Source organism: Caretta caretta, chromosome 2, assembly GCF_965140235.1.
Source record: "Caretta caretta isolate rCarCar2 chromosome 2, rCarCar1.hap1, whole genome shotgun sequence".
Classification (NCBI taxonomy): Eukaryota; Metazoa; Chordata; order Testudines; family Cheloniidae; genus Caretta; species Caretta caretta.
The window spans coordinates 147,158,840-147,230,928 of record NC_134207.1 but is presented as its reverse complement, the minus strand read 5'-3'; positions in this window follow the sequence as shown (position 1 = coordinate 147,230,928).

Here is a 72,089-nt window from a genome sequence, read left to right as displayed (position 1 = left end):
CCGACGAATGACAAGGAATTCCTCATCAGGGTTTCTAGTCAATTTCTCTTGAGGACACGCGGCATGTTCCTTAGGTGTATCCCCATGTCATTTGGCAGACACCGGTTCGAGAACATTTCCAAAAACGAGCAGGTTATTGCTGATCACGGCTGGTAACTAACGCCATAGGGAATCAGCCTCCAAAATCCTTTCCGATTCTCTCCTGGCGATTTGGAGAACTAGCGGGTCGTGCAAAATTGCTAGTCATGAGCAATTCATTCCTCCTCAGTCTCGGGATACTTTCTCATGCAATCATCCACCAGAAAGCCCATTGCATTCTCGCCTCCTCGTGAGGCGGAGATCGGTTCGTGAAAATGACTCGGACTGGGAAACTCTGGATTGACAAGTGCTCGCGTAAAGTCTCCAGCTTCCACCAAACTTTTCCGTTCTCTGCTGGTGACTCGGAAGAAATCGTTTGGTGAACACTTCTCAAAAGGAGAACTTCATCATTGTTTTGTGTGCGGCTGACAACTTTCTCAAGGAATCTTCCTGCCAGCCCGTGGCAGGCTTGTTTGGTCATGTGGTGAGATTGTAAAAATTACTAAAAAATGAGAAAGCAATTGCTCCTCAGGAGTTTCTTCTAAGAAATCGCTCAAGGTGTCCTCGGACAAAGCCATTTAACATGATAGCCCCCGATCATTGGCTAGCTATCGGTTACTGCCAATCACTCAAGAGGAGACAGTTGTGACTGATGACCGCTAGTAAGTAAGTCCACGTTCGAGCATCCTCCAAAAGCCTTTCAGATTCGTTTCTGGCGATCTGTTAAGGATGGGCTCATGAAAAGTCTGAAAGAGGAGAAATCACGTCGCGATTAGTGGTAGTCATTCATGCTTCAGGTAATCATCCTCTATCGTCCCTTCACAGTTGCTGCTGGTGATTTGGAAGCACTCGGTTCGTGAACATGACTAAGAAGGAGAAACTCAGTCCTCATCAAGTCTTCTGAGACATTGGCATGGAATCATCCACGAAAAAGCTCAGAGGAGTCTCTCCTGGCGATTTGGTAGCGATTGGTTCGTGAGCATTACGAAAAATCAGAGAGTGATTACTGCTCAGTGGTAGGAATTCGCAGCTCATGGACCCATCCTCCAAAGACCTTGTCGCTACACTCCTGGTCATTTGGTAGAGACAGTTTGTGTCAATTACTCACAATGAGACAGTCACTGCTCATGAGTGCTAGCGACTGATGTCTCATGCACTCTTCCTCTCATTGCCATTCGGATTCTCGCCTGACCAGGTGATAGAGAGCGGTTCGAGATCGGTTGGAGACTTACTCATCATGAGACATTCATTTTTGACAAGTGCGAGTGACAACTTACCCCAGGAATGAGTCGTCAAAAGGCTTTCGAGTCTCTGCTGGTGATTAGAAGAGGTCAGTTCGAGAAAAGTACTTTGAATGAGAAAGTCACGATTGAGGTGTACGAGGCATAACTATGAGCCGGCCTCTTCGTGAGAGCCCCTAGGCTTCATTTCGCCTCCTACGGTGCAGATCATTTCGTGAAAATTACTCCATCTGTGACAGTCATTCCTCTTCAGGTCTCCTGATCGAGTTCTCGCATAGACTCATCCACCAAAAACCAACTGCATGCTCTCGTGGGGATTTGGAAACGTTCGGTTCCTTAAAATTACCCAGTTCATCATTGACAAGTCCTAGTCATCAAGTCTCCAGCAATCATCTTCCACCAAACGTTTCCCTTCTCGGCTGGGGAGTTGGAAGAAATCATTGCCTGAACGTTTCTGAAAGTGAGCACTTTATCATTGAGATGTGCGACTGGTAACTTTCTCAAGGGATGTTCGGGACATCCGGTACAGCTCAGTTCGTGAAAATTCCTAAAAAATGAGAAAGTGATTTCGCATTAGGGCTGCTGAGAAGTTTCTCATGGTGTCATCCGACGAAGCCCTAAGGTGTACTTCTGATCGTTTGGTAGAGATCAATTGGCGAGAAGTATTAAAATTGAGACAAGTATTACTGATCATTCGTCGTTATTGACTCCATATGCAATCATCGTGCAAAAGCCTTTTGGATTCACTTCTAGTGAAGTGCCAGTGATCGATTCATGGAAAGTCCAAAGGATGAGAAATCAGTTACCGACCGGGGTAATCGCTCATTTCTCGTGATATCATCGTGCATTCAGCTTCGCTCCTTGGAAGAAATGGGGCTCTGAAAACACCGACGAATGACAAGGAATTCCTCATCAGGGTTTCTAGTCAATTTCTCTTGAGGACACGCGGCATGTTCCTTAGGTGTATCCCCATGTCATTTGGCAGACACCGGTTCGAGAACATTTCCAAAAACGAGCAGGTTATTGCTGATCACGGCTGGTAACTAACGCCATAGGGAATCAGCCTCCAAAATCCTTTCCGATTCTCTCCTGGCGATTTGGAGAACTAGCGGGTCATGCAAAATTGCTAGTCATGAGCAATTCATTCCTCCTCAGTCTCGGGATACTTTCTCATGCAATCATCCACCAGAAAGCCCATTGCATTCTCGCCTCCTCGTGAGGCGGAGATCGGTTCGTGAAAATGACTCGGACTGGGAAACTCTGGATTGACAAGTGCTCGCGTAAAGTCTCCAGCTTCCACCAAACTTTTCCGTTCTCTGCTGGTGACTCGGAAGAAATCGTTTGGTGAACACTTCTCAAAAGGAGAACTTCATCATTGTTTTGTGTGCGGCTGACAACTTTCTCAAGGAATCTTCCTGCCAGCCCGTGGCAGGCTTGTTTGGTCATGTGGTGAGATTGTAAAAATTACTAAAAAATGAGAAAGCAATTGCTCCTCAGGAGTTTCTTCTAAGAAATCGCTCAAGGTGTCCTCGGACAAAGCCATTTAACATGATAGCCCCCGATCATTGGCTAGCTATCGGTTACTGCCAATCACTCAAGAGGAGACAGTTGTGACTGATGACCGCTAGTAAGTAAGTCCACGTTCGAGCATCCTCCAAAAGCCTTTCAGATTCGTTTCTGGCGATCTGTTAAGGATGGGCTCATGAAAAGTCTGAAAGAGGAGAAATCACGTCGCGATTAGTGGTAGTCATTCATGCTTCAGGTAATCATCCTCTATCGTCCCTTCACAGTTGCTGCTGGTGATTTGGAAGCACTCGGTTCGTGAACACGACTAAGAAGGAGAAACTCAGTCCTCATCAAGTCTTCTGAGACATTGGCATGGAATCATCCACGAAAAAGCTCAGAGGAGTCTCTCCTGGCGATTTGGTAGCGATTGGTTCGTGAGCATTACGAAAAATCAGAGAGTGATTACTGCTCAGTGGTAGGAATTCGCAGCTCATGGACCCATCCTCCAAAGACCTTGTCGCTACACTCCTGGTCATTTGGTAGAGACAGTTTGTGTCAATTACTCACAATGAGACAGTCACTGCTCATGAGTGCTAGCGACTGATGTCTCATGCACTCTTCCTCTCATTGCCATTCGGATTCTCGCCTGACCAGGTGATAGAGAGCGGTTCGAGATCGGTTGGAGACTTACTCATCATGAGACATTCATTTTTGACAAGTGCGAGTGACAACTTACCCCAGGAATGAGTCGTCAAAAGGCTTTCGAGTCTCTGCTGGTGATTAGAAGAGGTCAGTTCGAGAAAAGTACTTTGAATGAGAAAGTCACGATTGAGGTGTACGAGGCATAACTATGAGCCGGCCTCTTCGTGAGAGCCCCTAGGCTTCATTTCGCCTCCTACGGTGCAGATCATTTCGTGAAAATTACTCCATCTGTGACAGTCATTCCTCTTCAGGTCTCCTGATCGAGTTCTCGCATAGACTCATCCACCAAAAACCAACTGCATGCTCTCGTGGGGATTTGGAAGCGTTCGGTTCCTTAAAATTACCCAGTTCATCATTGACAAGTCCTAGTCATCAAGTCTCCAGCAATCATCTTCCACCAAACGTTTCCCTTCTCGGCTGGGGAGTTGGAAGAAATCATTGCCTGAACGTTTCTGAAAGTGAGCACTTTATCATTGAGATGTGCGACTGGTAACTTTCTCAAGGGATGTTCGGGACATCCGGTACAGCTCAGTTCGTGAAAATTCCGAAAAAAATGAGAAAGTGATTTCGCATTAGGGCTGCTGAGAAGTTTCTCATGGTGTCATCCGACGAAGCCCTAAGGTGTACTTCTGATCGTTTGGTAGAGATCAATTGGCGAGAAGTATTAAAATTGAGACAAGTATTACTGATCATTCGTCGTTATTGACTCCATATGCAATCATCGTGCAAAAGCCTTTTGGATTCACTTCTAGTGAAGTGCCAGTGATCGATTCATGGAAAGTCCAAAGGATGAGAAATCAGTTACCGACCGGGGTAATCGCTCATTTCTCGTGATATCATCGTGCATTCAGCTTCGCTCCTTGGAAGAAATGGGGCTGTGAAAACACCGACGAATGACAAGGAATTCCTCATCAGGGTTTCTAGTCAATTTCTCTTGAGGACACGCGGCATGTTCCTTAGGTGTATCCCCATGTCATTTGGCAGACACCGGTTCGTGAACATTTCCAAAAACGAGCAGGTTATTGCTGATCACGGCTGGTAACTAACGCCATAGGGAATCAGCCTCCAAAATCCTTTCCGATTCTCTCCTGGCGATTTGGAGAACTAGCGGGTCGTGCAAAATTGCTAGTCATGAGCAATTCATTCCTCCTCAGTCTCGTGATACTTTCTCATGCAATCATCCACCAGAAAGCCCATTGCATTCTCGCCTCCTCGTGAGGCGGAGATCGGTTCGTGAAAATGACTCGGACTGGGAAACTCTGGATTGACAAGTGCTCGCGTAAAGTCTCCAGCTTCCACCAAACTTTTCCGTTCTCTGCTGGTGACTCGGAAGAAATCGTTTGGTGAACACTTCTCAAAAGGAGAACTTCATCATTGTTTTGTGTGCGGCTGACAACTTTCTCAAGGAATCTTCCTGCCAGCCCGTGGCAGGCTTGTTTGGTCATGTGGTGAGATTGTAAAAATTACTAAAAAATGAGAAAGCAATTGCTCCTCAGGAGTTTCTTCTAAGAAATCGCTCAAGGTGTCCTCGGACAAAGCCATTTAACATGATAGCCCCCGATCATTGGCTAGCTATCGGTTACTGCCAATCACTCAAGAGGAGACAGTTGTGACTGATGACCGCTAGTAAGTAAGTCCACGTTCGAGCATCCTCCAAAAGCCTTTCAGATTCGTTTCTGGCGATCTGTTAAGGATGGGCTCATGAAAAGTCTGAAAGAGGAGAAATCACGTCGCGATTAGTGGTAGTCATTCATGCTTCAGGTAATCATCCTCTATCGTCCCTTCACAGTTGCTGCTGGTGATTTGGAAGCACTCGGTTCGTGAACACGACTAAGAAGGAGAAACTCAGTCCTCATCAAGTCTTCTGAGACATTGGCATGGAATCATCCACGAAAAAGCTCAGAGGAGTCTCTCCTGGCGATTTGGTAGCGATTGGTTCGTGAGCATTACGAAAAATCAGAGAGTGATTACTGCTCAGTGGTAGGAATTCGCAGCTCATGGACCCATCCTCCAAAGACCTTGTCGCTACACTCCTGGTCATTTGGTAGAGACAGTTTGTGTCAATTACTCACAATGAGACAGTCACTGCTCATGAGTGCTAGCGACTGATGTCTCATGCACTCTTCCTCTCATTGCCATTCGGATTCTCGCCTGACCAGGTGATAGAGAGCGGTTCGAGATCGGTTGGAGACTTACTCATCATGAGACATTCATTTTTGACAAGTGCGAGTGACAACTTACCCCAGGAATGAGTCGTCAAAAGGCTTTCGAGTCTCTGCTGGTGATTAGAAGAGGTCAGTTCGAGAAAAGTACTTTGAATGAGAAAGTCACGATTGAGGTGTACGAGGCATAACTATGAGCCGGCCTCTTCGTGAGAGCCCCTAGGCTTCATTTCGCCTCCTACGGTGCAGATCATTTCGTGAAAATTACTCCATCTGTGACAGTCATTCCTCTTCAGGTCTCCTGATCGAGTTCTCGCATAGACTCATCCACCAAAAACCAACTGCATGCTCTCGTGGGGATTTGGAAGCGTTCGGTTCCTTAAAATTACCCAGTTCATCATTGACAAGTCCTAGCCATCAAGTCTCCAGCAATCATCTTCCACCAAACGTTTCCCTTCTCGGCTGGGGAGTTGGAAGAAATCATTGCCTGAACGTTTCTGAAAGTGAGCACTTTATCATTGAGATGTGCGACTGGTAACTTTCTCAAGGGATGTTCGGGACATCCGGTACAGCTCAGTTCGTGAAAATTCCTAAAAAAATGAGAAAGTGATTTCGCATTAGGGCTGCTGAGAAGTTTCTCATGGTGTCATCCGACGAAGCCCTAAGGTGTACTTCTGATCGTTTGGTAGAGATCAATTGGCGAGAAGTATTAAAATTGAGACAAGTATTACTGATCATTCGTCGTTATTGACTCCATATGCAATCATCGTGCAAAAGCCTTTTGGATTCACTTCTAGTGAAGTGCCAGTGATCGATTCATGGAAAGTCCAAAGGATGAGAAATCAGTTACCGACCGGGGTAATCGCTCATTTCTCGTGATATCATCGTGCATTCAGCTTCGCTCCTTGCAAGAAATGGGGCTGTGAAAACACCGACGAATGACAAGGAATTCCTCATCAGGGTTTCTAGTCAATTTCTCTTGAGGACACGCGGCATGTTCCTTAGGTGTATCCCCATGTCATTTGGCAGACACCGGTTCGTGAACATTTCCAAAAACGAGCAGGTTATTGCTGATCACGGCTGGTAACTAACGCCATAGGGAATCAGCCTCCAAAATCCTTTCCGATTCTCTCCTGGCGATTTGGAGAACTAGCGGGTCGTGCAAAATTGCTAGTCATGAGCAATTCATTCCTCCTCAGTCTCGTGATACTTTCTCATGCAATCATCCACCAGAAAGCCCATTGCATTCTCGCCTCCTCGTGAGGCGGAGATCGGTTCGTGAAAATGACTCGGACTGGGAAACTCTGGATTGACAAGTGCTCGCGTAAAGTCTCCAGCTTCCACCAAACTTTTCCGTTCTCTGCTGGTGACTCGGAAGAAATCGTTTGGTGAACACTTCTCAAAAGGAGAACTTCATCATTGTTTTGTGTGCGGCTGACAACTTTCTCAAGGAATCTTCCTGCCAGCCCGTGGCAGGCTTGTTTGGTCATGTGGTGAGATTGTAAAAATTACTAAAAAATGAGAAAGCAATTGCTCCTCAGGAGTTTCTTCTAAGAAATCGCTCAAGGTGTCCTCGGACAAAGCCATTTAACATGATAGCCCCCGATCATTGGCTAGCTATCGGTTACTGCCAATCACTCAAGAGGAGACAGTTGTGACTGATGACCGCTAGTAAGTAAGTCCACGTTCGAGCATCCTCCAAAAGCCTTTCAGATTCGTTTCTGGCGATCTGTTAAGGATGGGCTCATGAAAAGTCTGAAAGAGGAGAAATCACGTCGCGATTAGTGGTAGTCATTCATGCTTCAGGTAATCATCCTCTATCGTCCCTTCACAGTTGCTGCTGGTGATTTGGAAGCACTCGGTTCGTGAACACGACTAAGAAGGAGAAACTCAGTCCTCATCAAGTCTTCTGAGACATTGGCATGGAATCATCCACGAAAAAGCTCAGAGGAGTCTCTCCTGGCGATTTGGTAGCGATTGGTTCGTGAGCATTACGAAAAATCAGAGAGTGATTACTGCTCAGTGGTAGGAATTCGCAGCTCATGGACCCATCCTCCAAAGACCTTGTCGCTACACTCCTGGTCATTTGGTAGAGACAGTTTGTGTCAATTACTCACAATGAGACAGTCACTGCTCATGAGTGCTAGCGACTGATGTCTCATGCACTCTTCCTCTCATTGCCATTCGGATTCTCGCCTGACCAGGTGATAGAGAGCGGTTCGAGATCGGTTGGAGACTTACTCATCATGAGACATTCATTTTTGACAAGTGCGAGTGACAACTTACCCCAGGAATGAGTCGTCAAAAGGCTTTCGAGTCTCTGCTGGTGATTAGAAGAGGTCAGTTCGAGAAAAGTACTTTGAATGAGAAAGTCACGATTGAGGTGTACGAGGCATAACTATGAGCCGGCCTCTTCGTGAGAGCCCCTAGGCTTCATTTCGCCTCCTACGGTGCAGATCATTTCGTTAAAATTACTCCATCTGTGACAGTCATTCCTCTTCAGGTCTCCTGATCGAGTTCTCGCATAGACTCATCCACCAAAAACCAACTGCATGCTCTCGTGGGGATTTGGAAGCGTTCGGTTCCTTAAAATTACCCAGTTCATCATTGACAAGTCCTAGCCATCAAGTCTCCAGCAATCATCTTCCACCAAACGTTTCCCTTCTCGGCTGGGGAGTTGGAAGAAATCATTGCCTGAACGTTTCTGAAAGTGAGCACTTTATCATTGAGATGTGCGACTGGTAACTTTCTCAAGGGATGTTCGGGACATCCGGTACAGCTCAGTTCGTGAAAATTCCTAAAAAAATGAGAAAGTGATTTCGCATTAGGGCTGCTGAGAAGTTTCTCATGGTGTCATCCGACGAAGCCCTAAGGTGTACTTCTGATCGTTTGGTAGAGATCAATTGGCGAGAAGTATTAAAATTGAGACAAGTATTACTGATCATTCGTCGTTATTGACTCCATATGCAATCATCGTGCAAAAGCCTTTTGGATTCACTTCTAGTGAAGTGCCAGTGATCGATTCATGGAAAGTCCAAAGGATGAGAAATCAGTTACCGACCGGGGTAATCGCTCATTTCTCGTGATATCATCGTGCATTCAGCTTCGCTCCTTGCAAGAAATGGGGCTGTGAAAACACCGACGAATGACAAGGAATTCCTCATCAGGGTTTCTAGTCAATTTCTCTTGAGGACACGCGGCATGTTCCTTAGGTGTATCCCCATGTCATTTGGCAGACACCGGTTCGTGAACATTTCCAAAAACGAGCAGGTTATTGCTGATCATGGCTGGTAACTAACGCCATAGGGAATCAGCCTCCAAAATCCTTTCCGATTCTCTCCTGGCGATTTGGAGAACTAGCGGGTCGTGCAAAATTGCTAGTCATGAGCAATTCATTCCTCCTCAGTCTCGTGATACTTTCTCATGCAATCATCCACCAGAAAGCCCATTGCATTCTCGCCTCCTCGTGAGGCGGAGATCGGTTCGTGAAAATGACTCGGACTGGGAAACTCTGGATTGACAAGTGCTCGCGTAAAGTCTCCAGCTTCCACCAAACTTTTCCGTTCTCTGCTGGTGACTCGGAAGAAATCGTTTGGTGAACACTTCTCAAAAGGAGAACTTCATCATTGTTTTGTGTGCGGCTGACAACTTTCTCAAGGAATCTTCCTGCCAGCCCGTGGCAGGCTTGTTTGGTCATGTGGTGAGATTGTAAAAATTACTAAAAAATGAGAAAGCAATTGCTCCTCAGGAGTTTCTTCTAAGAAATCGCTCAAGGTGTCCTCGGACAAAGCCATTTAACATGATAGCCCCCGATCATTGGCTAGCTATCGGTTACTGCCAATCACTCAAGAGGAGACAGTTGTGACTGATGACCGCTAGTAAGTAAGTCCACGTTCGAGCATCCTCCAAAAGCCTTTCAGATTCGTTTCTGGCGATCTGTTAAGGATGGGCTCATGAAAAGTCTGAAAGAGGAGAAATCACGTCGCGATTAGTGGTAGTCATTCATGCTTCAGGTAATCATCCTCTATCGTCCCTTCACAGTTGCTGCTGGTGATTTGGAAGCACTCGGTTCGTGAACACGACTAAGAAGGAGAAACTCAGTCCTCATCAAGTCTTCTGAGACATTGGCATGGAATCATCCACGAAAAAGCTCAGAGGAGTCTCTCCTGGCGATTTGGTAGCGATTGGTTCGTGAGCATTACGAAAAATCAGAGAGTGATTACTGCTCAGTGGTAGGAATTCGCAGCTCATGGACCCATCCTCCAAAGACCTTGTCGCTACACTCCTGGTCATTTGGTAGAGACAGTTTGTGTCAATTACTCACAATGAGACAGTCACTGCTCATGAGTGCTAGCGACTGATGTCTCATGCACTCTTCCTCTCATTGCCATTCGGATTCTCGCCTGACCAGGTGATAGAGAGCGGTTCGAGATCGGTTGGAGACTTACTCATCATGAGACATTCATTTTTGACAAGTGCGAGTGACAACTTACCCCAGGAATGAGTCGTCAAAAGGCTTTCGAGTCTCTGCTGGTGATTAGAAGAGGTCAGTTCGAGAAAAGTACTTTGAATGAGAAAGTCACGATTGAGGTGTACGAGGCATAACTATGAGCCGGCCTCTTCGTGAGAGCCCCTAGGCTTCATTTCGCCTCCTACGGTGCAGATCATTTCGTGAAAATTACTCCATCTGTGACAGTCATTCCTCTTCAGGTCTCCTGATCGAGTTCTCGCATAGACTCATCCACCAAAAACCAACTGCATGCTCTCGTGGGGATTTGGAAGCGTTCGGTTCCTTAAAATTACCCAGTTCATCATTGACAAGTCCTAGCCATCAAGTCTCCAGCAATCATCTTCCACCAAACGTTTCCCTTCTCGGCTGGGGAGTTGGAAGAAATCATTGCCTGAACGTTTCTGAAAGTGAGCACTTTATCATTGAGATGTGCGACTGGTAACTTTCTCAAGGGATGTTCGGGACATCCGGTACAGCTCAGTTCGTGAAAATTCCTAAAAAAATGAGAAAGTGATTTCGCATTAGGGCTGCTGAGAAGTTTCTCATGGTGTCATCCGACGAAGCCCTAAGGTGTACTTCTGATCGTTTGGTAGAGATCAATTGGCGAGAAGTATTAAAATTGAGACAAGTATTACTGATCATTCGTCGTTATTGACTCCATATGCAATCATCGTGCAAAAGCCTTTTGGATTCACTTCTAGTGAAGTGCCAGTGATCGATTCATGGAAAGTCCAAAGGATGAGAAATCAGTTACCGACCGGGGTAATCGCTCATTTCTCGTGATATCATCGTGCATTCAGCTTCGCTCCTTGGAAGAAATGGGGCTGTGAAAACACCGACGAATGACAAGGAATTCCTCATCAGGGTTTCTAGTCAATTTCTCTTGAGGACACGCGGCATGTTCCTTAGGTGTATCCCCATGTCATTTGGCAGACACCGGTTCGAGAACATTTCCAAAAACGAGCAGGTTATTGCTGATCACGGCTGGTAACTAACGCCATAGGGAATCAGCCTCCAAAATCCTTTCCGATTCTCTCCTGGCGATTTGGAGAACTAGCGGGTCGTGCAAAATTGCTAGTCATGAGCAATTCATTCCTCCTCAGTCTCGTGATACTTTCTCATGCAATCATCCACCAGAAAGCCCATTGCATTCTCGCCTCCTCGTGAGGCGGAGATCGGTTCGTGAAAATGACTCGGACTGGGAAACTCTGGATTGACAAGTGCTCGCGTAAAGTCTCCAGCTTCCACCAAACTTTTCCGTTCTCTGCTGGTGACTCGGAAGAAATCGTTTGGTGAACACTTCTCAAAAGGAGAACTTCATCATTGTTTTGTGTGCGGCTGACAACTTTCTCAAGGAATCTTCCTGCCAGCCCGTGGCAGGCTTGTTTGGTCATGTGGTGAGATTGTAAAAATTACTAAAAAATGAGAAAGCAATTGCTCCTCAGGAGTTTCTTCTAAGAAATCGCTCAAGGTGTCCTCGGACAAAGCCATTTAACATGATAGCCCCCGATCATTGGCTAGCTATCGGTTACTGCCAATCACTCAAGAGGAGACAGTTGTGACTGATGACCGCTAGTAAGTAAGTCCACGTTCGAGCATCCTCCAAAAGCCTTTCAGATTCGTTTCTGGCGATCTGTTAAGGATGGGCTCATGAAAAGTCTGAAAGAGGAGAAATCACGTCGCGATTAGTGGTAGTCATTCATGCTTCAGGTAATCATCCTCTATCGTCCCTTCACAGTTGCTGCTGGTGATTTGGAAGCACTCGGTTCGTGAACACGACTAAGAAGGAGAAACTCAGTCCTCATCAAGTCTTCTGAGACATTGGCATGGAATCATCCACGAAAAAGCTCAGAGGAGTCTCTCCTGGCGATTTGGTAGCGATTGGTTCGTGAGCATTACGAAAAATCAGAGAGTGATTACTGCTCAGTGGTAGGAATTCGCAGCTCATGGACCCATCCTCCAAAGACCTTGTCGCTACACTCCTGGTCATTTGGTAGAGACAGTTTGTGTCAATTACTCACAATGAGACAGTCACTGCTCATGAGTGCTAGCGACTGATGTCTCATGCACTCTTCCTCTCATTGCCATTCGGATTCTCGCCTGACCAGGTGATAGAGAGCGGTTCGAGATCGGTTGGAGACTTACTCATCATGAGACATTCATTTTTGACAAGTGCGAGTGACAACTTACCCCAGGAATGAGTCGTCAAAAGGCTTTCGAGTCTCTGCTGGTGATTAGAAGAGGTCAGTTCGAGAAAAGTACTTTGAATGAGAAAGTCACGATTGAGGTGTACGAGGCATAACTATGAGCCGGACTCTTCGTGAGAGCCCCTAGGCTTCATTTCGCCTCCTACGGTGCAGATCATTTCGTGAAAATTACTCCATCTGTGACAGTCATTCCTCTTCAGGTCTCCTGATCGAGTTCTCGCATAGACTCATCCACCAAAAACCAACTGCATGCTCTCGTGGGGATTTGGAAGCGTTCGGTTCCTTAAAATTACCCAGTTCATCATTGACAAGTCCTAGTCATCAAGTCTCCAGCAATCATCTTCCACCAAACGTTTCCCTTCTCGGCTGGGGAGTTGGAAGAAATCATTGCCTGAACGTTTCTGAAAGTGAGCACTTTATCATTGAGATGTGCGACTGGTAACTTTCTCAAGGGATGTTCGGGACATCCGGTACAGCTCAGTTCGTGAAAATTCCTAAAAAAATGAGAAAGTGATTTCGCATTAGGGCTGCTGAGAAGTTTCTCATGGTGTCATCCGACGAAGCCCTAAGGTGTACTTCTGATCGTTTGGTAGAGATCAATTGGCGAGAAGTATTAAAATTGAGACAAGTATTACTGATCATTCGTCGTTATTGACTCCATATGCAATCATCGTGCAAAAGCCTTTTGGATTCACTTCTAGTGAAGTGCCAGTGATCGATTCATGGAAAGTCCAAAGGATGAGAAATCAGTTACCGACCGGGGTAATCGCTCATTTCTCGTGATATCATCGTGCATTCAGCTTCGCTCCTTGCAAGAAATGGGGCTGTGAAAACACCGACGAATGACAAGGAATTCCTCATCAGGGTTTCTAGTCAATTTCTCTTGAGGACACGCGGCATGTTCCTTAGGTGTATCCCCATGTCATTTGGCAGACACCGGTTCGTGAACATTTCCAAAAACGAGCAGGTTATTGCTGATCACGGCTGGTAACTAACGCCATAGGGAATCAGCCTCCAAAATCCTTTCCGATTCTCTCCTGGCGATTTGGAGAACTAGCGGGTCGTGCAAAATTGCTAGTCATGAGCAATTCATTCCTCCTCAGTCTCGTGATACTTTCTCATGCAATCATCCACCAGAAAGCCCATTGCATTCTCGCCTCCTCGTGAGGCGGAGATCGGTTCGTGAAAATGACTCGGACTGGGAAACTCTGGATTGACAAGTGCTCGCGTAAAGTCTCCAGCTTCCACCAAACTTTTCCGTTCTCTGCTGGTGACTCGGAAGAAATCGTTTGGTGAACACTTCTCAAAAGGAGAACTTCATCATTGTTTTGTGTGCGGCTGACAACTTTCTCAAGGAATCTTCCTGCCAGCCCGTGGCAGGCTTGTTTGGTCATGTGGTGAGATTGTAAAAATTACTAAAAAATGAGAAAGCAATTGCTCCTCAGGAGTTTCTTCTAAGAAATCGCTCAAGGTGTCCTCGGACAAAGCCATTTAACATGATAGCCCCCGATCATTGGCTAGCTATCGGTTACTGCCAATCACTCAAGAGGAGACAGTTGTGACTGATGACCGCTAGTAAGTAAGTCCACGTTCGAGCATCCTCCAAAAGCCTTTCAGATTCGTTTCTGGCGATCTGTTAAGGATGGGCTCATGAAAAGTCTGAAAGAGGAGAAATCACGTCGCGATTAGTGGTAGTCATTCATGCTTCAGGTAATCATCCTCTATCGTCCCTTCACAGTTGCTGCTGGTGATTTGGAAGCACTCGGTTCGTGAACACGACTAAGAAGGAGAAACTCAGTCCTCATCAAGTCTTCTGAGACATTGGCATGGAATCATCCACGAAAAAGCTCAGAGGAGTCTCTCCTGGCGATTTGGTAGCGATTGGTTCGTGAGCATTACGAAAAATCAGAGAGTGATTACTGCTCAGTGGTAGGAATTCGCAGCTCATGGACCCATCCTCCAAAGACCTTGTCGCTACACTCCTGGTCATTTGGTAGAGACAGTTTGTGTCAATTACTCACAATGAGACAGTCACTGCTCATGAGTGCTAGCGACTGATGTCTCATGCACTCTTCCTCTCATTGCCATTCGGATTCTCGCCTGACCAGGTGATAGAGAGCGGTTCGAGATCGGTTGGAGACTTACTCATCATGAGACATTCATTTTTGACAAGTGCGAGTGACAACTTACCCCAGGAATGAGTCGTCAAAAGGCTTTCGAGTCTCTGCTGGTGATTAGAAGAGGTCAGTTCGAGAAAAGTACTTTGAATGAGAAAGTCACGATTGAGGTGTACGAGGCATAACTATGAGCCGGCCTCTTCGTGAGAGCCCCTAGGCTTCATTTCGCCTCCTACGGTGCAGATCATTTCGTGAAAATTACTCCATCTGTGACAGTCATTCCTCTTCAGGTCTCCTGATCGAGTTCTCGCATAGACTCATCCACCAAAAACCAACTGCATGCTCTCGTGGGGATTTGGAAGCGTTCGGTTCCTTAAAATTACCCAGTTCATCATTGACAAGTCCTAGTCATCAAGTCTCCAGCAATCATCTTCCACCAAACGTTTCCCTTCTCGGCTGGGGAGTTGGAAGAAATCATTGCCTGAACGTTTCTGAAAGTGAGCACTTTATCATTGAGATGTGCGACTGGTAACTTTCTCAAGGGATGTTCGGGACATCCGGTACAGCTCAGTTCGTGAAAATTCCTAAAAAAATGAGAAAGTGATTTCGCATTAGGGCTGCTGAGAAGTTTCTCATGGTGTCATCCGACGAAGCCCTAAGGTGTACTTCTGATCGTTTGGTAGAGATCAATTGGCGAGAAGTATTAAAATTGAGACAAGTATTACTGATCATTCGTCGTTATTGACTCCATATGCAATCATCGTGCAAAAGCCTTTTGGATTCACTTCTAGTGAAGTGCCAGTGATCGATTCATGGAAAGTCCAAAGGATGAGAAATCAGTTACCGACCGGGGTAATCGCTCATTTCTCGTGATATCATCGTGCATTCAGCTTCGCTCCTTGCAAGAAATGGGGCTGTGAAAACACCGACGAATGACAAGGAATTCCTCATCAGGGTTTCTAGTCAATTTCTCTTGAGGACACGCGGCATGTTCCTTAGGTGTATCCCCATGTCATTTGGCAGACACCGGTTCGTGAACATTTCCAAAAACGAGCAGGTTATTGCTGATCACGGCTGGTAACTAACGCCATAGGGAATCAGCCTCCAAAATCCTTTCCGATTCTCTCCTGGCGATTTGGAGAACTAGCGGGTCGTGCAAAATTGCTAGTCATGAGCAATTCATTCCTCCTCAGTCTCGTGATACTTTCTCATGCAATCATCCACCAGAAAGCCCATTGCATTCTCGCCTCCTCGTGAGGCGGAGATCGGTTCGTGAAAATGACTCGGACTGGGAAACTCTGGATTGACAAGTGCTCGCGTAAAGTCTCCAGCTTCCACCAAACTTTTCCGTTCTCTGCTGGTGACTCGGAAGAAATCGTTTGGTGAACACTTCTCAAAAGGAGAACTTCATCATTGTTTTGTGTGCGGCTGACAACTTTCTCAAGGAATCTTCCTGCCAGCCCGTGGCAGGCTTGTTTGGTCATGTGGTGAGATTGTAAAAATTACTAAAAAATGAGAAAGCAATTGCTCCTCAGGAGTTTCTTCTAAGAAATCGCTCAAGGTGTCCTCGGACAAAGCCATTTAACATGATAGCCCCCGATCATTGGCTAGCTATCGGTTACTGCCAATCACTCAAGAGGAGACAGTTGTGACTGATGACCGCTAGTAAGTAAGTCCACGTTCGAGCATCCTCCAAAAGCCTTTCAGATTCGTTTCTGGCGATCTGTTAAGGATGGGCTCATGAAAAGTCTGAAAGAGGAGAAATCACGTCGCGATTAGTGGTAGTCATTCATGCTTCAGGTAATCATCCTCTATCGTCCCTTCACAGTTGCTGCTGGTGATTTGGAAGCACTCGGTTCGTGAACACGACTAAGAAGGAGAAACTCAGTCCTCATCAAGTCTTCTGAGACATTGGCATGGAATCATCCACGAAAAAGCTCAGAGGAGTCTCTCCTGGCGATTTGGTAGCGATTGGTTCGTGAGCATTACGAAAAATCAGAGAGTGATTACTGCTCAGTGGTAGGAATTCGCAGCTCATGGACCCATCCTCCAAAGACCTTGTCGCTACACTCCTGGTCATTTGGTAGAGACAGTTTGTGTCAATTACTCACAATGAGACAGTCACTGCTCATGAGTGCTAGCGACTGATGTCTCATGCACTCTTCCTCTCATTGCCATTCGGATTCTCGCCTGACCAGGTGATAGAGAGCGGTTCGAGATCGGTTGGAGACTTACTCATCATGAGACATTCATTTTTGACAAGTGCGAGTGACAACTTACCCCAGGAATGAGTCGTCAAAAGGCTTTCGAGTCTCTGCTGGTGATTAGAAGAGGTCAGTTCGAGAAAAGTACTTTGAATGAGAAAGTCACGATTGAGGTGTACGAGGCATAACTATGAGCCGGCCTCTTCGTGAGAGCCCCTAGGCTTCATTTCGCCTCCTACGGTGCAGATCATTTCGTGAAAATTACTCCATCTGTGACAGTCATTCCTCTTCAGGTCTCCTGATCGAGTTCTCGCATAGACTCATCCACCAAAAACCAACTGCATGCTCTCGTGGGGATTTGGAAGCGTTCGGTTCCTTAAAATTACCCAGTTCATCATTGACAAGTCCTAGTCATCAAGTCTCCAGCAATCATCTTCCACCAAACGTTTCCCTTCTCGGCTGGGGAGTTGGAAGAAATCATTGCCTGAACGTTTCTGAAAGTGAGCACTTTATCATTGAGATGTGCGACTGGTAACTTTCTCAAGGGATGTTCGGGACATCCGGTACAGCTCAGTTCGTGAAAATTCCTAAAAAAATGAGAAAGTGATTTCGCATTAGGGCTGCTGAGAAGTTTCTCATGGTGTCATCCGACGAAGCCCTAAGGTGTACTTCTGATCGTTTGGTAGAGATCAATTGGCGAGAAGTATTAAAATTGAGACAAGTATTACTGATCATTCGTCGTTATTGACTCCATATGCAATCATCGTGCAAAAGCCTTTTGGATTCACTTCTAGTGAAGTGCCAGTGATCGATTCATGGAAAGTCCAAAGGATGAGAAATCAGTTACCGACCGGGGTAATCGCTCATTTCTCGTGATATCATCGTGCATTCAGCTTCGCTCCTTGGAAGAAATGGGGCTGTGAAAACACCGACGAATGACAAGGAATTCCTCATCAGGGTTTCTAGTCAATTTCTCTTGAGGACACGCGGCATGTTCCTTAGGTGTATCCCCATGTCATTTGGCAGACACCGGTTCGTGAACATTTCCAAAAACGAGCAGGTTATTGCTGATCACGGCTGGTAACTAACGCCATAGGGAATCAGCCTCCAAAATCCTTTCCGATTCTCTCCTGGCGATTTGGAGAACTAGCGGGTCGTGCAAAATTGCTAGTCATGAGCAATTCATTCCTCCTCAGTCTCGTGATACTTTCTCATGCAATCATCCACCAGAAAGCCCATTGCATTCTCGCCTCCTCGTGAGGCGGAGATCGGTTCGTGAAAATGACTCGGACTGGGAAACTCTGGATTGACAAGTGCTCGCGTAAAGTCTCCAGCTTCCACCAAACTTTTCCGTTCTCTGCTGGTGACTCGGAAGAAATCGTTTGGTGAACACTTCTCAAAAGGAGAACTTCATCATTGTTTTGTGTGCGGCTGACAACTTTCTCAAGGAATCTTCCTGCCAGCCCGTGGCAGGCTTGTTTGGTCATGTGGTGAGATTGTAAAAATTACTAAAAAATGAGAAAGCAATTGCTCCTCAGGAGTTTCTTCTAAGAAATCGCTCAAGGTGTCCTCGGACAAAGCCATTTAACATGATAGCCCCCGATCATTGGCTAGCTATCGGTTACTGCCAATCACTCAAGAGGAGACAGTTGTGACTGATGACCGCTAGTAAGTAAGTCCACGTTCGAGCATCCTCCAAAAGCCTTTCAGATTCGTTTCTGGCGATCTGTTAAGGATGGGCTCATGAAAAGTCTGAAAGAGGAGAAATCACGTCGCGATTAGTGGTAGTCATTCATGCTTCAGGTAATCATCCTCTATCGTCCCTTCACAGTTGCTGCTGGTGATTTGGAAGCACTCGGTTCGTGAACACGACTAAGAAGGAGAAACTCAGTCCTCATCAAGTCTTCTGAGACATTGGCATGGAATCATCCACGAAAAAGCTCAGAGGAGTCTCTCCTGGCGATTTGGTAGCGATTGGTTCGTGAGCATTACGAAAAATCAGAGAGTGATTACTGCTCAGTGGTAGGAATTCGCAGCTCATGGACCCATCCTCCAAAGACCTTGTCGCTACACTCCTGGTCATTTGGTAGAGACAGTTTGTGTCAATTACTCACAATGAGACAGTCACTGCTCATGAGTGCTAGCGACTGATGTCTCATGCACTCTTCCTCTCATTGCCATTCGGATTCTCGCCTGACCAGGTGATAGAGAGCGGTTCGAGATCGGTTGGAGACTTACTCATCATGAGACATTCATTTTTGACAAGTGCGAGTGACAACTTACCCCAGGAATGAGTCGTCAAAAGGCTTTCGAGTCTCTGCTGGTGATTAGAAGAGGTCAGTTCGAGAAAAGTACTTTGAATGAGAAAGTCACGATTGAGGTGTACGAGGCATAACTATGAGCCGGCCTCTTCGTGAGAGCCCCTAGGCTTCATTTCGCCTCCTACGGTGCAGATCATTTCGTGAAAATTACTCCATCTGTGACAGTCATTCCTCTTCAGGTCTCCTGATCGAGTTCTCGCATAGACTCATCCACCAAAAACCAACTGCATGCTCTCGTGGGGATTTGGAAGCGTTCGGTTCCTTAAAATTACCCAGTTCATCATTGACAAGTCCTAGCCATCAAGTCTCCAGCAATCATCTTCCACCAAACGTTTCCCTTCTCGGCTGGGGAGTTGGAAGAAATCATTGCCTGAACGTTTCTGAAAGTGAGCACTTTATCATTGAGATGTGCGACTGGTAACTTTCTCAAGGGATGTTCGGGACATCCGGTACAGCTCAGTTCGTGAAAATTCCTAAAAAAATGAGAAAGTGATTTCGCATTAGGGCTGCTGAGAAGTTTCTCATGGTGTCATCCGACGAAGCCCTAAGGTGTACTTCTGATCGTTTGGTAGAGATCAATTGGCGAGAAGTATTAAAATTGAGACAAGTATTACTGATCATTCGTCGTTATTGACTCCATATGCAATCATCGTGCAAAAGCCTTTTGGATTCACTTCTAGTGAAGTGCCAGTGATCGATTCATGGAAAGTCCAAAGGATGAGAAATCAGTTACCGACCGGGGTAATCGCTCATTTCTCGTGATATCATCGTGCATTCAGCTTCGCTCCTTGGAAGAAATGGGGCTGTGAAAACACCGACGAATGACAAGGAATTCCTCATCAGGGTTTCTAGTCAATTTCTCTTGAGGACACGCGGCATGTTCCTTAGGTGTATCCCCATGTCATTTGGCAGACACCGGTTCGTGAACATTTCCAAAAACGAGCAGGTTATTGCTGATCACGGCTGGTAACTAACGCCATAGGGAATCAGCCTCCAAAATCCTTTCCGATTCTCTCCTGGCGATTTGGAGAACTAGCGGGTCGTGCAAAATTGCTAGTCATGAGCAATTCATTCCTCCTCAGTCTCGTGATACTTTCTCATGCAATCATCCACCAGAAAGCCCATTGCATTCTCGCCTCCTCGTGAGGCGGAGATCGGTTCGTGAAAATGACTCGGACTGGGAAACTCTGGATTGACAAGTGCTCGCGTAAAGTCTCCAGCTTCCACCAAACTTTTCCGTTCTCTGCTGGTGACTCGGAAGAAATCGTTTGGTGAACACTTCTCAAAAGGAGAACTTCATCATTGTTTTGTGTGCGGCTGACAACTTTCTCAAGGAATCTTCCTGCCAGCCCGTGGCAGGCTTGTTTGGTCATGTGGTGAGATTGTAAAAATTACTAAAAAATGAGAAAGCAATTGCTCCTCAGGAGTTTCTTCTAAGAAATCGCTCAAGGTGTCCTCGGACAAAGCCATTTAACATGATAGCCCCCGATCATTGGCTAGCTATCGGTTACTGCCAATCACTCAAGAGGAGACAGTTGTGACTGATGACCGCTAGTAAGTAAGTCCACGTTCGAGCATCCTCCAAAAGCCTTTCAGATTCGTTTCTGGCGATCTGTTAAGGATGGGCTCATGAAAAGTCTGAAAGAGGAGAAATCACGTCGCGATTAGTGGTAGTCATTCATGCTTCAGGTAATCATCCTCTATCGTCCCTTCACAGTTGCTGCTGGTGATTTGGAAGCACTCGGTTCGTGAACACGACTAAGAAGGAGAAACTCAGTCCTCATCAAGTCTTCTGAGACATTGGCATGGAATCATCCACGAAAAAGCTCAGAGGAGTCTCTCCTGGCGATTTGGTAGCGATTGGTTCGTGAGCATTACGAAAAATCAGAGAGTGATTACTGCTCAGTGGTAGGAATTCGCAGCTCATGGACCCATCCTCCAAAGACCTTGTCGCTACACTCCTGGTCATTTGGTAGAGACAGTTTGTGTCAATTACTCACAATGAGACAGTCACTGCTCATGAGTGCTAGCGACTGATGTCTCATGCACTCTTCCTCTCATTGCCATTCGGATTCTCGCCTGACCAGGTGATAGAGAGCGGTTCGAGATCGGTTGGAGACTTACTCATCATGAGACATTCATTTTTGACAAGTGCGAGTGACAACTTACCCCAGGAATGAGTCGTCAAAAGGCTTTCGAGTCTCTGCTGGTGATTAGAAGAGGTCAGTTCGAGAAAAGTACTTTGAATGAGAAAGTCACGATTGAGGTGTACGAGGCATAACTATGAGCCGGCCTCTTCGTGAGAGCCCCTAGGCTTCATTTCGCCTCCTACGGTGCAGATCATTTCGTGAAAATTACTCCATCTGTGACAGTCATTCCTCTTCAGGTCTCCTGATCGAGTTCTCGCATAGACTCATCCACCAAAAACCAACTGCATGCTCTCGTGGGGATTTGGAAGCGTTCGGTTCCTTAAAATTACCCAGTTCATCATTGACAAGTCCTAGCCATCAAGTCTCCAGCAATCATCTTCCACCAAACGTTTCCCTTCTCGGCTGGGGAGTTGGAAGAAATCATTGCCTGAACGTTTCTGAAAGTGAGCACTTTATCATTGAGATGTGCGACTGGTAACTTTCTCAAGGGATGTTCGGGACATCCGGTACAGCTCAGTTCGTGAAAATTCCTAAAAAAATGAGAAAGTGATTTCGCATTAGGGCTGCTGAGAAGTTTCTCATGGTGTCATCCGACGAAGCCCTAAGGTGTACTTCTGATCGTTTGGTAGAGATCAATTGGCGAGAAGTATTAAAATTGAGACAAGTATTACTGATCATTCGTCGTTATTGACTCCATATGCAATCATCGTGCAAAAGCCTTTTGGATTCACTTCTAGTGAAGTGCCAGTGATCGATTCATGGAAAGTCCAAAGGATGAGAAATCAGTTACCGACCGGGGTAATCGCTCATTTCTCGTGATATCATCGTGCATTCAGCTTCGCTCCTTGCAAGAAATGGGGCTGTGAAAACACCGACGAATGACAAGGAATTCCTCATCAGGGTTTCTAGTCAATTTCTCTTGAGGACACGCGGCATGTTCCTTAGGTGTATCCCCATGTCATTTGGCAGACACCGGTTCGTGAACATTTCCAAAAACGAGCAGGTTATTGCTGATCACGGCTGGTAACTAACGCCATAGGGAATCAGCCTCCAAAATCCTTTCCGATTCTCTCCTGGCGATTTGGAGAACTAGCGGGTCGTGCAAAATTGCTAGTCATGAGCAATTCATTCCTCCTCAGTCTCGTGATACTTTCTCATGCAATCATCCACCAGAAAGCCCATTGCATTCTCGCCTCCTCGTGAGGCGGAGATCGGTTCGTGAAAATGACTCGGACTGGGAAACTCTGGATTGACAAGTGCTCGCGTAAAGTCTCCAGCTTCCACCAAACTTTTCCGTTCTCTGCTGGTGACTCGGAAGAAATCGTTTGGTGAACACTTCTCAAAAGGAGAACTTCATCATTGTTTTGTGTGCGGCTGACAACTTTCTCAAGGAATCTTCCTGCCAGCCCGTGGCAGGCTTGTTTGGTCATGTGGTGAGATTGTAAAAATTACTAAAAAATGAGAAAGCAATTGCTCCTCAGGAGTTTCTTCTAAGAAATCGCTCAAGGTGTCCTCGGACAAAGCCATTTAACATGATAGCCCCCGATCATTGGCTAGCTATCGGTTACTGCCAATCACTCAAGAGGAGACAGTTGTGACTGATGACCACTAGTAAGTAAGTCCACGTTCGAGCATCCTCCAAAAGCCTTTCAGATTCGTTTCTGGCGATCTGTTAAGGATGGGCTCATGAAAAGTCTGAAAGAGGAGAAATCACGTCGCGATTAGTGGTAGTCATTCATGCTTCAGGTAATCATCCTCTATCGTCCCTTCACAGTTGCTGCTGGTGATTTGGAAGCACTCGGTTCGTGAACACGACTAAGAAGGAGAAACTCAGTCCTCATCAAGTCTTCTGAGACATTGGCATGGAATCATCCACGAAAAAGCTCAGAGGAGTCTCTCCTGGCGATTTGGTAGCGATTGGTTCGTGAGCATTACGAAAAATCAGAGAGTGATTACTGCTCAGTGGTAGGAATTCGCAGCTCATGGACCCATCCTCCAAAGACCTTGTCGCTACACTCCTGGTCATTTGGTAGAGACAGTTTGTGTCAATTACTCACAATGAGACAGTCACTGCTCATGAGTGCTAGCGACTGATGTCTCATGCACTCTTCCTCTCATTGCCATTCGGATTCTCGCCTGACCAGGTGATAGAGAGCGGTTCGAGATCGGTTGGAGACTTACTCATCATGAGACATTCATTTTTGACAAGTGCGAGTGACAACTTACCCCAGGAATGAGTCGTCAAAAGGCTTTCGAGTCTCTGCTGGTGATTAGAAGAGGTCAGTTCGAGAAAAGTACTTTGAATGAGAAAGTCACGATTGAGGTGTACGAGGCATAACTATGAGCCGGCCTCTTCGTGAGAGCCCCTAGGCTTCATTTCGCCTCCTACGGTGCAGATCATTTCGTGAAAATTACTCCATCTGTGACAGTCATTCCTCTTCAGGTCTCCTGATCGAGTTCTCGCATAGACTCATCCACCAAAAACCAACTGCATGCTCTCGTGGGGATTTGGAAGCGTTCGGTTCCTTAAAATTACCCAGTTCATCATTGACAAGTCCTAGCCATCAAGTCTCCAGCAATCATCTTCCACCAAACGTTTCCCTTCTCGGCTGGGGAGTTGGAAGAAATCATTGCCTGAACGTTTCTGAAAGTGAGCACTTTATCATTGAGATGTGCGACTGGTAACTTTCTCAAGGGATGTTCGGGACATCCGGTACAGCTCAGTTCGTGAAAATTCCTAAAAAAATGAGAAAGTGATTTCGCATTAGGGCTGCTGAGAAGTTTCTCATGGTGTCATCCGACGAAGCCCTAAGGTGTACTTCTGATCGTTTGGTAGAGATCAATTGGCGAGAAGTATTAAAATTGAGACAAGTATTACTGATCATTCGTCGTTATTGACTCCATATGCAATCATCGTGCAAAAGCCTTTTGGATTCACTTCTAGTGAAGTGCCAGTGATCGATTCATGGAAAGTCCAAAGGATGAGAAATCAGTTACCGACCGGGGTAATCGCTCATTTCTCGTGATATCATCGTGCATTCAGCTTCGCTCCTTGCAAGAAATGGGGCTGTGAAAACACCGACGAATGACAAGGAATTCCTCATCAGGGTTTCTAGTCAATTTCTCTTGAGGACACGCGGCATGTTCCTTAGGTGTATCCCCATGTCATTTGGCAGACACCGGTTCGTGAACATTTCCAAAAACGAGCAGGTTATTGCTGATCACGGCTGGTAACTAACGCCATAGGGAATCAGCCTCCAAAATCCTTTCCGATTCTCTCCTGGCGATTTGGAGAACTAGCGGGTCGTGCAAAATTGCTAGTCATGAGCAATTCATTCCTCCTCAGTCTCGTGATACTTTCTCATGCAATCATCCACCAGAAAGCCCATTGCATTCTCGCCTCCTCGTGAGGCGGAGATCGGTTCGTGAAAATGACTCGGACTGGGAAACTCTGGATTGACAAGTGCTCGCGTAAAGTCTCCAGCTTCCACCAAACTTTTCCGTTCTCTGCTGGTGACTCGGAAGAAATCGTTTGGTGAACACTTCTCAAAAGGAGAACTTCATCATTGTTTTGTGTGCGGCTGACAACTTTCTCAAGGAATCTTCCTGCCAGCCCGTGGCAGGCTTGTTTGGTCATGTGGTGAGATTGTAAAAATTACTAAAAAATGAGAAAGCAATTGCTCCTCAGGAGTTTCTTCTAAGAAATCGCTCAAGGTGTCCTCGGACAAAGCCATTTAACATGATAGCCCCCGATCATTGGCTAGCTATCGGTTACTGCCAATCACTCAAGAGGAGACAGTTGTGACTGATGACCACTAGTAAGTAAGTCCACGTTCGAGCATCCTCCAAAAGCCTTTCAGATTCGTTTCTGGCGATCTGTTAAGGATGGGCTCATGAAAAGTCTGAAAGAGGAGAAATCACGTCGCGATTAGTGGTAGTCATTCATGCTTCAGGTAATCATCCTCTATCGTCCCTTCACAGTTGCTGCTGGTGATTTGGAAGCACTCGGTTCGTGAACACGACTAAGAAGGAGAAACTCAGTCCTCATCAAGTCTTCTGAGACATTGGCATGGAATCATCCACGAAAAAGCTCAGAGGAGTCTCTCCTGGCGATTTGGTAGCGATTGGTTCGTGAGCATTACGAAAAATCAGAGAGTGATTACTGCTCAGTGGTAGGAATTCGCAGCTCATGGACCCATCCTCCAAAGACCTTGTCGCTACACTCCTGGTCATTTGGTAGAGACAGTTTGTGTCAATTACTCACAATGAGACAGTCACTGCTCATGAGTGCTAGCGACTGATGTCTCATGCACTCTTCCTCTCATTGCCATTCGGATTCTCGCCTGACCAGGTGATAGAGAGCGGTTCGAGATCGGTTGGAGACTTACTCATCATGAGACATTCATTTTTGACAAGTGCGAGTGACAACTTACCCCAGGAATGAGTCGTCAAAAGGCTTTCGAGTCTCTGCTGGTGATTAGAAGAGGTCAGTTCGAGAAAAGTACTTTGAATGAGAAAGTCACGATTGAGGTGTACGAGGCATAACTATGAGCCGGCCTCTTCGTGAGAGCCCCTAGGCTTCATTTCGCCTCCTACGGTGCAGATCATTTCGTGAAAATTACTCCATCTGTGACAGTCATTCCTCTTCAGGTCTCCTGATCGAGTTCTCGCATAGACTCATCCACCAAAAACCAACTGCATGCTCTCGTGGGGATTTGGAAGCGTTCGGTTCCTTAAAATTACCCAGTTCATCATTGACAAGTCCTAGCCATCAAGTCTCCAGCAATCATCTTCCACCAAACGTTTCCCTTCTCGGCTGGGGAGTTGGAAGAAATCATTGCCTGAACGTTTCTGAAAGTGAGCACTTTATCATTGAGATGTGCGACTGGTAACTTTCTCAAGGGATGTTCGGGACATCCGGTACAGCTCAGTTCGTGAAAATTCCTAAAAAAATGAGAAAGTGATTTCGCATTAGGGCTGCTGAGAAGTTTCTCATGGTGTCATCCGACGAAGCCCTAAGGTGTACTTCTGATCGTTTGGTAGAGATCAATTGGCGAGAAGTATTAAAATTGAGACAAGTATTACTGATCATTCGTCGTTATTGACTCCATATGCAATCATCGTGCAAAAGCCTTTTGGATTCACTTCTAGTGAAGTGCCAGTGATCGATTCATGGAAAGTCCAAAGGATGAGAAATCAGTTACCGACCGGGGTAATCGCTCATTTCTCGTGATATCATCGTGCATTCAGCTTCGCTCCTTGGAAGAAATGGGGCTGTGAAAACACCGACGAATGACAAGGAATTCCTCATCAGGGTTTCTAGTCAATTTCTCTTGAGGACACGCGGCATGTTCCTTAGGTGTATCCCCATGTCATTTGGCAGACACCGGTTCGTGAACATTTCCAAAAACGAGCAGGTTATTGCTGATCACGGCTGGTAACTAACGCCATAGGGAATCAGCCTCCAAAATCCTTTCCGATTCTCTCCTGGCGATTTGGAGAACTAGCGGGTCGTGCAAAATTGCTAGTCATGAGCAATTCATTCCTCCTCAGTCTCGTGATACTTTCTCATGCAATCATCCACCAGAAAGCCCATTGCATTCTCGCCTCCTCGTGAGGCGGAGATCGGTTCGTGAAAATGACTCGGACTGGGAAACTCTGGATTGACAAGTGCTCACGTAAAGTCTCCAGCTTCCACCAAACTTTTCCGTTCTCTGCTGGTGACTCGGAAGAAATCGTTTGGTGAACACTTCTCAAAAGGAGAACTTCATCATTGTTTTGTGTGCGGCTGACAACTTTCTCAAGGAATCTTCCTGCCAGCCCGTGGCAGGCTTGTTTGGTCATGTGGTGAGATTGTAAAAATTACTAAAAAATGAGAAAGCAATTGCTCCTCAGGAGTTTCTTCTAAGAAATCGCTCAAGGTGTCCTCGGACAAAGCCATTTAACATGATAGCCCCCGATCATTGGCTAGCTATCGGTTACTGCCAATCACTCAAGAGGAGACAGTTGTGACTGATGACCGCTAGTAAGTAAGTCCACGTTCGAGCATCCTCCAAAAGCCTTTCAGATTCGTTTCTGGCGATCTGTTAAGGATGGGCTCATGAAAAGTCTGAAAGAGGAGAAATCACGTCGCGATTAGTGGTAGTCATTCATGCTTCAGGTAATCATCCTCTATCGTCCCTTCACAGTTGCTGCTGGTGATTTGGAAGCACTCGGTTCGTGAACACGACTAAGAAGGAGAAACTCAGTCCTCATCAAGTCTTCTGAGACATTGGCATGGAATCATCCACGAAAAAGCTCAGAGGAGTCTCTCCTGGCGATTTGGTAGCGATTGGTTCGTGAGCATTACGAAAAATCAGAGAGTGATTACTGCTCAGTGGTAGGAATTCGCAGCTCATGGACCCATCCTCCAAAGACCTTGTCGCTACACTCCTGGTCATTTGGTAGAGACAGTTTGTGTCAATTACTCACAATGAGACAGTCACTGCTCATGAGTGCTAGCGACTGATGTCTCATGCACTCTTCCTCTCATTGCCATTCGGATTCTCGCCTGACCAGGTGATAGAGAGCGGTTCGAGATCGGTTGGAGACTTACTCATCATGAGACATTCATTTTTGACAAGTGCGAGTGACAACTTACCCCAGGAATGAGTCGTCAAAAGGCTTTCGAGTCTCTGCTGGTGATTAGAAGAGGTCAGTTCGAGAAAAGTACTTTGAATGAGAAAGTCACGATTGAGGTGTACGAGGCATAACTATGAGCCGGCCTCTTCGTGAGAGCCCCTAGGCTTCATTTCGCCTCCTACGGTGCAGATCATTTCGTGAAAATTACTCCATCTGTGACAGTCATTCCTCTTCAGGTCTCCTGATCGAGTTCTCGCATAGACTCATCCACCAAAAACCAACTGCATGCTCTCGTGGGGATTTGGAAGCGTTCGGTTCCTTAAAATTACCCAGTTCATCATTGACAAGTCCTAGCCATCAAGTCTCCAGCAATCATCTTCCACCAAACGTTTCCCTTCTCGGCTGGGGAGTTGGAAGAAATCATTGCCTGAACGTTTCTGAAAGTGAGCACTTTATCATTGAGATGTGCGACTGGTAACTTTCTCAAGGGATGTTCGGGACATCCGGTACAGCTCAGTTCGTGAAAATTCCTAAAAAAATGAGAAAGTGATTTCGCATTAGGGCTGCTGAGAAGTTTCTCATGGTGTCATCCGACGAAGCCCTAAGGTGTACTTCTGATCGTTTGGTAGAGATCAATTGGCGAGAAGTATTAAAATTGAGACAAGTATTACTGATCATTCGTCGTTATTGACTCCATATGCAATCATCGTGCAAAAGCCTTTTGGATTCACTTCTAGTGAAGTGCCAGTGATCGATTCATGGAAAGTCCAAAGGATGAGAAATCAGTTACCGACCGGGGTAATCGCTCATTTCTCGTGATATCATCGTGCATTCAGCTTCGCTCCTTGGAAGAAATGGGGCTGTGAAAACACCGACGAATGACAAGGAATTCCTCATCAGGGTTTCTAGTCAATTTCTCTTGAGGACACGCGGCATGTTCCTTAGGTGTATCCCCATGTCATTTGGCAGACACCGGTTCGTGAACATTTCCAAAAACGAGCAGGTTATTGCTGATCACGGCTGGTAACTAACGCCATAGGGAATCAGCCTCCAAAATCCTTTCCGATTCTCTCCTGGCGATTTGGAGAACTAGCGGGTCGTGCAAAATTGCTAGTCATGAGCAATTCATTCCTCCTCAGTCTCGTGATACTTTCTCATGCAATCATCCACCAGAAAGCCCATTGCATTCTCGCCTCCTCGTGAGGCGGAGATCGGTTCGTGAAAATGACTCGGACTGGGAAACTCTGGATTGACAAGTGCTCGCGTAAAGTCTCCAGCTTCCACCAAACTTTTCCGTTCTCTGCTGGTGACTCGGAAGAAATCGTTTGGTGAACACTTCTCAAAAGGAGAACTTCATCATTGTTTTGTGTGCGGCTGACAACTTTCTCAAGGAATCTTCCTGCCAGCCCGTGGCAGGCTTGTTTGGTCATGTGGTGAGATTGTAAAAATTACTAAAAAATGAGAAAGCAATTGCTCCTCAGGAGTTTCTTCTAAGAAATCGCTCAAGGTGTCCTCGGACAAAGCCATTTAACATGATAGCCCCCGATCATTGGCTAGCTATCGGTTACTGCCAATCACTCAAGAGGAGACAGTTGTGACTGATGACCGCTAGTAAGTAAGTCCACGTTCGAGCATCCTCCAAAAGCCTTTCAGATTCGTTTCTGGCGATCTGTTAAGGATGGGCTCATGAAAAGTCTGAAAGAGGAGAAATCACGTCGCGATTAGTGGTAGTCATTCATGCTTCAGGTAATCATCCTCTATCGTCCCTTCACAGTTGCTGCTGGTGATTTGGAAGCACTCGGTTCGTGAACACGACTAAGAAGGAGAAACTCAGTCCTCATCAAGTCTTCTGAGACATTGGCATGGAATCATCCACGAAAAAGCTCAGAGGAGTCTCTCCTGGCGATTTGGTAGCGATTGGTTCGTGAGCATTACGAAAAATCAGAGAGTGATTACTGCTCAGTGGTAGGAATTCGCAGCTCATGGACCCATCCTCCAAAGACCTTGTCGCTACACTCCTGGTCATTTGGTAGAGACAGTTTGTGTCAATTACTCACAATGAGACAGTCACTGCTCATGAGTGCTAGCGACTGATGTCTCATGCACTCTTCCTCTCATTGCCATTCGGATTCTCGCCTGACCAGGTGATAGAGAGCGGTTCGAGATCGGTTGGAGACTTACTCATCATGAGACATTCATTTTTGACAAGTGCGAGTGACAACTTACCCCAGGAATGAGTCGTCAAAAGGCTTTCGAGTCTCTGCTGGTGATTAGAAGAGGTCAGTTCGAGAAAAGTACTTTGAATGAGAAAGTCACGATTGAGGTGTACGAGGCATAACTATGAGCCGGCCTCTTCGTGAGAGCCCCTAGGCTTCATTTCGCCTCCTACGGTGCAGATCATTTCGTGAAAATTACTCCATCTGTGACAGTCATTCCTCTTCAGGTCTCCTGATCGAGTTCTCGCATAGACTCATCCACCAAAAACCAACTGCATGCTCTCGTGGGGATTTGGAAGCGTTCGGTTCCTTAAAATTACCCAGTTCATCATTGACAAGTCCTAGTCATCAAGTCTCCAGCAATCATCTTCCACCAAACGTTTCCCTTCTCGGCTGGGGAGTTGGAAGAAATCATTGCCTGAACGTTTCTGAAAGTGAGCACTTTATCATTGAGATGTGCGACTGGTAACTTTCTCAAGGGATGTTCGGGACATCCGGTACAGCTCAGTTCGTGAAAATTCCTAAAAAAATGAGAAAGTGATTTCGCATTAGGGCTGCTGAGAAGTTTCTCATGGTGTCATCCGACGAAGCCCTAAGGTGTACTTCTGATCGTTTGGTAGAGATCAATTGGCGAGAAGTATTAAAATTGAGACAAGTATTACTGATCATTCGTCGTTATTGACTCCATATGCAATCATCGTGCAAAAGCCTTTTGGATTCACTTCTAGTGAAGTGCCAGTGATCGATTCATGGAAAGTCCAAAGGATGAGAAATCAGTTACCGACCGGGGTAATCGCTCATTTCTCGTGATATCATCGTGCATTCAGCTTCGCTCCTTGCAAGAAATGGGGCTGTGAAAACACCGACGAATGACAAGGAATTCCTCATCAGGGTTTCTAGTCAATTTCTCTTGAGGACACGCGGCATGTTCCTTAGGTGTATCCCCATGTCATTTGGCAGACACCGGTTCGTGAACATTTCCAAAAACGAGCAGGTTATTGCTGATCACGGCTGGTAACTAACGCCATAGGGAATCAGCCTCCAAAATCCTTTCCGATTCTCTCCTGGCGATTTGGAGAACTAGCGGGTCATGCAAAATTGCTAGTCATGAGCAATTCATTCCTCCTCAGTCTCGTGATACTTTCTCATGCAATCATCCACCAGAAAGCCCATTGCATTCTCGCCTCCTCGTGAGGCGGAGATCGGTTCGTGAAAATGACTCGGACTGGGAAACTCTGGATTGACAAGTGCTCGCGTAAAGTCTCCAGCTTCCACCAAACTTTTCCGTTCTCTGCTGGTGACTCGGAAGAAATCGTTTGGTGAACACTTCTCAAAAGGAGAACTTCATCATTGTTTTGTGTGCGGCTGACAACTTTCTCAAGGAATCTTCCTGCCAGCCCGTGGCAGGCTTGTTTGGTCATGTGGTGAGATTGTAAAAATTACTAAAAAATGAGAAAGCAATTGCTCCTCAGGAGTTTCTTCTAAGAAATCGCTCAAGGTGTCCTCGGACAAAGCCATTTAACATGATAGCCCCCGATCATTGGCTAGCTATCGGTTACTGCCAATCACTCAAGAGGAGACAGTTGTGACTGATGACCGCTAGTAAGTAAGTCCACGTTCGAGCATCCTCCAAAAGCCTTTCAGATTCGTTTCTGGCGATCTGTTAAGGATGGGCTCATGAAAAGTCTGAAAGAGGAGAAATCACGTCGCGATTAGTGGTAGTCATTCATGCTTCAGGTAATCATCCTCTATCGTCCCTTCACAGTTGCTGCTGGTGATTTGGAAGCACTCGGTTCGTGAACACGACTAAGAAGGAGAAACTCAGTCCTCATCAAGTCTTCTGAGACATTGGCATGGAATCATCCACGAAAAAGCTCAGAGGAGTCTCTCCTGGCGATTTGGTAGCGATTGGTTCGTGAGCATTACGAAAAATCAGAGAGTGATTACTGCTCAGTGGTAGGAATTCGCAGCTCATGGACCCATCCTCCAAAGACCTTGTCGCTACACTCCTGGTCATTTGGTAGAGACAGTTTGTGTCAATTACTCACAATGAGACAGTCACTGCTCATGAGTGCTAGCGACTGATGTCTCATGCACTCTTCCTCTCATTGCCATTCGGATTCTCGCCTGACCAGGTGATAGAGAGCGGTTCGAGATCGGTTGGAGACTTACTCATCATGAGACATTCATTTTTGACAAGTGCGAGTGACAACTTACCCCAGGAATGAGTCGTCAAAAGGCTTTCGAGTCTCTGCTGGTGATTAGAAGAGGTCAGTTCGAGAAAAGTACTTTGAATGAGAAAGTCACGATTGAGGTGTACGAGGCATAACTATGAGCCGGCCTCTTCGTGAGAGCCCCTAGGCTTCATTTCGCCTCCTACGGTGCAGATCATTTCGTGAAAATTACTCCATCTGTGACAGTCATTCCTCTTCAGGTCTCCTGATCGAGTTCTCGCATAGACTCATCCACCAAAAACCAACTGCATGCTCTCGTGGGGATTTGGAAGCGTTCGGTTCCTTAAAATTACCCAGTTCATCATTGACAAGTCCTAGTCATCAAGTCTCCAGCAATCATCTTCCACCAAACGTTTCCCTTCTCGGCTGGGGAGTTGGAAGAAATCATTGCCTGAACGTTTCTGAAAGTGAGCACTTTATCATTGAGATGTGCGACTGGTAACTTTCTCAAGGGATGTTCGGGACATCCGGTACAGCTCAGTTCGTGAAAATTCCTAAAAAAATGAGAAAGTGATTTCGCATTAGGGCTGCTGAGAAGTTTCTCATGGTGTCATCCGACGAAGCCCTAAGGTGTACTTCTGATCGTTTGGTAGAGATCAATTGGCGAGAAGTATTAAAATTGAGACAAGTATTACTGATCATTCGTCGTTATTGACTCCATATGCAATCATCGTGCAAAAGCCTTTTGGATTCACTTCTAGTGAAGTGCCAGTGATCGATTCATGGAAAGTCCAAAGGATGAGAAATCAGTTACCGACCGGGGTAATCGCTCATTTCTCGTGATATCATCGTGCATTCAGCTTCGCTCCTTGGAAGAAATGGGGCTGTGAAAACACCGACGAATGACAAGGAATTCCTCATCAGGGTTTCTAGTCAATTTCTCTTGAGGACACGCGGCATGTTCCTTAGGTGTATCCCCATGTCATTTGGCAGACACCGGTTCGTGAACATTTCCAAAAACGAGCAGGTTATTGCTGATCACGGCTGGTAACTAACGCCATAGGGAATCAGCCTCCAAAATCCTTTCCGATTCTCTCCTGGCGATTTGGAGAACTAGCGGGTCGTGCAAAATTGCTAGTCATGAGCAATTCATTCCTCCTCAGTCTCGTGATACTTTCTCATGCAATCATCCACCAGAAAGCCCATTGCATTCTCGCCTCCTCGTGAGGCGGAGATCGGTTCGTGAAAATGACTCGGACTGGGAAACTCTGGATTGACAAGTGCTCGCGTAAAGTCTCCAGCTTCCACCAAACTTTTCCGTTCTCTGCTGGTGACTCGGAAGAAATCGTTTGGTGAACACTTCTCAAAAGGAGAACTTCATCATTGTTTTGTGTGCGGCTGACAACTTTCTCAAGGAATCTTCCTGCCAGCCCGTGGCAGGCTTGTTTGGTCATGTGGTGAGATTGTAAAAATTACTAAAAAATGAGAAAGCAATTGCTCCTCAGGAGTTTCTTCTAAGAAATCGCTCAAGGTGTCCTCGGACAAAGCCATTTAACATGATAGCCCCCGATCATTGGCTAGCTATCGGTTACTGCCAATCACTCAAGAGGAGACAGTTGTGACTGATGACCGCTAGTAAGTAAGTCCACGTTCGAGCATCCTCCAAAAGCCTTTCAGATTCGTTTCTGGCGATCTGTTAAGGATGGGCTCATGAAAAGTCTGAAAGAGGAGAAATCACGTCGCGATTAGTGGTAGTCATTCATGCTTCAGGTAATCATCCTCTATCGTCCCTTCACAGTTGCTGCTGGTGATTTGGAAGCACTCGGTTCGTGAACACGACTAAGAAGGAGAAACTCAGTCCTCATCAAGTCTTCTGAGACATTGGCATGGAATCATCCACGAAAAAGCTCAGAGGAGTCTCTCCTGGCGATTTGGTAGCGATTGGTTCGTGAGCATTACGAAAAATCAGAGAGTGATTACTGCTCAGTGGTAGGAATTCGCAGCTCATGGACCCATCCTCCAAAGACCTTGTCGCTACACTCCTGGTCATTTGGTAGAGACAGTTTGTGTCAATTACTCACAATGAGACAGTCACTGCTCATGAGTGCTAGCGACTGATGTCTCATGCACTCTTCCTCTCATTGCCATTCGGATTCTCGCCTGACCAGGTGATAGAGAGCGGTTCGAGATCGGTTGGAGACTTACTCATCATGAGACATTCATTTTTGACAAGTGCGAGTGACAACTTACCCCAGGAATGAGTCGTCAAAAGGCTTTCGAGTCTCTGCTGGTGATTAGAAGAGGTCAGTTCGAGAAAAGTACTTTGAATGAGAAAGTCACGATTGAGGTGTACGAGGCATAACTATGAGCCGGCCTCTTCGTGAGAGCCCCTAGGCTTCATTTCGCCTCCTACGGTGCAGATCATTTCGTGAAAATTACTCCATCTGTGACAGTCATTCCTCTTCAGGTCTCCTGATCGAGTTCTCGCATAGACTCATCCACCAAAAACCAACTGCATGCTCTCGTGGGGATTTGGAAACGTTCGGTTCCTTAAAATTACCCAGTTCATCATTGACAAGTCCTAGTCATCAAGTCTCCAGCAATCATCTTCCACCAAACGTTTCCCTTCTCGGCTGGGGAGTTGGAAGAAATCATTGCCTGAACGTTTCTGAAAGTGAGCACTTTATCATTGAGATGTGCGACTGGTAACTTTCTCAAGGGATGTTCGGGACATCCGGTACAGCTCAGTTCGTGAAAATTCCTAAAAAAATGAGAAAGTGATTTCGCATTAGGGCTGCTGAGAAGTTTCTCATGGTGTCATCCGACGAAGCCCTAAGGTGTACTTCTGATCGTTTGGTAGAGATCAATTGGCGAGAAGTATTAAAATTGAGACAAGTATTACTGATCATTCGTCGTTATTGACTCCATATGCAATCATCGTGCAAAAGCCTTTTGGATTCACTTCTAGTGAAGTGCCAGTGATCGATTCATGGAAAGTCCAAAGGATGAGAAATCAGTTACCGACCGGGGTAATCGCTCATTTCTCGTGATATCATCGTGCATTCAGCTTCGCTCCTTGGAAGAAATGGGGCTGTGAAAACACCGACGAATGACAAGGAATTCCTCATCAGGGTTTCTAGTCAATTTCTCTTGAGGACACGCGGCATGTTCCTTAGGTGTATCCCCATGTCATTTGGCAGACACCGGTTCGTGAACATTTCCAAAAACGAGCAGGTTATTGCTGATCACGGCTGGTAACTAACGCCATAGGGAATCAGCCTCCAAAATCCTTTCCGATTCTCTCCTGGCGATTTGGAGAACTAGCGGGTCGTGCAAAATTGCTAGTCATGAGCAATTCATTCCTCCTCAGTCTCGTGATACTTTCTCATGCAATCATCCACCAGAAAGCCCATTGCATTCTCGCCTCCTCGTGAGGCGGAGATCGGTTCGTGAAAATGACTCGGACTGGGAAACTCTGGATTGACAAGTGCTCGCGTAAAGTCTCCAGCTTCCACCAAACTTTTCCGTTCTCTGCTGGTGACTCGGAAGAAATCGTTTGGTGAACACTTCTCAAAAGGAGAACTTCATCATTGTTTTGTGTGCGGCTGACAACTTTCTCAAGGAATCTTCCTGCCAGCCCGTGGCAGGCTTGTTTGGTCATGTGGTGAGATTGTAAAAATTACTAAAAAATGAGAAAGCAATTGCTCCTCAGGAGTTTCTTCTAAGAAATCGCTCAAGGTGTCCTCGGACAAAGCCATTTAACATGATAGCCCCCGATCATTGGCTAGCTATCGGTTACTGCCAATCACTCAAGAGGAGACAGTTGTGACTGATGACCGCTAGTAAGTAAGTCCACGTTCGAGCATCCTCCAAAAGCCTTTCAGATTCGTTTCTGGCGATCTGTTAAGGATGGGCTCATGAAAAGTCTGAAAGAGGAGAAATCACGTCGCGATTAGTGGTAGTCATTCATGCTTCAGGTAATCATCCTCTATCGTCCCTTCACAGTTGCTGCTGGTGATTTGGAAGCACTCGGTTCGTGAACACGACTAAGAAGGAGAAACTCAGTCCTCATCAAGTCTTCTGAGACATTGGCATGGAATCATCCACGAAAAAGCTCAGAGGAGTCTCTCCTGGCGATTTGGTAGCGATTGGTTCGTGAGCATTACGAAAAATCAGAGAGTGATTACTGCTCAGTGGTAGGAATTCGCAGCTCATGGACCCATCCTCCAAAGACCTTGTCGCTACACTCCTGGTCATTTGGTAGAGACAGTTTGTGTCAATTACTCACAATGAGACAGTCACTGCTCATGAGTGCTAGCGACTGATGTCTCATGCACTCTTCCTCTCATTGCCATTCGGATTCTCGCCTGACCAGGTGATAGAGAGCGGTTCGAGATCGGTTGGAGACTTACTCATCATGAGACATTCATTTTTGACAAGTGCGAGTGACAACTTACCCCAGGAATGAGTCGTCAAAAGGCTTTCGAGTCTCTGCTGGTGATTAGAAGAGGTCAGTTCGAGAAAAGTACTTTGAATGAGAAAGTCACGATTGAGGTGTACGAGGCATAACTATGAGCCGGCCTCTTCGTGAGAGCCCCTAGGCTTCATTTCGCCTCCTACGGTGCAGATCATTTCGTGAAAATTACTCCATCTGTGACAGTCATTCCTCTTCAGGTCTCCTGATCGAGTTCTCGCATAGACTCATCCACCAAAAACCAACTGCATGCTCTCGTGGGGATTTGGAAACGTTCGGTTCCTTAAAATTACCCAGTTCATCATTGACAAGTCCTAGTCATCAAGTCTCCAGCAATCATCTTCCACCAAACGTTTCCCTTCTCGGCTGGGGAGTTGGAAGAAATCATTGCCTGAACGTTTCTGAAAGTGAGCACTTTATCATTGAGATGTGCGACTGGTAACTTTCTCAAGGGATGTTCGGGACATCCGGTACAGCTCAGTTCGTGAAAATTCCTAAAAAAATGAGAAAGTGATTTCGCATTAGGGCTGCTGAGAAGTTTCTCATGGTGTCATCCGACGAAGCCCTAAGGTGTACTTCTGATCGTTTGGTAGAGATCAATTGGCGAGAAGTATTAAAATTGAGACAAGTATTACTGATCATTCGTCGTTATTGACTCCATATGCAATCATCGTGCAAAAGCCTTTTGGATTCACTTCTAGTGAAGTGCCAGTGATCGATTCATGGAAAGTCCAAAGGATGAGAAATCAGTTACCGACCGGGGTAATCGCTCATTTCTCGTGATATCATCGTGCATTCAGCTTCGCTCCTTGCAAGAAATGGGGCTGTGAAAACACCGACGAATGACAAGGAATTCCTCATCAGGGTTTCTAGTCAATTTCTCTTGAGGACACGCGGCATGTTCCTTAGGTGTATCCCCATGTCATTTGGCAGACACCGGTTCGTGAACATTTCCAAAAACGAGCAGGTTATTGCTGATCACGGCTGGTAACTAACGCCATAGGGAATCAGCCTCCAAAATCCTTTCCGATTCTCTCCTGGCGATTTGGAGAACTAGCGGGTCGTGCAAAATTGCTAGTCATGAGCAATTCATTCCTCCTCAGTCTCGTGATACTTTCTCATGCAATCATCCACCAGAAAGCCCATTGCATTCTCGCCTCCTCGTGAGGCGGAGATCGGTTCGTGAAAATGACTCGGACTGGGAAACTCTGGATTGACAAGTGCTCGCGTAAAGTCTCCAGCTTCCACCAAACTTTTCCGTTCTCTGCTGGTGACTCGGAAGAAATCGTTTGGTGAACACTTCTCAAAAGGAGAACTTCATCATTGTTTTGTGTGCGGCTGACAACTTTCTCAAGGAATCTTCCTGCCAGCCCGTGGCAGGCTTGTTTGGTCATGTGGTGAGATTGTAAAAATTACTAAAAAATGAGAAAGCAATTGCTCCTCAGGAGTTTCTTCTAAGAAATCGCTCAAGGTGTCCTCGGACAAAGCCATTTAACATGATAGCCCCCGATCATTGGCTAGCTATCGGTTACTGCCAATCACTCAAGAGGAGACAGTTGTGACTGATGACCGCTAGTAAGTAAGTCCACGTTCGAGCATCCTCCAAAAGCCTTTCAGATTCGTTTCTGGCGATCTGTTAAGGATGGGCTCATGAAAAGTCTGAAAGAGGAGAAATCACGTCGCGATTAGTGGTAGTCATTCATGCTTCAGGTAATCATCCTCTATCGTCCCTTCACAGTTGCTGCTGGTGATTTGGAAGCACTCGGTTCGTGAACACGACTAAGAAGGAGAAACTCAGTCCTCATCAAGTCTTCTGAGACATTGGCATGGAATCATCCACGAAAAAGCTCAGAGGAGTCTCTCCTGGCGATTTGGTAGCGATTGGTTCGTGAGCATTACGAAAAATCAGAGAGTGATTACTGCTCAGTGGTAGGAATTCGCAGCTCATGGACCCATCCTCCAAAGACCTTGTCGCTACACTCCTGGTCATTTGGTAGAGACAGTTTGTGTCAATTACTCACAATGAGACAGTCACTGCTCATGAGTGCTAGCGACTGATGTCTCATGCACTCTTCCTCTCATTGCCATTCGGATTCTCGCCTGACCAGGTGATAGAGAGCGGTTCGAGATCGGTTGGAGACTTACTCATCATGAGACATTCATTTTTGACAAGTGCGAGTGACAACTTACCCCAGGAATGAGTCGTCAAAAGGCTTTCGAGTCTCTGCTGGTGATTAGAAGAGGTCAGTTCGAGAAAAGTACTTTGAATGAGAAAGTCACGATTGAGGTGTACGAGGCATAACTATGAGCCGGCCTCTTCGTGAGAGCCCCTAGGCTTCATTTCGCCTCCTACGGTGCAGATCATTTCGTGAAAATTACTCCATCTGTGACAGTCATTCCTCTTCAGGTCTCCTGATCGAGTTCTCGCATAGACTCATCCACCAAAAACCAACTGCATGCTCTCGTGGGGATTTGGAAACGTTCGGTTCCTTAAAATTACCCAGTTCATCATTGACAAGTCCTAGTCATCAAGTCTCCAGCAATCATCTTCCACCAAACGTTTCCCTTCTCGGCTGGGGAGTTGGAAGAAATCATTGCCTGAACGTTTCTGAAAGTGAGCACTTTATCATTGAGATGTGCGACTGGTAACTTTCTCAAGGGATGTTCGGGACATCCGGTACAGCTCAGTTCGTGAAAATTCCTAAAAAAATGAGAAAGTGATTTCGCATTAGGGCTGCTGAGAAGTTTCTCATGGTGTCATCCGACGAAGCCCTAAGGTGTACTTCTGATCGTTTGGTAGAGATCAATTGGCGAGAAGTATTAAAATTGAGACAAGTATTACTGATCATTCGTCGTTATTGACTCCATATGCAATCATCGTGCAAAAGCCTTTTGGATTCACTTCTAGTGAAGTGCCAGTGATCGATTCATGGAAAGTCCAAAGGATGAGAAATCAGTTACCGACCGGGGTAATCGCTCATTTCTCGTGATATCATCGTGCATTCAGCTTCGCTCCTTGGAAGAAATGGGGCTGTGAAAACACCGACGAATGACAAGGAATTCCTCATCAGGGTTTCTAGTCAATTTCTCTTGAGGACACGCGGCATGTTCCTTAGGTGTATCCCCATGTCATTTGGCAGACACCGGTTCGTGAACATTTCCAAAAACGAGCAGGTTATTGCTGATCACGGCTGGTAACTAACGCCATAGGGAATCAGCCTCCAAAATCCTTTCCGATTCTCTCCTGGCGATTTGGAGAACTAGCGGGTCGTGCAAAATTGCTAGTCATGAGCAATTCATTCCTCCTCAGTCTCGTGATACTTTCTCATGCAATCATCCACCAGAAAGCCCATTGCATTCTCGCCTCCTCGTGAGGCGGAGATCGGTTCGTGAAAATGACTCGGACTGGGAAACTCTGGATTGACAAGTGCTCGCGTAAAGTCTCCAGCTTCCACCAAACTTTTCCGTTCTCTGCTGGTGACTCGGAAGAAATCGTTTGGTGAACACTTCTCAAAAGGAGAACTTCATCATCGTTTTGTGTGTGGCTGACAACTTTCTCAAGGAATCTTCCTGCCAGCCCGTGGCAGGCTTGTTTGGTCATGTGGTGAGATTGTAAAAATTACTAAAAAATGAGAAAGCAATTGCTCCTCAGGAGTTTCTTCTAAGAAATCGCTCAAGGTGTCCTCGGACAAAGCCATTTAACATGATAGCCCCCGATCATTGGCTAGCTATCGGTTACTGCCAATCACTCAAGAGGAGACAGTTGTGACTGATGACCGCTAGTAAGTAAGTCCACGTTCGAGCATCCTCCAAAAGCCTTTCAGATTCGTTTCTGGCGATCTGTTAAGGATGGGCTCATGAAAAGTCTGAAAGAGGAGAAATCACGTCGCGATTAGTGGTAGTCATTCATGCTTCAGGTAATCATCCTCTATCGTCCCTTCACAGTTGCTGCTGGTGATTTGGAAGCACTCGGTTCGTGAACACGACTAAGAAGGAGAAACTCAGTCCTCATCAAGTCTTCTGAGACATTGGCATGGAATCATCCACGAAAAAGCTCAGAGGAGTCTCTCCTGGCGATTTGGTAGCGATTGGTTCGTGAGCATTACGAAAAATCAGAGAGTGATTACTGCTCAGTGGTAGGAATTCGCAGCTCATGGACCCATCCTCCAAAGACCTTGTCGCTACACTCCTGGTCATTTGGTAGAGACAGTTTGTGTCAATTACTCACAATGAGACAGTCACTGCTCATGAGTGCTAGCGACTGATGTCTCATGCACTCTTCCTCTCATTGCCATTCGGATTCTCGCCTGACCAGGTGATAGAGAGCGGTTCGAGATCGGTTGGAGACTTACTCATCATGAGACATTCATTTTTGACAAGTGCGAGTGACAACTTACCCCAGGAATGAGTCGTCAAAAGGCTTTCGAGTCTCTGCTGGTGATCAGAAGAGGTCAGTTCGAGAAAAGTACTTTGAATGAGAAAGTCACGATTGAGGTGTACGAGGCATAACTATGAGCCGGCCTCTTCGTGAGAGCCCCTAGGCTTCATTTCGCCTCCTACGGTGCAGATCATTTCGTGAAAATTACTCCATCTGTGACAGTCATTCCTCTTCAGGTCTCCTGATCGAGTTCTCGCATAGACTCATCCACCAAAAACCAACTGCATGCTCTCGTGGGGATTTGGAAGCGTTCGGTTCCTTAAAATTACCCAGTTCATCATTGACAAGTCCTAGCCATCAAGTCTCCAGCAATCATCTTCCACCAAACGTTTCCCTTCTCGGCTGGGGAGTTGGAAGAAATCATTGCCTGAACGTTTCTGAAAGTGAGCACTTTATCATTGAGATGTGCGACTGGTAACTTTCTCAAGGGATGTTCGGGACATCCGGTACAGCTCAGTTCGTGAAAATTCCTAAAAAAATGAGAAAGTGATTTCGCATTAGGGCTGCTGAGAAGTTTCTCATGGTGTCATCCGACGAAGCCCTAAGGTGTACTTCTGATCGTTTGGTAGAGATCAATTGGCGAGAAGTATTAAAATTGAGACAAGTATTACTGATCATTCGTCGTTATTGACTCCATATGCAATCATCGTGCAAAAGCCTTTTGGATTCACTTCTAGTGAAGTGCCAGTGATCGATTCATGGAAAGTCCAAAGGATGAGAAATCAGTTACCGACCGGGGTAATCGCTCATTTCTCGTGATATCATCGTGCATTCAGCTTCGCTCCTTGGAAGAAATGGGGCTGTGAAAACACCGACGAATGACAAGGAATTCCTCATCAGGGTTTCTAGTCAATTTCTCTTGAGGACACGCGGCATGTTCCTTAAGTGTATCCCCATGTCATTTGGCAGACACCGGTTCGAGAACATTTCCAAAAACGAGCAGGTTATTGCTGATCACGGCTGGTAACTAACGCCATAGGGAATCAGCCTCCAAAATCCTTTCCGATTCTCTCCTGGCGATTTGGAGAACTAGCGGGTCGTGCAAAATTGCTAGTCATGAGCAATTCATTCCTCCTCAGTCTCGTGATACTTTCTCATGCAATCATCCACCAGAAAGCCCATTGCATTCTCGCCTCCTCGTGAGGCGGAGATCGGTTCGTGAAAATGACTCGGACTGGGAAACTCTGGATTGACAAGTGCTCGCGTAAAGTCTCCAGCTTCCACCAAACTTTTCCGTTCTCTGCTGGTGACTCGGAAGAAATCGTTTGGTGAACACTTCTCAAAAGGAGAACTTCATCATTGTTTTGTGTGCGGCTGACAACTTTCTCAAGGAATCTTCCTGCCAGCCCGTGGCAGGCTTGTTTGGTCATGTGGTGAGATTGTAAAAATTACTAAAAAATGAGAAAGCAATTGCTCCTCAGGAGTTTCTTCTAAGAAATCGCTCAAGGTGTCCTCGGACAAAGCCATTTAACATGATAGCCCCCGATCATTGGCTAGCTATCGGTTACTGCCAATCACTCAAGAGGAGACAGTTGTGACTGATGACCGCTAGTAAGTAAGTCCACGTTCGAGCATCCTCCAAAAGCCTTTCAGATTCGTTTCTGGCGATCTGTTAAGGATGGGCTCATGAAAAGTCTGAAAGAGGAGAAATCACGTCGCGATTAGTGGTAGTCATTCATGCTTCAGGTAATCATCCTCTATCGTCCCTTCACAGTTGCTGCTGGTGATTTGGAAGCACTCGGTTCGTGAACACGACTAAGAAGGAGAAACTCAGTCCTCATCAAGTCTTCTGAGACATTGGCATGGAATCATCCACGAAAAAGCTCAGAGGAGTCTCTCCTGGCGATTTGGTAGCGATTGGTTCGTGAGCATTACGAAAAATCAGAGAGTGATTACTGCTCAGTGGTAGGAATTCGCAGCTCATGGACCCATCCTCCAAAGACCTTGTCGCTACACTCCTGGTCATTTGGTAGAGACAGTTTGTGTCAATTACTCACAATGAGACAGTCACTGCTCATGAGTGCTAGCGACTGATGTCTCATGCACTCTTCCTCTCATTGCCATTCGGATTCTCGCCTGACCAGGTGATAGAGAGCGGTTCGAGATCGGTTGGAGACTTACTCATCATGAGACATTCATTTTTGACAAGTGCGAGTGACAACTTACCCCAGGAATGAGTCGTCAAAAGGCTTTCGAGTCTCTGCTGGTGATTAGAAGAGGTCAGTTCGAGAAAAGTACTTTGAATGAGAAAGTCACGATTGAGGTGTACGAGGCATAACTATGAGCCGGCCTCTTCGTGAGAGCCCCTAGGCTTCATTTCGCCTCCTACGGTGCAGATCATTTCGTGAAAATTACTCCATCTGTGACAGTCATTCCTCTTCAGGTCTCCTGATCGAGTTCTCGCATAGACTCATCCACCAAAAACCAACTGCATGCTCTCGTGGGGATTTGGAAGCGTTCGGTTCGTTAAAATTACCCAGTTCATCATTGACAAGTCCTAGCCATCAAGTCTCCAGCAATCATCTTCCACCAAACGTTTCCCTTCTCGGCTGGGGAGTTGGAAGAAATCATTGCCTGAACGTTTCTGAAAGTGAGCACTTTATCATTGAGATGTGCGACTGGTAACTTTCTCAAGGGATGTTCGGGACATCCGGTACAGCTCAGTTCGTGAAAATTCCTAAAAAAATGAGAAAGTGATTTCGCATTAGGGCTGCTGAGAAGTTTCTCATGGTGTCATCCGACGAAGCCCTAAGGTGTACTTCTGATCGTTTGGTAGAGATCAATTGGCGAGAAGTATTAAAATTGAGACAAGTATTACTGATCATTCGTCGTTATTGACTCCATATGCAATCATCGTGCAAAAGCCTTTTGGATTCACTTCTAGTGAAGTGCCAGTGATCGATTCATGGAAAGTCCAAAGGATGAGAAATCAGTTACCGACCGGGGTAATCGCTCATTTCTCGTGATATCATCGTGCATTCAGCTTCGCTCCTTGGAAGAAATGGGGCTGTGAAAACACCGACGAATGACAAGGAACTCCTCATCAGGGTTTCTAGTCAATTTCTCTTGAGGACACGCGGCATGTTCCTTAAGTGTATCCCCATGTCATTTGGCAGACACCGGTTCGTGAACATTTCCAAAAACGAGCAGGTTATTGCTGATCACGGCTGGTAACTAACGCCATAGGGAATCAGCCTCCAAAATCCTTTCCGATTCTCTCCTGGCGATTTGGAGAACTAGCGGGTCGTGCAAAATTGCTAGTCATGAGCAATTCATTCCTCCTCAGTCTCGTGATACTTTCTCATGCAATCATCCACCAGAAAGCCCATTGCATTCTCGCCTCCTCGTGAGGCGGAGATCGGTTCGTGAAAATGACTCGGACTGGGAAACTCTGGATTGACAAGTGCTCGCGTAAAGTCTCCAGCTTCCACCAAACTTTTCCGTTCTCTGCTGGTGACTCGGAAGAAATCGTTTGGTGAACACTTCTCAAAAGGAGAACTTCATCATTGTTTTGTGTGCGGCTGACAACTTTCTCAAGGAATCTTCCTGCCAGCCCGTGGCAGGCTTGTTTGGTCATGTGGTGAGATTGTAAAAATTACTAAAAAATGAGAAAGCAATTGCTCCTCAGGAGTTTCTTCTAAGAAATCGCTCAAGGTGTCCTCGGACAAAGCCATTTAACATGATAGCCCCCGATCATTGGCTAGCTATCGGTTACTGCCAATCACTCAAGAGGAGACAGTTGTGACTGATGACCGCTAGTAAGTAAGTCCACGTTCGAGCATCCTCCAAAAGCCTTTCAGATTCGTTTCTGGCGATCTGTTAAGGATGGGCTCATGAAAAGTCTGAAAGAGGAGAAATCACGTCGCGATTAGTGGTAGTCATTCATGCTTCAGGTAATCATCCTCTATCGTCCCTTCACAGTTGCTGCTGGTGATTTGGAAGCACTCGGTTCGTGAACACGACTAAGAAGGAGAAACTCAGTCCTCATCAAGTCTTCTGAGACATTGGCATGGAATCATCCACGAAAAAGCTCAGAGGAGTCTCTCCTGGCGATTTGGTAGCGATTGGTTCGTGAGCATTACGAAAAATCAGAGAGTGATTACTGCTCAGTGGTAGGAATTCGCAGCTCATGGACCCATCCTCCAAAGACCTTGTCGCTACACTCCTGGTCATTTGGTAGAGACAGTTTGTGTCAATTACTCACAATGAGACAGTCACTGCTCATGAGTGCTAGCGACTGATGTCTCATGCACTCTTCCTCTCATTGCCATTCGGATTCTCGCCTGACCAGGTGATAGAGAGCGGTTCGAGATCGGTTGGAGACTTACTCATCAGGAGACATTCATTTTTGACAAGTGCGAGTGACAACTTACCCCAGGAATGAGTCGTCAAAAGGCTTTCGAGTCTCTGCTGGTGATCAGAAGAGGTCAGTTCGAGAAAAGTACTTTGAATGAGAAAGTCACGATTGAGGTGTACGAGGCATAACTATGAGCCGGCCTCTTCGTGAGAGCCCCTAGGCTTCATTTCGCCTCCTACGGTGCAGATCATTTCGTGAAAATTACTCCATCTGTGACAGTCATTCCTCTTCAGGTCTCCTGATCGAGTTCTCGCATAGACTCATCCACCAAAAACCAACTGCATGCTCTCGTGGGGATTTGGAAGCGTTCGGTTCCTTAAAATTACCCAGTTCATCATTGACAAGTCCTAGCCATCAAGTCTCCAGCAATCATCTTCCACCAAACGTTTCCCTTCTCAGCTGGGGAGTTGGAAGAAATCATTGCCTGAACGTTTCTGAAAGTGAGCACTTTATCATTGAGATGTGCGACTGGTAACTTTCTCAAGGGATGTTCGGGACATCCAGTACAGCTCAGTTCGTGAAAATTCCTAAAAAAATGAGAAAGTGATTTCGCATTAGGGCTGCTGAGAAGTTTCTCATGGTGTCATCCGACGAAGCCCTAAGGTGTACTTCTGATCGTTTGGTAGAGATCAATTGGCGAGAAGTATTAAAATTGAGACAAGTATTACTGATCATTCGTCGTTATTGACTCCATATGCAATCATCGTGCAAAAGCCTTTTGGATTCACTTCTAGTGAAGTGCCAGTGATCGATTCATGGAAAGTCCAAAGGATGAGAAATCAGTTACCGACCGGGGTAATCGCTCATTTCTCGTGATATCATCGTGCATTCAGCTTCGCTCCTTGCAAGAAATGGGGCTGTGAAAACACCGACGAATGACAAGGAATTCCTCATCAGGGTTTCTAGTCAATTTCTCTTGAGGACACGCGGCATGTTCCTTAAGTGTATCCCCATGTCATTTGGCAGACACCGGTTCGAGAACATTTCCAAAAACGAGCAGGTTATTGCTGATCACGGCTGGTAACTAACGCCATAGGGAATCAGCCTCCAAAATCCTTTCCGATTCTCTCCTGGTGATTTGGAGAACTAGCGGGTCGTGCAAAATTGCTAGTCATGAGCAATTCATTCCTCCTCAGTCTCGTGATACTTTCTCATGCAATCATCCACCAGAAAGCCCATTGCATTCTCGCCTCCTCGTGAGGCGGAGATCGGTTCGTGAAAATGACTCGGACTGGGAAACTCTGGATTGACAAGTGCTCGCGTAAAGTCTCCAGCTTCCACCATTCTTTTCCGTTCTCTGCTGGTGACTCGGAAGAAATCGTTTGGTGAACACTTCTCAAAAGGAGAACTTCATCATTGTTTTGTGTGCGGCTGACAACTTTCTCAAGGAATCTTCCTGCCAGCCCGTGGCAGGCTTGTTTGGTCATGTGGTGAGATTGTAAAAATTACTAAAAAATGAGAAAGCAATTGCTCCTCAGGAGTTTCTTCTAAGAAATCGCTCAAGGTGTCCTCGGACAAAGCCATTTAACATGATAGCCCCCGATCATTGGCTAGCTATCGGTTACTGCCAATCACTCAAGAGGAGACAGTTGTGACTGATGACCGCTAGTAAGTAAGTCCACGTTCGAGCATCCTCCAAAAGCCTTTCAGATTCGTTTCTGGCGATCTGTTAAGGATGGGCTCATGAAAAGTCTGAAAGAGGAGAAATCACGTCGCGATTAGTGGTAGTCATTCATGCTTCAGGTAATCATCCTCTATCGTCCCTTCACAGTTGCTGCTGGTGATTTGGAAGCACTCGGTTCGTGAACACGACTAAGAAGGAGAAACTCAGTCCTCATCAAGTCTTCTGAGACATTGGCATGGAATCATCCACGAAAAAGCTCAGAGGAGTCTCTCCTGGCGATTTGGTAGCGATTGGTTCGTGAGCATTACGAAAAATCAGAGAGTGATTACTGCTCAGTGGTAGGAATTCGCAGCTCATGGACCCATCCTCCAAAGACCTTGTCGCTACACTCCTGGTCATTTGGTAGAGACAGTTTGTGTCAATTACTCACAATGAGACAGTCACTGCTCATGAGTGCTAGCGACTGATGTCTCATGCACTCTTCCTCTCATTGCCATTCGGATTCTCGCCTGACCAGGTGATAGAGAGCGGTTCGAGATCGGTTGGAGACTTACTCATCATGAGACATTCATTTTTGACAAGTGCGAGTGACAACTTACCCCAGGAATGAGTCGTCAAAAGGCTTTCGAGTCTCTGCTGGTGATTAGAAGAGGTCAGTTCGAGAAAAGTACTTTGAATGAGAAAGTCACGATTGAGGTGTACGAGGCATAACTATGAGCCGGCCTCTTCGTGAGAGCCCCTAGGCTTCATTTCGCCTCCTACGGTGCAGATCATTTCGTGAAAATTACTCCATCTGTGACAGTCATTCCTCTTCAGGTCTCCTGATCGAGTTCTCGCATAGACTCATCCACCAAAAACCAACTGCATGCTCTCGTGGGGATTTGGAAGCGTTCGGTTCGTTAAAATTACCCAGTTCATCATTGACAAGTCCTAGCCATCAAGTCTCCAGCAATCATCTTCCACCAAACGTTTCCCTTCTCGGCTGGGGAGTTGGAAGAAATCATTGCCTGAACGTTTCTGAAAGTGAGCACTTTATCATTGAGATGTGCGACTGGTAACTTTCTCAAGGGATGTTCGGGACATCCGGTACAGCTCAGTTCGTGAAAATTCCTAAAAAAATGAGAAAGTGATTTCGCATTAGGGCTGCTGAGAAGTTTCTCATGGTGTCATCCGACGAAGCCCTAAGGTGTACTTCTGATCGTTTGGTAGAGATCAATTGGCGAGAAGTATTAAAATTGAGACAAGTATTACTGATCATTCGTCGTTATTGACTCCATATGCAATCATCGTGCAAAAGCCTTTTGGATTCACTTCTAGTGAAGTGCCAGTGATCGATTCATGGAAAGTCCAAAGGATGAGAAATCAGTTACCGACCGGGGTAATCGCTCATTTCTCGTGATATCATCGTGCATTCAGCTTCGCTCCTTGGAAGAAATGGGGCTGTGAAAACACCGACGAATGACAAGGAACTCCTCATCAGGGTTTCTAGTCAATTTCTCTTGAGGACACGCGGCATGTTCCTTAAGTGTATCCCCATGTCATTTGGCAGACACCGGTTCGTGAACATTTCCAAAAACGAGCAGGTTATTGCTGATCACGGCTGGTAACTAACGCCATAGGGAATCAGCCTCCAAAATCCTTTCCGATTCTCTCCTGGCGATTTGGAGAACTAGCGGGTCGTGCAAAATTGCTAGTCATGAGCAATTCATTCCTCCTCAGTCTCGTGATACTTTCTCATGCAATCATCCACCAGAAAGCCCATTGCATTCTCGCCTCCTCGTGAGGCGGAGATCGGTTCGTGAAAATGACTCGGACTGGGAAACTCTGGATTGACAAGTGCTCGCGTAAAGTCTCCAGCTTCCACCAAACTTTTCCGTTCTCTGCTGGTGACTCGGAAGAAATCGTTTGGTGAACACTTCTCAAAAGGAGAACTTCATCATTGTTTTGTGTGCGGCTGACAACTTTCTCAAGGAATCTTCCTGCCAGCCCGTGGCAGGCTTGTTTGGTCATGTGGTGAGATTGTAAAAATTACTAAAAAATGAGAAAGCAATTGCTCCTCAGGAGTTTCTTCTAAGAAATCGCTCAAGGTGTCCTCGGACAAAGCCATTTAACATGATAGCCCCCGATCATTGGCTAGCTATCGGTTACTGCCAATCACTCAAGAGGAGACAGTTGTGACTGATGACCGCTAGTAAGTAAGTCCACGTTCGAGCATCCTCCAAAAGCCTTTCAGATTCGTTTCTGGCGATCTGTTAAGGATGGGCTCATGAAAAGTCTGAAAGAGGAGAAATCACGTCGCGATTAGTGGTAGTCATTCATGCTTCAGGTAATCATCCTCTATCGTCCCTTCACAGTTGCTGCTGGTGATTTGGAAGCACTCGGTTCGTGAACACGACTAAGAAGGAGAAACTCAGTCCTCATCAAGTCTTCTGAGACATTGGCATGGAATCATCCACGAAAAAGCTCAGAGGAGTCTCTCCTGGCGATTTGGTAGCGATTGGTTCGTGAGCATTACGAAAAATCAGAGAGTGATTACTGCTCAGTGGTAGGAATTCGCAGCTCATGGACCCATCCTCCAAAGACCTTGTCGCTACACTCCTGGTCATTTGGTAGAGACAGTTTGTGTCAATTACTCACAATGAGACAGTCACTGCTCATGAGTGCTAGCGACTGATGTCTCATGCACTCTTCCTCTCATTGCCATTCGGATTCTCGCCTGACCAGGTGATAGAGAGCGGTTCGAGATCAGTTGGAGACTTACTCATCATGAGACATTCATTTTTGACAAGTGCGAGTGACAACTTACCCCAGGAATGAGTCGTCAAAAGGCTTTCGAGTCTCTGCTGGTGATTAGAAGAGGTCAGTTCGAGAAAAGTACTTTGAATGAGAAAGTCACGATTGAGGTGTACGAGGCATAACTATGAGCCGGCCTCTTCGTGAGAGCCCCTAGGCTTCATTTCGCCTCCTACGGTGCAGATCATTTCGTGAAAATTACTCCATCTGTGACAGTCATTCCTCTTCAGGTCTCCTGATCGAGTTCTCGCATAGACTCATCCACCAAAAACCAACTGCATGCTCTCGTGGGGATTTGGAAGCGTTCGGTTCGTTAAAATTACCCAGTTCATCATTGACAAGTCCTAGCCATCAAGTCTCCAGCAATCATCTTCCACCAAACGTTTCCCTTCTCGGCTGGGGAGTTGGAAGAAATCATTGCCTGAACGTTTCTGAAAGTGAGCACTTTATCATTGAGATGTGCGACTGGTAACTTTCTCAAGGGATGTTCGGGACATCCGGTACAGCTCAGTTCGTGAAAATTCCTAAAAAAATGAGAAAGTGATTTCGCATTAGGGCTGCTGAGAAGTTTCTCATGGTGTCATCCGACGAAGCCCTAAGGTGTACTTCTGATCGTTTGGTAGAGATCAATTGGCGAGAAGTATTAAAATTGAGACAAGTATTACTGATCATTCGTCGTTATTGACTCCATATGCAATCATCGTGCAAAAGCCTTTTGGATTCACTTCTAGTGAAGTGCCAGTGATCGATTCATGGAAAGTCCAAAGGATGAGAAATCAGTTACCGACCGGGGTAATCGCTCATTTCTCGTGATATCATCGTGCATTCAGCTTCGCTCCTTGGAAGAAATGGGGCTGTGAAAACACCGACGAATGACAAGGAACTCCTCATCAGGGTTTCTAGTCAATTTCTCTTGAGGACACGCGGCATGTTCCTTAAGTGTATCCCCATGTCATTTGGCAGACACCGGTTCGTGAACATTTCCAAAAACGAGCAGGTTATTGCTGATCACGGCTGGTAACTAACGCCATAGGGAATCAGCCTCCAAAATCCTTTCCGATTCTCTCCTGGCGATTTGGAGAACTAGCGGGTCGTGCAAAATTGCTAGTCATGAGCAATTCATTCCTCCTCAGTCTCGTGATACTTTCTCATGCAATCATCCACCAGAAAGCCCATTGCATTCTCGCCTCCTCGTGAGGCGGAGATCGGTTCGTGAAAATGACTCGGACTGGGAAACTCTGGATTGACAAGTGCTCGCGTAAAGTCTCCAGCTTCCACCAAACTTTTCCGTTCTCTGCTGGTGACTCGGAAGAAATCGTTTGGTGAACACTTCTCAAAAGGAGAACTTCATCATTGTTTTGTGTGCGGCTGACAACTTTCTCAAGGAATCTTCCTGCCAGCCCGTGGCAGGCTTGTTTGGTCATGTGGTGAGATTGTAAAAATTACTAAAAAATGAGAAAGCAATTGCTCCTCAGGAGTTTCTTCTAAGAAATCGCTCAAGGTGTCCTCGGACAAAGCCATTTAACATGATAGCCCCCGATCATTGGCTAGCTATCGGTTACTGCCAATCACTCAAGAGGAGACAGTTGTGACTGATGACCGCTAGTAAGTAAGTCCACGTTCGAGCATCCTCCAAAAGCCTTTCAGATTCGTTTCTGGCGATCTGTTAAGGATGGGCTCATGAAAAGTCTGAAAGAGGAGAAATCACGTCGCGATTAGTGGTAGTCATTCATGCTTCAGGTAATCATCCTCTATCGTCCCTTCACAGTTGCTGCTGGTGATTTGGAAGCACTCGGTTCGTGAACACGACTAAGAAGGAGAAACTCAGTCCTCATCAAGTCTTCTGAGACATTGGCATGGAATCATCCACGAAAAAGCTCAGAGGAGTCTCTCCTGGCGATTTGGTAGCGATTGGTTCGTGAGCATTACGAAAAATCAGAGAGTGATTACTGCTCAGTGGTAGGAATTCGCAGCTCATGGACCCATCCTCCAAAGACCTTGTCGCTACACTCCTGGTCATTTGGTAGAGACAGTTTGTGTCAATTACTCACAATGAGACAGTCACTGCTCATGAGTGCTAGCGACTGATGTCTCATGCACTCTTCCTCTCATTGCCATTCGGATTCTCGCCTGACCAGGTGATAGAGAGCGGTTCGAGATCGGTTGGAGACTTACTCATCATGAGACATTCATTTTTGACAAGTGCGAGTGACAACTTACCCCAGGAATGAGTCGTCAAAAGGCTTTCGAGTCTCTGCTGGTGATTAGAAGAGGTCAGTTCGAGAAAAGTACTTTGAATGAGAAAGTCACGATTGAGGTGTACGAGGCATAACTATGAGCCGGCCTCTTCGTGAGAGCCCCTAGGCTTCATTTCGCCTCCTACGGTGCAGATCATTTCGTGAAAATTACTCCATCTGTGACAGTCATTCCTCTTCAGGTCTCCTGATCGAGTTCTCGCATAGACTCATCCACCAAAAACCAACTGCATGCTCTCGTGGGGATTTGGAAGCGTTCGGTTCGTTAAAATTACCCAGTTCATCATTGACAAGTCCTAGCCATCAAGTCTCCAGCAATCATCTTCCACCAAACGTTTCCCTTCTCGGCTGGGGAGTTGGAAGAAATCATTGCCTGAACGTTTCTGAAAGTGAGCACTTTATCATTGAGATGTGCGACTGGTAACTTTCTCAAGGGATGTTCGGGACATCCGGTACAGCTCAGTTCGTGAAAATTCCTAAAAAAATGAGAAAGTGATTTCGCATTAGGGCTGCTGAGAAGTTTCTCATGGTGTCATCCGACGAAGCCCTAAGGTGTACTTCTGATCGTTTGGTAGAGATCAATTGGCGAGAAGTATTAAAATTGAGACAAGTATTACTGATCATTCGTCGTTATTGACTCCATATGCAATCATCGTGCAAAAGCCTTTTGGATTCACTTCTAGTGAAGTGCCAGTGATCGATTCATGGAAAGTCCAAAGGATGAGAAATCAGTTACCGACCGGGGTAATCGCTCATTTCTCGTGATATCATCGTGCATTCAGCTTCGCTCCTTGGAAGAAATGGGGCTGTGAAAACACCGACGAATGACAAGGAACTCCTCATCAGGGTTTCTAGTCAATTTCTCTTGAGGACACGCGGCATGTTCCTTAAGTGTATCCCCATGTCATTTGGCAGACACCGGTTCGTGAACATTTCCAAAAACGAGCAGGTTATTGCTGATCACGGCTGGTAACTAACGCCATAGGGAATCAGCCTCCAAAATCCTTTCCGATTCTCTCCTGGCGATTTGGAGAACTAGCGGGTCGTGCAAAATTGCTAGTCATGAGCAATTCATTCCTCCTCAGTCTCGTGATACTTTCTCATGCAATCATCCACCAGAAAGCCCATTGCATTCTCGCCTCCTCGTGAGGCGGAGATCGGTTCGTGAAAATGACTCGGACTGGGAAACTCTGGATTGACAAGTGCTCGCGTAAAGTCTCCAGCTTCCACCAAACTTTTCCGTTCTCTGCTGGTGACTCGGAAGAAATCGTTTGGTGAACACTTCTCAAAAGGAGAACTTCATCATTGTTTTGTGTGCGGCTGACAACTTTCTCAAGGAATCTTCCTGCCAGCCCGTGGCAGGCTTGTTTGGTCATGTGGTGAGATTGTAAAAATTACTAAAAAATGAGAAAGCAATTGCTCCTCAGGAGTTTCTTCTAAGAAATCGCTCAAGGTGTCCTCGGACAAAGCCATTTAACATGATAGCCCCCGATCATTGGCTAGCTATCGGTTACTGCCAATCACTCAAGAGGAGACAGTTGTGACTGATGACCGCTAGTAAGTAAGTCCACGTTCGAGCATCCTCCAAAAGCCTTTCAGATTCGTTTCTGGCGATCTGTTAAGGATGGGCTCATGAAAAGTCTGAAAGAGGAGAAATCACGTCGCGATTAGTGGTAGTCATTCATGCTTCAGGTAATCATCCTCTATCGTCCCTTCACAGTTGCTGCTGGTGATTTGGAAGCACTCGGTTCGTGAACACGACTAAGAAGGAGAAACTCAGTCCTCATCAAGTCTTCTGAGACATTGGCATGGAATCATCCACGAAAAAGCTCAGAGGAGTCTCTCCTGGCGATTTGGTAGCGATTGGTTCGTGAGCATTACGAAAAATCAGAGAGTGATTACTGCTCAGTGGTAGGAATTCGCAGCTCATGGACCCATCCTCCAAAGACCTTGTCGCTACACTCCTGGTCATTTGGTAGAGACAGTTTGTGTCAATTACTCACAATGAGACAGTCACTGCTCATGAGTGCTAGCGACTGATGTCTCATGCACTCTTCCTCTCATTGCCATTCGGATTCTCGCCTGACCAGGTGATAGAGAGCGGTTCGAGATCGGTTGGAGACTTACTCATCAGGAGACATTCATTTTTGACAAGTGCGAGTGACAACTTACCCCAGGAATGAGTCGTCAAAAGGCTTTCGAGTCTCTGCTGGTGATCAGAAGAGGTCAGTTCGAGAAAAGTACTTTGAATGAGAAAGTCACGATTGAGGTGTACGAGGCATAACTATGAGCCGGCCTCTTCGTGAGAGCCCCTAGGCTTCATTTCGCCTCCTACGGTGCAGATCATTTCGTGAAAATTACTCCATCTGTGACAGTCATTCCTCTTCAGGTCTCCTGATCGAGTTCTCGCATAGACTCATCCACCAAAAACCAACTGCATGCTCTCGTGGGGATTTGGAAGCGTTCGGTTCCTTAAAATTACCCAGTTCATCATTGACAAGTCCTAGCCATCAAGTCTCCAGCAATCATCTTCCACCAAACGTTTCCCTTCTCAGCTGGGGAGTTGGAAGAAATCATTGCCTGAACGTTTCTGAAAGTGAGCACTTTATCATTGAGATGTGCGACTGGTAACTTTCTCAAGGGATGTTCGGGACATCCAGTACAGCTCAGTTCGTGAAAATTCCTAAAAAAATGAGAAAGTGATTTCGCATTAGGGCTGCTGAGAAGTTTCTCATGGTGTCATCCGACGAAGCCCTAAGGTGTACTTCTGATCGTTTGGTAGAGATCAATTGGCGAGAAGTATTAAAATTGAGACAAGTATTACTGATCATTCGTCGTTATTGACTCCATATGCAATCATCGTGCAAAAGCCTTTTGGATTCACTTCTAGTGAAGTGCCAGTGATCGATTCATGGAAAGTCCAAAGGATGAGAAATCAGTTACCGACCGGGGTAATCGCTCATTTCTCGTGATATCATCGTGCATTCAGCTTCGCTCCTTGCAAGAAATGGGGCTGTGAAAACACCGACGAATGACAAGGAATTCCTCATCAGGGTTTCTAGTCAATTTCTCTTGAGGACACGCGGCATGTTCCTTAAGTGTATCCCCATGTCATTTGGCAGACACCGGTTCGAGAACATTTCCAAAAACGAGCAGGTTATTGCTGATCACGGCTGGTAACTAACGCCATAGGGAATCAGCCTCCAAAATCCTTTCCGATTCTCTCCTGGCGATTTGGAGAACTAGCGGGTCGTGCAAAATTGCTAGTCATGAGCAATTCATTCCTCCTCAGTCTCGTGATACTTTCTCATGCAATCATCCACCAGAAAGCCCATTGCATTCTCGCCTCCTCGTGAGGCGGAGATCGGTTCGTGAAAATGACTCGGACTGGGAAACTCTGGATTGACAAGTGCTCGCGTAAAGTCTCCAGCTTCCACCATTCTTTTCCGTTCTCTGCTGGTGACTCGGAAGAAATCGTTTGGTGAACACTTCTCAAAAGGAGAACTTCATCATTGTTTTGTGTGCGGCTGACAACTTTCTCAAGGAATCTTCCTGCCAGCCCGTGGCAGGCTTGTTTGGTCATGTGGTGAGATTGTAAAAATTACTAAAAAATGAGAAAGCAATTGCTCCTCAGGAGTTTCTTCTAAGAAATCGCTCAAGGTGTCCTCGGACAAAGCCATTTAACATGATAGCCCCCGATCATTGGCTAGCTATCGGTTACTGCCAATCACTCAAGAGGAGACAGTTGTGACTGATGACCGCTAGTAAGTAAGTCCACGTTCGAGCATCCTCCAAAAGCCTTTCAGATTCGTTTCTGGCGATCTGTTAAGGATGGGCTCATGAAAAGTCTGAAAGAGGAGAAATCACGTCGCGATTAGTGGTAGTCATTCATGCTTCAGGTAATCATCCTCTATCGTCCCTTCACAGTTGCTGCTGGTGATTTGGAAGCACTCGGTTCGTGAACACGACTAAGAAGGAGAAACTCAGTCCTCATCAAGTCTTCTGAGACATTGGCATGGAATCATCCACGAAAAAGCTCAGAGGAGTCTCTCCTGGCGATTTGGTAGCGATTGGTTCGTGAGCATTACGAAAAATCAGAGAGTGATTACTGCTCAGTGGTAGGAATTCGCAGCTCATGGACCCATCCTCCAAAGACCTTGTCGCTACACTCCTGGTCATTTGGTAGAGACAGTTTGTGTCAATTACTCACAATGAGACAGTCACTGCTCATGAGTGCTAGCGACTGATGTCTCATGCACTCTTCCTCTCATTGCCATTCGGATTCTCGCCTGACCAGGTGATAGAGAGCGGTTCGAGATCGGTTGGAGACTTACTCATCATGAGACATTCATTTTTGACAAGTGCGAGTGACAACTTACCCCAGGAATGAGTCGTCAAAAGGCTTTCGAGTCTCTGCTGGTGATTAGAAGAGGTCAGTTCGAGAAAAGTACTTTGAATGAGAAAGTCACGATTGAGGTGTACGAGGCATAACTATGAGCCGGCCTCTTCGTGAGAGCCCCTAGGCTTCATTTCGCCTCCTACGGTGCAGATCATTTCGTGAAAATTACTCCATCTGTGACAGTCATTCCTCTTCAGGTCTCCTGATCGAGTTCTCGCATAGACTCATCCACCAAAAACCAACTGCATGCTCTCGTGGGGATTTGGAAGCGTTCGGTTCGTTAAAATTACCCAGTTCATCATTGACAAGTCCTAGCCATCAAGTCTCCAGCAATCATCTTCCACCAAACGTTTCCCTTCTCGGCTGGGGAGTTGGAAGAAATCATTGCCTGAACGTTTCTGAAAGTGAGCACTTTATCATTGAGATGTGCGACTGGTAACTTTCTCAAGGGATGTTCGGGACATCCGGTACAGCTCAGTTCGTGAAAATTCCTAAAAAAATGAGAAAGTGATTTCGCATTAGGGCTGCTGAGAAGTTTCTCATGGTGTCATCCGACGAAGCCCTAAGGTGTACTTCTGATCGTTTGGTAGAGATCAATTGGCGAGAAGTATTAAAATTGAGACAAGTATTACTGATCATTCGTCGTTATTGACTCCATATGCAATCATCGTGCAAAAGCCTTTTGGATTCACTTCTAGTGAAGTGCCAGTGATCGATTCATGGAAAGTCCAAAGGATGAGAAATCAGTTACCGACCGGGGTAATCGCTCATTTCTCGTGATATCATCGTGCATTCAGCTTCGCTCCTTGGAAGAAATGGGGCTGTGAAAACACCGACGAATGACAAGGAACTCCTCATCAGGGTTTCTAGTCAATTTCTCTTGAGGACACGCGGCATGTTCCTTAAGTGTATCCCCATGTCATTTGGCAGACACCGGTTCGTGAACATTTCCAAAAACGAGCAGGTTATTGCTGATCACGGCTGGTAACTAACGCCATAGGGAATCAGCCTCCAAAATCCTTTCCGATTCTCTCCTGGCGATTTGGAGAACTAGCGGGTCGTGCAAAATTGCTAGTCATGAGCAATTCATTCCTCCTCAGTCTCGTGATACTTTCTCATGCAATCATCCACCAGAAAGCCCATTGCATTCTCGCCTCCTCGTGAGGCGGAGATCGGTTCGTGAAAATGACTCGGACTGGGAAACTCTGGATTGACAAGTGCTCGCGTAAAGTCTCCAGCTTCCACCAAACTTTTCCGTTCTCTGCTGGTGACTCGGAAGAAATCGTTTGGTGAACACTTCTCAAAAGGAGAACTTCATCATTGTTTTGCGTGCGGCTGACAACTTTCTCAAGGAATCTTCCTGCCAGCCCGTGGCAGGCTTGTTTGGTCATGTGGTGAGATTGTAAAAATTACTAAAAAATGAGAAAGCAATTGCTCCTCAGGAGTTTCTTCTAAGAAATCGCTCAAGGTGTCCTCGGACAAAGCCATTTAACATGATAGCCCCCGATCATTGGCTAGCTATCGGTTACTGCCAATCACTCAAGAGGAGACAGTTGTGACTGATGACCGCTAGTAAGTAAGTCCACGTTCGAGCATCCTCCAAAAGCCTTTCAGATTCGTTTCTGGCGATCTGTTAAGGATGGGCTCATGAAAAGTCTGAAAGAGGAGAAATCACGTCGCGATTAGTGGTAGTCATTCATGCTTCAGGTAATCATCCTCTATCGTCCCTTCACAGTTGCTGCTGGTGATTTGGAAGCACTCGGTTCGTGAACACGACTAAGAAGGAGAAACTCAGTCCTCATCAAGTCTTCTGAGACATTGGCATGGAATCATCCACGAAAAAGCTCAGAGGAGTCTCTCCTGGCGATTTGGTAGCGATTGGTTCGTGAGCATTACGAAAAATCAGAGAGTGATTACTGCTCAGTGGTAGGAATTCGCAGCTCATGGACCCATCCTCCAAAGACCTTGTCGCTACACTCCTGGTCATTTGGTAGAGACAGTTTGTGTCAATTACTCACAATGAGACAGTCACTGCTCATGAGTGCTAGCGACTGATGTCTCATGCACTCTTCCTCTCATTGCCATTCGGATTCTCGCCTGACCAGGTGATAGAGAGCGGTTCGAGATCGGTTGGAGACTTACTCATCATGAGACATTCATTTTTGACAAGTGCGAGTGACAACTTACCCCAGGAATGAGTCGTCAAAAGGCTTTCGAGTCTCTGCTGGTGATTAGAAGAGGTCAGTTCGAGAAAAGTACTTTGAATGAGAAAGTCACGATTGAGGTGTACGAGGCATAACTATGAGCCGGCCTCTTCGTGAGAGCCCCTAGGCTTCATTTCGCCTCCTACGGTGCAGATCATTTCGTGAAAATTACTCCATCTGTGACAGTCATTCCTCTTCAGGTCTCCTGATCGAGTTCTCGCATAGACTCATCCACCAAAAACCAACTGCATGCTCTCGTGGGGATTTGGAAGCGTTCGGTTCGTTAAAATTACCCAGTTCATCATTGACAAGTCCTAGCCATCAAGTCTCCAGCAATCATCTTCCACCAAACGTTTCCCTTCTCGGCTGGGGAGTTGGAAGAAATCATTGCCTGAACGTTTCTGAAAGTGAGCACTTTATCATTGAGATGTGCGACTGGTAACTTTCTCAAGGGATGTTCGGGACATCCGGTACAGCTCAGTTCGTGAAAATTCCTAAAAAAATGAGAAAGTGATTTCGCATTAGGGCTGCTGAGAAGTTTCTCATGGTGTCATCCGACGAAGCCCTAAGGTGTACTTCTGATCGTTTGGTAGAGATCAATTGGCGAGAAGTATTAAAATTGAGACAAGTATTACTGATCATTCGTCGTTATTGACTCCATATGCAATCATCGTGCAAAAGCCTTTTGGATTCACTTCTAGTGAAGTGCCAGTGATCGATTCATGGAAAGTCCAAAGGATGAGAAATCAGTTACCGACCGGGGTAATCGCTCATTTCTCGTGATATCATCGTGCATTCAGCTTCGCTCCTTGGAAGAAATGGGGCTGTGAAAACACCGACGAATGACAAGGAATTCCTCATCAGGGTTTCTAGTCAATTTCTCTTGAGGACACGCGGCATGTTCCTTAGGTGTATCCCCATGTCATTTGGCAGACACCGGTTCGTGAACATTTCCAAAAACGAGCAGGTTATTGCTGATCACGGCTGGTAACTAACGCCATAGGGAATCAGCCTCCAAAATCCTTTCCGATTCTCTCCTGGCGATTTGGAGAACTAGCGGGTCGTGCAAAATTGCTAGTCATGAGCAATTCATTCCTCCTCAGTCTCGTGATACTTTCTCATGCAATCATCCACCAGAAAGCCCATTGCATTCTCGCCTCCTCGTGAGGCGGAGATCGGTTCGTGAAAATGACTCGGACTGGGAAACTCTGGATTGACAAGTGCTCGCGTAAAGTCTCCAGCTTCCACCAAACTTTTCCGTTCTCTGCTGGTGACTCGGAAGAAATCGTTTGGTGAACACTTCTCAAAAGGAGAACTTCATCATTGTTTTGCGTGCGGCTGACAACTTTCTCAAGGAATCTTCCTGCCAGCCCGTGGCAGGCTTGTTTGGTCATGTGGTGAGATTGTAAAAATTACTAAAAAATGAGAAAGCAATTGCTCCTCAGGAGTTTCTTCTAAGAAATCGCTCAAGGTGTCCTCGGACAAAGCCATTTAACATGATAGCCCCCGATCATTGGCTAGCTATCGGTTACTGCCAATCACTCAAGAGGAGACAGTTGTGACTGATGACCGCTAGTAAGTAAGTCCACGTTCGAGCATCCTCCAAAAGCCTTTCAGATTCGTTTCTGGCGATCTGTTAAGGATGGGCTCATGAAAAGTCTGAAAGAGGAGAAATCACGTCGCGATTAGTGGTAGTCATTCATGCTTCAGGTAATCATCCTCTATCGTCCCTTCACAGTTGCTGCTGGTGATTTGGAAGCACTCGGTTCGTGAACACGACTAAGAAGGAGAAACTCAGTCCTCATCAAGTCTTCTGAGACATTGGCATGGAATCATCCACGAAAAAGCTCAGAGGAGTCTCTCCTGGCGATTTGGTAGCGATTGGTTCGTGAGCATTACGAAAAATCAGAGAGTGATTACTGCTCAGTGGTAGGAATTCGCAGCTCATGGACCCATCCTCCAAAGACCTTGTCGCTACACTCCTGGTCATTTGGTAGAGACAGTTTGTGTCAATTACTCACAATGAGACAGTCACTGCTCATGAGTGCTAGCGACTGATGTCTCATGCACTCTTCCTCTCATTGCCATTCGGATTCTCGCCTGACCAGGTGATAGAGAGCGGTTCGAGATCGGTTGGAGACTTACTCATCATGAGACATTCATTTTTGACAAGTGCGAGTGACAACTTACCCCAGGAATGAGTCGTCAAAAGGCTTTCGAGTCTCTGCTGGTGATTAGAAGAGGTCAGTTCGAGAAAAGTACTTTGAATGAGAAAGTCACGATTGAGGTGTACGAGGCATAACTATGAGCCGGCCTCTTCGTGAGAGCCCCTAGGCTTCATTTCGCCTCCTACGGTGCAGATCATTTCGTGAAAATTACTCCATCTGTGACAGTCATTCCTCTTCAGGTCTCCTGATCGAGTTCTCGCATAGACTCATCCACCAAAAACCAACTGCATGCTCTCGTGGGGATTTGGAAGCGTTCGGTTCGTTAAAATTACCCAGTTCATCATTGACAAGTCCTAGCCATCAAGTCTCCAGCAATCATCTTCCACCAAACGTTTCCCTTCTCGGCTGGGGAGTTGGAAGAAATCATTGCCTGAACGTTTCTGAAAGTGAGCACTTTATCATTGAGATGTGCGACTGGTAACTTTCTCAAGGGATGTTCGGGACATCCGGTACAGCTCAGTTCGTGAAAATTCCTAAAAAAATGAGAAAGTGATTTCGCATTAGGGCTGCTGAGAAGTTTCTCATGGTGTCATCCGACGAAGCCCTAAGGTGTACTTCTGATCGTTTGGTAGAGATCAATTGGCGAGAAGTATTAAAATTGAGACAAGTATTACTGATCATTCGTCGTTATTGACTCCATATGCAATCATCGTGCAAAAGCCTTTTGGATTCACTTCTAGTGAAGTGCCAGTGATCGATTCATGGAAAGTCCAAAGGATGAGAAATCAGTTACCGACCGGGGTAATCGCTCATTTCTCGTGATATCATCGTGCATTCAGCTTCGCTCCTTGGAAGAAATGGGGCTGTGAAAACACCGACGAATGACAAGGAATTCCTCATCAGGGTTTCTAGTCAATTTCTCTTGAGGACACGCGGCATGTTCCTTAAGTGTATCCCCATGTCATTTGGCAGACACCGGTTCGTGAACATTTCCAAAAACGAGCAGGTTATTGCTGATCACGGCTGGTAACTAACGCCATAGGGAATCAGCCTCCAAAATCCTTTCCGATTCTCTCCTGGCGATTTGGAGAACTAGCGGGTCGTGCAAAATTGCTAGTCATGAGCAATTCATTCCTCCTCAGTCTCGTGATACTTTCTCATGCAATCATCCACCAGAAAGCCCATTGCATTCTCGCCTCCTCGTGAGGCGGAGATCGGTTCGTGAAAATGACTCGGACTGGGAAACTCTGGATTGACAAGTGCTCGCGTAAAGTCTCCAGCTTCCACCAAACTTTTCCGTTCTCTGCTGGTGACTCGGAAGAAATCGTTTGGTGAACACTTCTCAAAAGGAGAACTTCATCATCGTTTTGTGTGCGGCTGACAACTTTCTCAAGGAATCTTCCTGCCAGCCCGTGGCAGGCTTGTTTGGTCATGTGGTGAGATTGTAAAAATTACTAAAAAATGAGAAAGCAATTGCTCCTCAGGAGTTTCTTCTAAGAAATCGCTCAAGGTGTCCTCGGACAAAGCCATTTAACATGATAGCCCCCGATCATTGGCTAGCTATCGGTTACTGCCAATCACTCAAGAGGAGACAGTTGTGACTGATGACCGCTAGTAAGTAAGTCCACGTTCGAGCATCCTCCAAAAGCCTTTCAGATTTGTTTCTGGCGATCTGTTAAGGATGGGCTCATGAAAAGTATGAAAGAGGAGAAATCACGTCGCGATTAGTGGTAGTCATTCATGCTTCAGGTAATCATCCTCTATCATCCCTTCACAGTTGCTGCTGGTGATTTGGAAGCACTCGGTTCGTGAACACGACTAAGAAGGAGAAACTCAGTCCTCATCAAGTCTTCTGAGACATTGGCATGGAATCATCCACGAAAAAGCTCAGAGGAGTCTCTCCTGGCGATTTGGTAGCGATTGGTTCGTGAGCATTACGAAAAATCAGAGAGTGATTACTGCTCAGTGGTAGGAATTCGCAGCTCATGGACCCATCCTCCAAAGACCTTGTCGCTACACTCCTGGTCATTTGGTAGAGACAGTTTGTGTCAATTACTCACAATGAGACAGTCACTGCTCATGAGTGCTAGCGACTGATGTCTCATGCACTCTTCCTCTCATTGCCATTCGGATTCTCGCCTGACCAGGTGATAGAGAGCGGTTCGGGATCAGTTGGAGACTTACTCATCATGAGACATTCATTTTTGACAAGTGCGAGTGACAACTTACCCCAGGAATGAGTCGTCAAAAGGCTTTCGAGTCTCTGCTGGTGATTAGAAGAGGTCAGTTCGAGAAAAGTACTTTGAATGAGAAAGTCACGATTGAGGTGTACGAGGCATAACTATGAGCCGGCCTCTTCGTGAGAGCCCCTAGGCTTCATTTCGCCTCCTACGGTGCAGATCATTTCGTGAAAATTACTCCATCTGTGACAGTCATTCCTCTTCAGGTCTCCTGATCGAGTTCTCGCATAGACTCATCCACCAAAAACCAACTGCATGCTCTCGTGGGGATTTGGAAACGTTCGGTTCCTTAAAATTACCCAGTTCATCATTGACAAGTCCTAGTCATCAAGTCTCCAGCAATCATCTTCCACCAAACGTTTCCCTTCTCGGCTGGGGAGTTGGAAGAAATCATTGCCTGAACGTTTCTGAAAGTGAGCACTTTATCATTGAGATGTGCGACTGGTAACTTTCTCAAGGGATGTTCGGGACATCCGGTACAGCTCAGTTCGTGAAAATTCCTAAAAAAATGAGAAAGTGATTTCGCATTAGGGCTGCTGAGAAGTTTCTCATGGTGTCATCCGACGAAGCCCTAAGGTGTACTTCTGATCGTTTGGTAGAGATCAATTGGCGAGAAGTATTAAAATTGAGACAAGTATTACTGATCATTCGTCGTTATTGACTCCATATGCAATCATCGTGCAAAAGCCTTTTGGATTCACTTCTAGTGAAGTGCCAGTGATCGATTCATGGAAAGTCCAAAGGATGAGAAATCAGTTACCGACCGGGGTAATCGCTCATTTCTCGTGATATCATCGTGCATTCAGCTTCGCTCCTTGGAAGAAATGGGGCTGTGAAAACACCGACGAATGACAAGGAATTCCTCATCAGGGTTTCTAGTCAATTTCTCTTGAGGACACGCGGCATGTTCCTTAAGTGTATCCCCATGTCATTTGGCAGACACCGGTTCGAGAACATTTCCAAAAACGAGCAGGTTATTGCTGATCACGGCTGGTAACTAACGCCATAGGGAATCAGCCTCCAAAATCCTTTCCGATTCTCTCCTGGCGATTTGGAGAACTAGCGGGTCGTGCAAAATTGCTAGTCATGAGCAATTCATTCCTCCTCAGTCTCGTGATACTTTCTCATGCAATCATCCACCAGAAAGCCCATTGCATTCTCGCCTCCTCGTGAGGCGGAGATCGGTTCGTGAAAATGACTCGGACTGGGAAACTCTGGATTGACAAGTGCTCGCGTAAAGTCTCCAGCTTCCACCAAACTTTTCCGTTCTCTGCTGGTGACTCGGAAGAAATCGTTTGGTGAACACTTCTCAAAAGGAGAACTTCATCATCGTTTTGTGTGCGGCTGACAACTTTCTCAAGGAATCTTCCTGCCAGCCCGTGGCAGGCTTGTTTGGTCATGTGGTGAGATTGTAAAAATTACTAAAAAATGAGAAAGCAATTGCTCCTCAGGAGTTTCTTCTAAGAAATCGCTCAAGGTGTCCTCGGACAAAGCCATTTAACATGATAGCCCCCGATCATTGGCTAGCTATCGGTTACTGCCAATCACTCAAGAGGAGACAGTTGTGACTGATGACCGCTAGTAAGTAAGTCCACGTTCGAGCATCCTCCAAAAGCCTTTCAGATTCGTTTCTGGCGATCTGTTAAGGATGGGCTCATGAAAAGTCTGAAAGAGGAGAAATCACGTCGCGATTAGTGGTAGTCATTCATGCTTCAGGTAATCATCCTCTATCGTCCCTTCACAGTTGCTGCTGGTGATTTGGAAGCACTCGGTTCGTGAACACGACTAAGAAGGAGAAACTCAGTCCTCATCAAGTCTTCTGAGACATTGGCATGGAATCATCCACGAAAAAGCTCAGAGGAGTCTCTCCTGGCGATTTGGTAGCGATTGGTTCGTGAGCATTACGAAAAATCAGAGAGTGATTACTGCTCAGTGGTAGGAATTCGCAGCTCATGGACCCATCCTCCAAAGACCTTGTCGCTACACTCCTGGTCATTTGGTAGAGACAGTTTGTGTCAATTACTCACAATGAGACAGTCACTGCTCATGAGTGCTAGCGACTGATGTCTCATGCACTCTTCCTCTCATTGCCATTCGGATTCTCGCCTGACCAGGTGATAGAGAGCGGTTCGAGATCGGTTGGAGACTTACTCATCATGAGACATTCATTTTTGACAAGTGCGAGTGACAACTTACCCCAGGAATGAGTCGTCAAAAGGCTTTCGAGTCTCTGCTGGTGATTAGAAGAGGTCAGTTCGAGAAAAGTACTTTGAATGAGAAAGTCACGATTGAGGTGTACGAGGCATAACTATGAGCCGGCCTCTTCGTGAGAGCCCCTAGGCTTCATTTCGCCTCCTACGGTGCAGATCATTTCGTGAAAATTACTCCATCTGTGACAGTCATTCCTCTTCAGGTCTCCTGATCGAGTTCTCGCATAGACTCATCCACCAAAAACCAACTGCATGCTCTCGTGGGGATTTGGAAGCGTTCGGTTCGTTAAAATTACCCAGTTCATCATTGACAAGTCCTAGCCATCAAGTCTCCAGCAATCATCTTCCACCAAACGTTTCCCTTCTCGGCTGGGGAGTTGGAAGAAATCATTGCCTGAACGTTTCTGAAATTGAGCACTTTATCATTGAGATGTGCGACTGGTAACTTTCTCAAGGGATGTTCGGGACATCCGGTACAGCTCAGTTCGTGAAAATTCCTAAAAAAATGAGAAAGTGATTTCGCATTAGGGCTGCTGAGAAGTTTCTCATGGTGTCATCCGACGAAGCCCTAAGGTGTACTTCTGATCGTTTGGTAGAGATCAATTGGCGAGAAGTATTAAAATTGAGACAAGTATTACTGATCATTCGTCGTTATTGACTCCATATGCAATCATCGTGCAAAAGCCTTTTGGATTCACTTCTAGTGAAGTGCCAGTGATCGATTCATGGAAAGTCCAAAGGATGAGAAATCAGTTACCGACCGGGGTAATCGCTCATTTCTCGTGATATCATCGTGCATTCAGCTTCGCTCCTTGGAAGAAATGGGGCTGTGAAAACACCGACGAATGACAAGGAATTCCTCATCAGGGTTTCTAGTCAATTTCTCTTGAGGCCACGCGGCATGTTCCTTAAGTGTATCCCCATGTCATTTGGCAGACACCGGTTCGTGAACATTTCCAAAAACGAGCAGGTTATTGCTGATCACGGCTGGTAACTAACGCCATAGGGAATCAGCCTCCAAAATCCTTTCCGATTCTCTCCTGGCGATTTGGAGAACTAGCGGGTCGTGCAAAATTGCTAGTCATGAGCAATTCATTCCTCCTCAGTCTCGTGATACTTTCTCATGCAATCATCCACCAGAAAGCCCATTGCATTCTCGCCTCCTCGTGAGGCGGAGATCGGTTCGTGAAAATGACTCGGACTGGGAAACTCTGGATTGACAAGTGCTCGCGTAAAGTCTCCAGCTTCCACCAAACTTTTCCGTTCTCTGCTGGTGACTCGGAAGAAATCGTTTGGTGAACACTTCTCAAAAGGAGAACTTCATCATCGTTTTGTGTGCGGCTGACAACTTTCTCAAGGAATCTTCCTGCCAGCCCGTGGCAGGCTTGTTTGGTCATGTGGTGAGATTGTAAAAATTACTAAAAAATGAGAAAGCAATTGCTCCTCAGGAGTTTCTTCTAAGAAATCGCTCAAGGTGTCCTCGGACAAAGCCATTTAACATGATAGCCCCCGATCATTGGCTAGCTATCGGTTACTGCCAATCACTCAAGAGGAGACAGTTGTGACTGATGACCGCTAGTAAGTAAGTCCACGTTCGAGCATCCTCCAAAAGCCTTTCAGATTCGTTTCTGGCGATCTGTTAAGGATGGGCTCATGAAAAGTCTGAAAGAGGAGAAATCACGTCGCGATTAGTGGTAGTCATTCATGCTTCAGGTAATCATCCTCTATCGTCCCTTCACAGTTGCTGCTGGTGATTTGGAAGCACTCGGTTCGTGAACACGACTAAGAAGGAGAAACTCAGTCCTCATCAAGTCTTCTGAGACATTGGCATGGAATCATCCACGAAAAAGCTCAGAGGAGTCTCTCCTGGCGATTTGGTAGCGATTGGTTCGTGAGCATTACGAAAAATCAGAGAGTGATTACTGCTCAGTGGTAGGAATTCGCAGCTCATGGACCCATCCTCCAAAGACCTTGTCGCTACACTCCTGGTCATTTGGTAGAGACAGTTTGTGTCAATTACTCACAATGAGACAGTCACTGCTCATGAGTGCTAGCGACTGATGTCTCATGCACTCTTCCTCTCATTGCCATTCGGATTCTCGCCTGACCAGGTGATAGAGAGCGGTTCGAGATCGGTTGGAGACTTACTCATCATGAGACATTCATTTTTGACAAGTGCGAGTGACAACTTACCCCAGGAATGAGTCGTCAAAAGGCTTTCGAGTCTCTGCTGGTGATTAGAAGAGGTCAGTTCGAGAAAAGTACTTTGAATGAGAAAGTCACGATTGAGGTGTACGAGGCATAACTATGAGCCGGCCTCTTCGTGAGAGCCCCTAGGCTTCATTTCGCCTCCTACGGTGCAGATCATTTCGTGAAAATTACTCCATCTGTGACAGTCATTCCTCTTCAGGTCTCCTGATCGAGTTCTCGCATAGACTCATCCACCAAAAACCAACTGCATGCTCTCGTGGGGATTTGGAAGCGTTCGGTTCCTTAAAATTACCCAGTTCATCATTGACAAGTCCTAGCCATCAAGTCTCCAGCAATCATCTTCCACCAAACGTTTCCCTTCTCGGCTGGGGAGTTGGAAGAAATCATTGCCTGAACGTTTCTGAAAGTGAGCACTTTATCATTGAGATGTGCGACTGATAACTTTCTCAAGGGATGTTCGGGACATCCGGTACAGCTCAGTTCGTGAAAATTCCTAAAAAAATGAGAAAGTGATTTCGCATTAGGGCTGCTGAGAAGTTTCTCATGGTGTCATCCGACGAAGCCCTAAGGTGTACTTCTGATCGTTTGGTAGAGATCAATTGGCGAGAAGTATTAAAATTGAGACAAGTATTACTGATCATTCGTCGTTATTGACTCCATATGCAATCATCGTGCAAAAGCCTTTTGGATTCACTTCTAGTGAAGTGCCAGTGATCGATTCATGGAAAGTCCAAAGGATGAGAAATCAGTTACCGACCGGGGTAATCGCTCATTTCTCGTGATATCATCGTGCATTCAGCTTCGCTCCTTGGAAGAAATGGGGCTGTGAAAACACCGACGAATGACAAGGAATTCCTCATCAGGGTTTCTAGTCAATTTCTCTTGAGGCCACGCGGCATGTTCCTTAAGTGTATCCCCATGTCATTTGGCAGACACCGGTTCGTGAACATTTCCAAAAACGAGCAGGTTATTGCTGATCACGGCTGGTAACTAACGCCATAGGGAATCAGCCTCCAAAATCCTTTCCGATTCTCTCCTGGCGATTTGGAGAACTAGCGGGTCGTGCAAAATTGCTAGTCATGAGCAATTCATTCCTCCTCAGTCTCGTGATACTTTCTCATGCAATCATCCACCAGAAAGCCCATTGCATTCTCGCCTCCTCGTGAGGCGGAGATCGGTTCGTGAAAATGACTCGGACTGGGAAACTCTGGATTGACAAGTGCTCGCGTAAAGTCTCCAGCTTCCACCAAACTTTTCCGTTCTCTGCTGGTGACTCGGAAGAAATCGTTTGGTGAACACTTCTCAAAAGGAGAACTTCATCATCGTTTTGTGTGCGGCTGACAACTTTCTCAAGGAATCTTCCTGCCAGCCCGTGGCAGGCTTGTTTGGTCATGTGGTGAGATTGTAAAAATTACTAAAAAATGAGAAAGCAATTGCTCCTCAGGAGTTTCTTCTAAGAAATCGCTCAAGGTGTCCTCGGACAAAGCCATTTAACATGATAGCCCCCGATCATTGGCTAGCTATCGGTTACTGCCAATCACTCAAGAGGAGACAGTTGTGACTGATGACCGCTAGTAAGTAAGTCCACGTTCGAGCATCCTCCAAAAGCCTTTCAGATTCGTTTCTGGCGATCTGTTAAGGATGGGCTCATGAAAAGTCTGAAAGAGGAGAAATCACGTCGCGATTAGTGGTAGTCATTCATGCTTCAGGTAATCATCCTCTATCGTCCCTTCACAGTTGCTGCTGGTGATTTGGAAGCACTCGGTTCGTGAACACGACTAAGAAGGAGAAACTCAGTCCTCATCAAGTCTTCTGAGACATTGGCATGGAATCATCCACGAAAAAGCTCAGAGGAGTCTCTCCTGGCGATTTGGTAGCGATTGGTTCGTGAGCATTACGAAAAATCAGAGAGTGATTACTGCTCAGTGGTAGGAATTCGCAGCTCATGGACCCATCCTCCAAAGACCTTGTCGCTACACTCCTGGTCATTTGGTAGAGACAGTTTGTGTCAATTACTCACAATGAGACAGTCACTGCTCATGAGTGCTAGCGACTGATGTCTCATGCACTCTTCCTCTCATTGCCATTCGGATTCTCGCCTGACCAGGTGATAGAGAGCGGTTCGAGATCGGTTGGAGACTTACTCATCATGAGACATTCATTTTTGACAAGTGCGAGTGACAACTTACCCCAGGAATGAGTCGTCAAAAGGCTTTCGAGTCTCTGCTGGTGATTAGAAGAGGTCAGTTCGAGAAAAGTACTTTGAATGAGAAAGTCACGATTGAGGTGTACGAGGCATAACTATGAGCCGGCCTCTTCGTGAGAGCCCCTAGGCTTCATTTCGCCTCCTACGGTGCAGATCATTTCGTGAAAATTACTCCATCTGTGACAGTCATTCCTCTTCAGGTCTCCTGATCGAGTTCTCGCATAGACTCATCCACCAAAAACCAACTGCATGCTCTCGTGGGGATTTGGAAGCGTTCGGTTCCTTAAAATTACCCAGTTCATCATTGACAAGTCCTAGCCATCAAGTCTCCAGCAATCATCTTCCACCAAACGTTTCCCTTCTCGGCTGGGGAGTTGGAAGAAATCATTGCCTGAACGTTTCTGAAAGTGAGCACTTTATCATTGAGATGTGCGACTGATAACTTTCTCAAGGGATGTTCGGGACATCCGGTACAGCTCAGTTCGTGAAAATTCCTAAAAAAATGAGAAAGTGATTTCGCATTAGGGCTGCTGAGAAGTTTCTCATGGTGTCATCCGACGAAGCCCTAAGGTGTACTTCTGATCGTTTGGTAGAGATCAATTGGCGAGAAGTATTAAAATTGAGACAAGTATTACTGATCATTCGTCGTTATTGACTCCATATGCAATCATCGTGCAAAAGCCTTTTGGATTCACTTCTAGTGAAGTGCCAGTGATCGATTCATGGAAAGTCCAAAGGATGAGAAATCAGTTACCGACCGGGGTAATCGCTCATTTCTCGTGATATCATCGTGCATTCAGCTTCGCTCCTTGGAAGAAATGGGGCTGTGAAAACACCGACGAATGACAAGGAATTCCTCATCAGGGTTTCTAGTCAATTTCTCTTGAGGCCACGCGGCATGTTCCTTAAGTGTATCCCCATGTCATTTGGCAGACACCGGTTCGTGAACATTTCCAAAAACGAGCAGGTTATTGCTGATCACGGCTGGTAACTAACGCCATAGGGAATCAGCCTCCAAAATCCTTTCCGATTCTCTCCTGGCGATTTGGAGAACTAGCGGGTCGTGCAAAATTGCTAGTCATGAGCAATTCATTCCTCCTCAGTCTCGTGATACTTTCTCATGCAATCATCCACCAGAAAGCCCATTGCATTCTCGCCTCCTCGTGAGGCGGAGATCGGTTCGTGAAAATGACTCGGACTGGGAAACTCTGGATTGACAAGTGCTCGCGTAAAGTCTCCAGCTTCCACCAAACTTTTCCGTTCTCTGCTGGTGACTCGGAAGAAATCGTTTGGTGAACACTTCTCAAAAGGAGAACTTCATCATCGTTTTGTGTGCGGCTGACAACTTTCTCAAGGAATCTTCCTGCCAGCCCGTGGCAGGCTTGTTTGGTCATGTGGTGAGATTGTAAAAATTACTAAAAAATGAGAAAGCAATTGCTCCTCAGGAGTTTCTTCTAAGAAATCGCTCAAGGTGTCCTCGGACAAAGCCATTTAACATGATAGCCCCCGATCATTGGCTAGCTATCGGTTACTGCCAATCACTCAAGAGGAGACAGTTGTGACTGATGACCGCTAGTAAGTAAGTCCACGTTCGAGCATCCTCCAAAAGCCTTTCAGATTCGTTTCTGGCGATCTGTTAAGGATGGGCTCATGAAAAGTCTGAAAGAGGAGAAATCACGTCGCGATTAGTGGTAGTCATTCATGCTTCAGGTAATCATCCTCTATCGTCCCTTCACAGTTGCTGCTGGTGATTTGGAAGCACTCGGTTCGTGAACACGACTAAGAAGGAGAAACTCAGTCCTCATCAAGTCTTCTGAGACATTGGCATGGAATCATCCACGAAAAAGCTCAGAGGAGTCTCTCCTGGCGATTTGGTAGCGATTGGTTCGTGAGCATTACGAAAAATCAGAGAGTGATTACTGCTCAGTGGTAGGAATTCGCAGCTCATGGACCCATCCTCCAAAGACCTTGTCGCTACACTCCTGGTCATTTGGTAGAGACAGTTTGTGTCAATTACTCACAATGAGACAGTCACTGCTCATGAGTGCTAGCGACTGATGTCTCATGCACTCTTCCTCTCATTGCCATTCGGATTCTCGCCTGACCAGGTGATAGAGAGCGGTTCGAGATCGGTTGGAGACTTACTCATCATGAGACATTCATTTTTGACAAGTGCGAGTGACAACTTACCCCAGGAATGAGTCGTCAAAAGGCTTTCGAGTCTCTGCTGGTGATTAGAAGAGGTCAGTTCGAGAAAAGTACTTTGAATGAGAAAGTCACGATTGAGGTGTACGAGGCATA